This window comes from Dreissena polymorpha, chromosome 14 (genome assembly GCF_020536995.1).
Source record: "Dreissena polymorpha isolate Duluth1 chromosome 14, UMN_Dpol_1.0, whole genome shotgun sequence".
NCBI lineage: Eukaryota > Metazoa > Mollusca > Bivalvia > Myida > Dreissenidae > Dreissena > Dreissena polymorpha.
This window is the reverse complement of record NC_068368.1, coordinates 1,664,610-1,736,698: the sequence shown is the minus strand read 5'-3', so window position 1 is coordinate 1,736,698 and position 72,089 is coordinate 1,664,610. Positions and strand designations below refer to the sequence as shown.

At 34.4% G+C, this 72,089-nt stretch overlaps 2 protein-coding genes and 1 long non-coding RNA gene across 15 annotated transcripts; all 3 read right to left on the bottom strand.

Annotated features, from left to right (window-relative positions):
* Positions 1 to 24,600: 24,600 nt before the first annotated feature.
* Positions 24,601 to 26,014, bottom strand: LOC127858591 (uncharacterized). Its single transcript, XR_008038981.1, has 3 exons — positions 25,984 to 26,014; positions 25,337 to 25,413; positions 24,601 to 25,149 (listed from the first exon to the last, which is right to left on the bottom strand). It is a non-coding gene; the product is annotated as an uncharacterized LOC127858591 (long non-coding RNA).
* Positions 26,015 to 44,493: 18,479 nt separating this feature from the next.
* On the bottom strand, positions 44,494 to 49,099 carry LOC127857636 (uncharacterized). The gene is made up of 6 exons (XM_052394201.1): positions 47,870 to 49,099; positions 47,407 to 47,569; positions 47,036 to 47,145; positions 46,573 to 46,611; positions 45,013 to 45,073; positions 44,494 to 44,794 (listed from the first exon to the last, which is right to left on the bottom strand). The coding sequence occupies exons 1-6, from the start codon at positions 48,095 to 48,097 to the stop codon at positions 44,772 to 44,774; spliced, it is 624 nt and encodes a 207-aa protein (XP_052250161.1). The 5' UTR covers positions 48,098 to 49,099; the 3' UTR covers positions 44,494 to 44,771.
* On the bottom strand, positions 44,494 to 65,399 carry LOC127857635 (heat shock 70 kDa protein 12A-like). 13 transcript variants are annotated; one of them, XM_052394199.1, is made up of 7 exons: positions 56,435 to 57,067; positions 55,973 to 56,135; positions 55,602 to 55,711; positions 55,129 to 55,167; positions 54,398 to 54,458; positions 54,123 to 54,179; positions 44,494 to 44,732 (listed from the first exon to the last, which is right to left on the bottom strand). In XM_052394199.1, the coding sequence occupies exons 1-6, from the start codon at positions 56,660 to 56,662 to the stop codon at positions 54,157 to 54,159; spliced, it is 624 nt and encodes a 207-aa protein (XP_052250159.1). In that variant the 5' UTR covers positions 56,663 to 57,067; the 3' UTR covers positions 44,494 to 44,732; positions 54,123 to 54,156. The 13 variants fall into 13 exon arrangements, with proteins under 13 accessions (XP_052250159.1, XP_052250150.1, XP_052250153.1 ...); XM_052394198.1 differs by lacking the exons at positions 44,494 to 44,732; positions 54,123 to 54,179 and adding exons at positions 50,237 to 50,374; positions 51,794 to 51,953; XM_052394190.1 differs by lacking the exons at positions 44,494 to 44,732; positions 54,123 to 54,179; positions 54,398 to 54,458; ... (2 more) ...; positions 55,973 to 56,135; positions 56,435 to 57,067 and adding exons at positions 49,245 to 50,374; positions 51,794 to 51,953; positions 62,184 to 62,402; positions 63,991 to 64,339; positions 65,257 to 65,399.
* Positions 65,400 to 72,089: the final 6,690 nt, after the last annotated feature.

Below are 72,089 nucleotides of genomic sequence, written 5' to 3'. Positions count from 1 at the left end.
ACGAAGAATTATTGGCAAAAAAGCAACAGCCCGTTAAAGAATGCATCCTTCAGAGTCATTAACGATGGAAAGGATACACCCTTTGCAATCATGCATCCAATACAAAAAAGAAAATATCTCATCAGGAACCCCCTAGGGAACAGGAAGACAGGACGGTCTTTAAAAACCTGGCACCGCGACCTGGTTGCAGATACTACGCAAGTGAGAAAACGTGGGGGCAGTTGGAGAGACTCGCCCAGTACCGAGACGCCTGGAGATAGCTAGTTCGCGGGAGCACAGGCTAAGATGAGATGCTGACTGGTTTGAAATACAGGAAAGTATTACTTTTTTTGAAAACATAGCCATTTAGATTGTTAATTAAATAATTCCTTTCCATATTATCTTGTTATTGGTGCTGTTCACGAAACAATTCGTTTGATTTAACATTTTCGTGTTGATTGTTAGTACAACGTTGTTTTTTATTTAACAAGGTCGATGTTTTGAGAGCAAAGATTATCTTTTCAGTTTTTATAGTGTTTGTTCAATATATACATAAAAAAAAGCTCTTAAAAACTTACGCAATGCTTTTTTAGGTTTTATTTTGATATAAATTATTTTCTCATTTCGCACAATGCGCGACTTTCACAGTGCAGAATAAGCGACATTTAAGAACAAATTATCGGATTATGGGGTTATTGACGGAATATAAGAATGCGATAAAGCTATTGATTTGGTGCAAATTGGAAGCTGAAAAGAAATATCTTTGATCAATGACCAGGGTAAATGTTGCCGATTTGTTAAACGTCTAATTATACAAACTGTCTGCCTTTATGGAAAGGCGTAAAGAAATTGATTTGCAATTCGAAATGATGTATACGTTAATTTGCTTATATGTCATCAGAAGTTGCTGAGGGCATTGACGTTATACTTGCCTAAAGGAATAACATAGAACTGTTAAATCGTTGTCAATGTTACTGCTATACTACTACTTTACTATTATTTGAATGATACGTGATGCTAAACAAAATAACTTCATCGTAAATGTGTTTCTTAAAACACTCTTCTAAATGAGCTCTAGGCTTTAAAATATGGTATAGCAGTGTGTATAAATCGCAAAACTGTAAGACTGAATGCACTTGGTACTTTTTAACACTGTCTTTTTTAAATGTACATTTAACATGTATGATTAATATATAATTATTCTTAACAAAAAAAACGCAAACGTGATTAATGTTCGCGAATGCATAATTTGTTGAACATGTAAAGAGCTAATTAACATGGGAATGTTCATCCATTTCTAATCGTTCACCCCTCCTTAACTGTAAACCTACGCAGTCGCGGGAAATGTGAGCCTTTTCTTTGCTTATTAATGATCTACACTTCTTCCGTTTCTTCCCTGTTCTCCCAATTTTAAACAAAAACGTGTAAATCATTGTATTAGCGTTCATGTATGATGGCATTATGCAAGAACAATGCATTCTTTTGTAGAACACTTCTTTAGTTGTATTCCTGTTCATTGACATACCATTGACACGTCTTAAGGCCGAATTTTTATGTACAAGGCCTTCCACGCGGGCAGAAAAGCCAATCTGAATCTGAAAAGACGATTACTCTTTCGACAGTATGTGTTTGGGTGGTTAAAATTAATTTTAATATAATGCAAAGTATCTCAAGTTAAAAAGTGAATGACCTTAATTTTCAGACCACTGCCCAATAGATTTTATCCTTACATAAAGGTATCCAGAACCTAAAGGTACTGATATTGTATTGTATAGGTTATCTTGGGAGGATGGTAAATCCGCCTATTCAAATATGCTTCGGATATGTTTGAATATATTCATAACAATACAAAACTGGAAAATTAAAATCGAAACACTTGTATTAATCAGGTAGGTAAACTTATATATGATGTCTCGTTTCTTGCACATTGACGTTCTCTTAGATAGTGCAAAACCGCGACATATAATTTGACGAAAACTTCAAACGGCATAGTAAACGTTCAGTGACTCTAAACGCCTATACAAAAACGATCCTTCGATTGTGAACAGAATGTCGTTTTTACAAGCTTTATCGACATGCAAAACGAATTGCTAAAATAAATTGAATAGTTAAGAAATTAAAACATTGTCATTTGTACGAAATACAAACCAAAAACATGTTTGAAATACATAAATAAATATAAACTGTATAAAACGGCTGGTACCAATGGTCTTAATATTGATGATTCAATTGATCATTTAAAGCATGTATCTAACAGAACTCATCACAGTTCGCTCAATATTAATGAATACTCATCAATAAATGTAACTCTTCATATTGCGGAATTAGATTGCCTATTTTTAGTTCTAGAAATACATAAAACAATATCAAAGCTTAATCGCAATTAAAGCGCCGATATGTCTTAAAACGTTGCAGACTTCTTTATTAACTGAAACGATTTGATTTCTGCATATTAAACATTATTAAATTACATATTCCAGAAAGATCTTTATCCTGATACATGGTGTAATGGCGTGTGTGTCCCTATTTAAAAAAGGAGATCAAAATGTTGCATCGAAATATCGAGGCATAACATAAATATTAGTATACTGGAAGCTAAAATATGTTCAGTTACATTGCGCAATCGAATTATTTCTTTATGCGAGAATGATTATATATAGGGAATCCATTCCCATTCGGATTTTCGGAAAATCGTAGTACGATTGATTGCATTTTTATTGTTCACGCTATAATCCAGAACATTATTAACGACAAAACGAATCTTTATTGCGTTTCTATTGATTATGAAAATGCAGATGATATTGATATACACGATGTTGTATGGATTACATTAGTACATGAAGGAATAAGTTGCAGGAATAAGTTGTAAAATTTTAAAAATGATAAAGTCAATGTGTTCAAAATTATAAGGATGTGCTTTATTCGAAGCTTTTTGATGTCAGTGAAACAGTGTGAGCCATGTTCACCTTTATTATTAATTGTAATAAATGACATAAACTATTGCATTGATATTGATAGTTTAACTGAAAAAGATGTACGTTTATTATCATATTTATATTGCTATACGCCTTTGACATTGCATTATTTACCACTAATCCAGAAAGTATTAAATTGCAATGAAATTCTATTTATCAAAACTTATGTAAATGGCGATTACAAAAATATAAACAAAACTAAAAACTTGCGTAATCGAAAAAGGACAATAAAGTCTATATTTATATGGAATATTAACCAACAAGCTATTGGAATGGTTGATGATTTTTGCTAATTAGGCATTTAACTACTCTATACTGGTAACATTTTATGAGCAATTAAGGCATATTATGAACAAGTCTTAAACGCTTACAACCATTTATCGTCCAGTTTTAGCAAAGAGAAGCTTAATTCTATAACAAAACATTCTCTGTTAGTCTCCCTAGTGGTACCAATTATTTTCTCTGCACCTAAAATATTGGGAATCTTTAATATTGATGAAGTGGATTGAACTTCATTTTAAATGTTATAAAACTATTCCTGGTGTGCGTTTACAAACCTTTAATGCCGCTAACTACCGAAAAGTGCAGATTTCTACTTGCTACTATATTTAAACAAAGGGCACATAGCTATAAGGTTAAAATGAAAACGAAATCCTGAATCTCTTGTGCACACTATTTTTAACAAACAATGTAATCTGTACAATAATAGCATGAAGGATGATATCAATAACCCATCCCTGTGGTATGCATTTGTTAAAAAAAACAAAATGAACAACTAAGACATAGCCTTACAATGTTATTCAATAATAACATTTTACATAAACATTATATTTTGTCTAGTTAAATAAATTCACCAATGTATCATGCATATTTGTGTTTTGTTTTTGTGGTGTATATCAATTTTTGCAAATTACATCACGTTTTAATTTAGGTCTACTTTTGCAATAAATCGTGATTGCATACAAAAGTTGTGTCTGCACAATGTAGGTCATGTGGAGGTACCCATGTTTCTAAGTAATCAGTTCTTCTACTCTCATCGTTACGAGTATAAGCAAGCATCGATCCAACATTGCTTACTGCAGAATTCTTTAATGTAATAATATTCAAATAACTGTATTACTGAAACAAACGAGCACAAAAGGTTTGACAATAATTAAAATGTACAACGGTCCATATATACTTTCGCGATAATTCCATGATCATAAAGAATCCCTGTTATTTGATTTCCGAGACATTAATGTGTATTAAGGGCATATAACACAGGCAAGTATAAAGCATTGAAAATCGAGAATTGTGTTTGTTCATTGTGCGTGTTTTCTTTATGTATAACGGATCCGCTTTTGTTTGACCCACAAAGGAGAAGACATGTACATTCTTATATTGCTTATGCTCTCATGCATATTGCAAATGTCTTTGCACTGGCGTTAAGTTGATAATTGTTAATTTTCTGTGAAATGATGTCATTAAAAATGCATAGCTTTTGCAAATTGAACTCCCAGGGCATGCTTCAGTAGTTACTTTTCAAAACGAGAATAAGGACAAGAAACAAGTGGTGTACACAATTCGCTGGGACATTAATACAACATAAGTTTTAACAATATAAAAAAGCGTATTAATTCAGTTTATATTCAGTTTTTTTGGTGTTTGGTCCAAATATCCGAATTCCTTATACCAGGACGTGTTTTAAATGTTGAATAAAATATATCTTTATTACGCGTTTACATGTGTTTGTTTCTATGACATAATTGCGTAAATTATGTATATTAAAGAATTGATTTGTATATGACCTGAAAACAGTGTATATCTTATTGTTTATACATTATATTGCGGTATACATTCCATAATAGTATTGTTGTATTGTTATATAACGTGTGCATACACTACATTTACGCTACGTGAGTGTCATTTCTTTAAAAAATGAAAATCCCTGTAATTCAATTGTCTCGGAAATAATTAAGTTTTAAAGTCTTAAAATAACAATAAGGCACGGTTAATGTATTGTATTCAATTTGTTAAGAACAATATATGTATTATTTATTTTTACCAATTTATTATACCATTTCCAATTGCTTTTCAACAAAGTGAATAAGAACAAAAAACATCTTTGACTAGACATATTTTTTTAATCAGGCAAGGCTGTGATCTAAACGTCTAGGCATATACTTTGATTAAACTTTTCCCGTACCTTGGAACAGAGCTGTTTAGACGCCTTATATAAACAACCACAACAACGACATAACAAGATGTATTAGATCTTAAGCATTCAATTGCTGTTTAACAAAATGCCAAATACGAAGTTTAATGACATGGATTATAATAATACTGATGCAAAATAGATAATGGTAGAAGTTTAACAGAGAATTAACTGATTCATAAAATAAAATGTGTCACTTAAACTTTGATACTGACTGTTGTTTATAAAATCCTGAGACAAATATTTCACTGTACTACATAAGTAGTATCACTTTAACATTATATATATTGTATTACTAATGATTTAGTGTTTTATTTGGCGTTCTCATCAACATTTCTGTTATCTCATTGAAACCACAGTTGCCAACCGGTTTGTTCTTCTCTATATTGTATGTTCATTACTATGTTTGCATTATTGCAGTATGCAAGTACTCCAACGCGCATATTTACTTTATAAGGTTTTGTTTTTTAATTAATAGCAGCTTGTAGATATTCAATATAAAGAAGTGAAACTCCAGCTGCTGGAGCAGTATTGAATTCTCATTAAAAACAATTAGTTGGTCCTTTATTTAAGGCAAGTGACCGATTGCCCAAACAGTACAAAACAGCACAATACAGCACAATACAAACCAACATAAACAAAAAATATGAATAAAGCTGGAGTCACCGCCTTTGAACGGTCAAGGCAAAGCATTGGGGGTTTAAACCGGTTATAGAGCGCTAAACCTCACACTTGGCCCAGCAATATTCATAATACATTTAAGTGTAAATACAATTTAACGTCATAGCATTGTAACTCAAATCAAACAATAATAAAAGGGAATTAAAACGAATTCAATTTAATTACAATTTAGTTACTCAATGGTATTGAAGATACCAGAGCAACAGAGTTCAAGACCTTTTCTTTTAAAAATGTCAAGTTATTGTTATTAAAATAAGATAAACACTCAAAATTGAAAAAAAGCGGACCTAGCATTTGATCATGACCATAGTATTCACATTTGTCTACATATTCAACCGTTTTCCTTCTTTTCACCCCTCACACTACTAGCTTATAAGGTGTGATCATTTAACACATGAATGATGAAAATTTTGTTAATTTACGTAATTCCTGCAGAAGTAAAATCGCATATGCTCGTTCCTGAAAAAGGAATAACATTTTTTAGTGCAAGAACTTTCGAAGCACAATGAGGTCAAACGTCTTCTGAATGTTACAAATGTATTTTACCACAACCGAAATACGGATTATACAATGTCTAGGGTTTAAAATGTACAACGCTTTACATATAGGGGGTACTATGAACGTAAAGTTGAAGTAATGCAATTGATGATGTCATCAAATATATAAATAACATAATTTTAAAATGGTATATGTTTATTCGCCAGTTCAAACAAAATATATGTATCGTCGCAAAATGGGCATATCCATGGTATTTCCCCTTAATATAGACGTTTATTAAAATGATATTTTTTGACGAGTGATATTTATCTATTCTCACTGTCATGTTGAGACAATATTCAACCTTAAATGTAAATAATGCATAATTAATTTTTTCAAACGCGCTTCTATTGGAATTCGAACTCGCGCCTACAAAAATCGCCTACTTAAGTTGACCACGCTACAGCACTTGTTTCGATAGCTGGCATACCCTTGAAGTTTCCCCGGGACAATGTCTTATATTTGTGAAAATGAACATTTTGGTGAAGTTTTTCTTACTCACGACATGTCTGTAAAACAAACGGCATACTACTTATTAAAATATAATCATATTTTTGAAAATAGTGTACTGTATATACCATTGGGATTCCCCTGTAATATGATACATTCTATGAATATATACATTCAAACACGTATTTATTTTATTGTAATGCTCCGTTTAAAAAACTCATTCACTCCATAAGTTTTTTTTAATTAATGTAATGCGAATATCATACTTGTGTTATGTATAAGATGAAGACACATTAATAATATTATGGAAATAGTGTTATGTGAATAAACTTCGGTAACTTCTATATACCTGTATCAAGTGTGCCATGAGTATGATGATGATCAAGTGTTAGAACAGACTTATGATGTTTCATCAATTGTCATTTTGTGTATAAAACTTAACTTGCGAACATTCTGTTGTTGTTTTTCGTTCTGATTAATTATTGATTCAATGCAATTATTCGACGAACATCAGAGCATTAGGTATAAGGCAGAAATAGCGAGACATTCCTGTGTGATTTATCGCTTTATATTGGCATTTATTAAGCATAGCGTACGCGTCAAAATCCCCCTGCTAATGCATTTAGTTTTAGCACCAAGTAATATACGTTCGCAAAATCCGATTGAGCGAAAACGTGTCTACCATAAAGAGACTCAGTCAAAGAAATGTTCTTCGATCATTCCGTACCTTTGTCATTGACCAGCGATGTGGCAGCACACAACCTGGTAGTAAGTAGAATGTAATCACGTTCATTCAGTGGGAAACTATCGACAGATTGCCTAACTCATTTTTTCTTTGTCAGTAATAATTAATTTTCACTGCGATGTAAATTAGTCTGGTTAGATGTTCTATTTCATTCGTCGTAATATGTTTCTTGTTTGAAGTTGAATACACGTATAACCTAAAGAGCTGATTTGAATCTCAACAAGTTGCAATTTATCTGTGTAACTGATGATAGTTGCACATGTTTTCAAAATAAATGAGAGTCTTGTTGACACATTTAAGTACGCTCCAGTCAACATTATCAACATACTTGTTTATTTCGACTTACTCATATAATTATATAGCTCATCGTCATAAACATAAATATGAAATAACAGCATGCGTTTTAATCAAATACAAAATCTACATAATTTCGAAGAAATATCAACGTGAAAAGGGATGAAATACAGCATGTTTTAGTGAGAATGTCACATGGATGAGTTAATACATAATGTAAAAATGTCGTTTAATAATTGCAACACGTATAACATTAATGTTATTGCCTTTGTGAAATATATATAATTTATCCTACATATATAAGACTTTATATAATATTCTGATATTCGTTTCTGAATACACATGATTATTAGTGCCATGTGCAGACAACTTTCATGTAATTCATCACGCACTCTCCCGTAACGGGATCAAAGATGACGACGCCCATATCGAGGTTAGTGCATATATTCCGACACTCTTTCGTGAGAGGGCTGATGGATTTTGTCGTCGTGATCCGTCACTCCGGTATAACTTGTGTCTAGCAGATGAGCCAATACTCTGGTATTCACGGCGCAATCGCCCATCGCCTATGAAACTAACTACCAAAACTCGGATTTCTATCTAGACATTATGGTCTTGGTTTCTCGGACATTTACATAAACCCCATCAATCGGTCATTCATCTGCCGGACACACACGTTTTTGAATAGACCAACACTGTCTCAACTCAAGGCTTGATGACATGAACATGTTGCTCATGGACTGGCCGAATCTTTACTCACGACCGAAAATGCGTATGGTGCTTCAGAGTTCGGATCAACTCCTGTACTGGTTTAGTTTTATTCGATGATTATTGTCACTTTCACTTTTGGCCTTCTATCGAGCTTCAGTGGTTTCTGCCCAGTAACAGTTCGACTTTTTCAATTCATATTTGCCTGATTTCAGTTCATTTTTTTTCTATTTAATCTGCCTTTTTAGTATTAAGTCAGTCGATTTCTTTATTAACGTCTGTTGGTCCGATTGTATTCATATAGTGAATGATATATAGTGATGTTGTTTATTAGATAATAGTCATTAAATTCTTAATTTCGTGTTTAAAAGACTGTATGAAATATTTAATCTGATAGTTTTCAGTTCAAGCTGATATTGCTGATATTGATGCTAAATGTATGACTGGTTTTAGTAATCAGTTCAGACCATGTTTATGCATGTTCAATATTAAGTCTGATAGTTTTCAGTTCAAGCTGATATTGATGTTACATTTATGCATGATTTTAGTTAACTGTTCAGGCCATTATATATGTGTTCATTATTGTACCTGAGTTTAGTTATCAGCCCATGCTGATATTTATGTTATAGTTATGCCTGATTCAAGATATTAGTTCTTACCATGCTTATATGTTTTCAATATGGCTTTAAGTTATTATTTCAGGTTGATATGATGTTATATTTAACTACAAAGGAACTATATACGCCTGATTTTAGTTATCGGTTCAGGCAATTTTTATACATGTTCAATATAATGCCTGATTTTAGTTATCTGTTCAGGCGTATATTTGTGTTATATCTCTATCAAGCACGGACTCTAGATTACAATAGTAATATGCCTGATTCTAGTTAGAAGTTCAGGCTGATATTGACGTCATATCATTGCATGATTTTAGTTATCAGATTATGATAATAATTATTTCGTTTAAGCGTATTTATTTAAGATTCCACAAACATGCCATTTTATATTGAAAATGTTCTGAATAAGTTAAAGAACGCTATGCCGTACTATAATTCACGCCAGGAAACCGACCCGGATGGTTTCCTTAACAGTATCGGACGGTTTTTTATCCACTCAATAAATCGCCCGGTACGGTTTACAGGCGCAGGAGCGGTTCAAAATTATGTTACTGTCCAGTACATTTTAGGTAACCGTCCCGTTACTAAAATCATCGTAATATAACATGTTTACAAGGTCAGCCTTTTAAAAAAATATAGAAAGATACAGGTTATCTATACTATACGAGTGATGATGAAGATGATGATGATGATGATGATGATGATGATGATGATGATGATGATGATGATGATGATGATGATGATGATGATGATGATGATGATGATGATGATGTTGATGATGATGATGATGATGTTGATGACGAAAACGATGATGATGATGATGATGATGATGATGATGATGATGATGATGATGATGATGATGATGATGATGATGATGATGATGATGATGATGATGATGATGATGATGATGATGATGATGATGATGATGTTGATGATGATGATGATGATGATGATGATGATGATGATGATGATATGATGATGATGATGATGATGATGATGATGATGATGATGATGATGATGATGATGATGATGATGATGATGATGATGATGACGACGGCGGCGACTTCAACGACGACGACGACGATGATGATGATGCAGTTAATGATGATTAAAAGTGCGAGCATTCGCTGATTGCAGTCAAACATTTTTGTAATTTGATAAGTATCAGAAATATGCAAAAACTAGTCTGTTGTTCCTTCTATATTATAAAATGTATTTATTTAGGCAAGAAAGTGATAAAACACACACACACACGACTGCATGCATTTTTCAAGGGTCAAGGTTCAATATACAAGTGAAAGCATCATTATTCTTGCTTAATTACTGGACAAACATCCGCCACATGTTGGGAACTTCGGGAGCACTTTGGGTCACTTATGATTATGACACCCGTTTGGGTTACTTTAAAAGGTTAACCAATGATAATCAAACGGTGTTAACTTGTTTTTACAAGTAGTAATTCACCTAAATATTGTTTGTGTATATAACTGTTTGACACTTTGACTTCATAACTTCATATGCTTTATAAGCGAAAAGAATAACATTCTTATGTTGTTGTTTTTTAAATAATATTTATTATAAATAATACAATTGAGTTTGATGTTTTGAAAATTTAAATGATTGTGGAAATTACAGTAATTTTCAACATAATTTGTATTGATCAGCGTGATGTCAACCACCGTTTGCAAACCAGTTGGCGGAGTCTGTCTGCAAATAGCATGTGCTTTTGATTTTTATTTTCATATTATTTTTTTACCCGAAAAAAGGTACCTTCACAAGGAAAAAATACTTTTTGCAATTTCAAACTGAATAATACGATATTCGCTCTTAATTTTCGTTTTTTACACGAAACTTTCTTGTACATAAAGTAGAACAACAACATTTATTAACATATAAGCATATGAACATTGATTTTGCTAAAACAGATAAACACATGTAGCGCACAAACTAAAATACATGAATATAAGGAAGTGTCAATATCGAGTTGAAACAGTTATAAAAGGGATTCTTCGCAGGAAACGGACTCGGGAGTGGCTCAATAAGCTCCAGGCTTTCTATGCAATCAAGCTAAAAAATATCGGTTGTAATTAATATAAATATTCGTTGTATAAAATATCCTGATTTAACAACTTACACACAATCATAAATAAAAATACATCTATTTAGCTGTTTATTGTCTACTGTAATGTTTTACAACCTGTAATCATTTGCGCACCGCGACGTATATTCACACGTGTACTGATACCCCAACTCTTCTTGAAAAACGCTTTCGTCGATATGTCATATACCGACTCTTTGTTGTTTTTCATCGAGTGCATAGGTTTTTTTCTCCCATATGGCCATCGCCCCCAGAAAGACGTGTTAGTTGATTACGGGGGATAGTGCATGATACAGGAGACACCCCGTTCCAGAGGTGACCCTGGGACTTTTAGTGCCCGGTGTATAGCACCTAGTACACTGCACCTCGGTTTAACGTCTCATGCGAAAGACGAGTAAGTAGGTTAGGTGCAGCGGGGGATCGAACCGGCGATCTCTGGATTGTGAAGCCAGTGTGTTACCACTAGACCACGGATCCGCTACATATAAACCGACTCGGTAGTAATCATGTGTATTTAACGAGATTTGACAAACTGCTACGCCCCAAAAAAACGGCGACCCAATCAAAAAAATGAAGTTCTAATTCTGGCATAACGAAAGATCCGCCATGAAAATACAATTGACCAATTAAAAAAACACAAATGTCTCAATCGGACATTTCAGAACGGCGCGCCCACCATTGAAATAAATGACGATTAGTTAAAGCTGGATGCCGAAGGCATGAGTTATATTTCATTTTAAGAGATGAATACATAATTATATATAACATAAATGTAATTTTGAAAATAATTGTAAAGGAGGATATCATTACTTATCTAAACATTAAGACATTATTGATCAATCGATTCTTTCATAAATTAATCTTATATAAGGGGTCTCACGGCCTCTGTCAAAACGTAAACACTGTAAAGAAATTAATTATAATGCATTTAATAAAGTTGCTATAATTGCGAATCGGAGGTTCTTATTTTTTATTGTCTTAGATTTGCTTGTATTCGCGAACAAATTGAGTGATTGGTTTTATCATTTCCTCCACATATTAAGCTTGTATCGTTTTGAAAAAGATTCTCGATAGTTTTGTGATAACAGAAAACAATATTGGACCTCTTATTTCTCGTAGTTTTAAGGTGGCATAATGTTCTTGGAAAGGTCCGTGTAAACAAATACCCATATATTATTAATACAGCTGCCTTAAATACTGATTGTGCATGTATAGGCATGTCAGGTCTTCTTTATCAGCGTTATTGTTGCATGCATACGAACCTTGTTTCTTTGAATTACCAAATACATGATACGATTAAAATATTTATAAAAGAACACGAACTATTATGTGATGATATTATAGACAACAGAAACTATTTAAACCTTCAAATATATTAGATAACATCGCTTCGCTTCCTTTTATTGTTCAGGGACCATAGGTCCCTGTATTGTTCTTCAGTCGTCGCGCGCGAGCATTCAGGGGCGGTTATCCGGGAGTTATCGATTTCTGGGATTTTCTATACGGCGTGCTTTAAATCTATAAATAGGACGTATCTAAAAATAGTGCACATAAGCCCCGCCTTTGCATCGGTTTTCATTGCTTCGCATGCGCAATGGAATAAGCGCTAACAAACGCAAAACAAACGCTTAAAAACGGTTTAAAACGGCTAAAAACGCAATCGCTATTAATCGCAACCTTGCGGAACACAATCGCTAACTCTACTGTACCTGATCTATTCTCAGTTCTGGCCATCCATAAAGAACGTTTTTTTATCTCTACTTCTTGCCCGGTCGGACATTGTTGGAGTTTACTTTACCCCTCCAATAAAACTAATATTATTTTTATGACACAGTTTTATCTGATGTGTCCTATCTTTCTGATTCGTATATTCTAATCTTCACGGGTCGAAATTCTAATAGCTATAGTGTCTACAAATGTTTCATATTGTTACTTGGTAATACACCAATTCACTTGAGTGCTACTGTACATTAAACCTAATTAACATCGGTTGAACTTGTTAGTTCTTCGTTTGGTTACGAATGATTGCCCTTTTAGCAACAATTCTTTCTGGGTCTCCTAATTTTTTAGACTCAAGAGATTGTCCAGATTTTGATAAACCTGTGCACTTGGCTAACCATCCAAATTTCTTTGAATCCTTTTTTTACTCTTTATAGCTATTTATGGGTTACATTAGTATTTATGTATCTGAATTCAAGAAATGAATTCCTACAAAGAACTGCCTCACCACAGTGTATATTCTTATGATCCACTTTATCAAACCGTGTATAATTAAGACCATGTCAACGTTTTTTCCAGAAAACCATCTACATGTGTGATTCCCATTATTACACATTATCCTAAGTTATTTGGCTTACCTGTAACCACTGATCGTTATCCCAATTTAATGCCTACTGTCGCGATCTCAATCCTTTACCCCTTAGATAACGTATTTTGACGCTTTTTTGTCCCATAAAAAGTTGAATTTAGTGACCTTTCTCTTTCTTACTATATACCTGAACAGACTGTGAGTAACTCATTTTCACGTTGTTTCTTATGAGAGAAAGGGTTAAATCGTTAGGCTAGCTAGTTCTACATATGTGTCCGCCATAGGTTTCATATCTGAATTCTGCCATATGGGAAACACCAAATAATTCGTTTTGATCACTTGTGCACCAGATAGAGTGTATCATTGGCAGTCATGTTTTGTTTGCAGTAAAACATGTACCACCATTTTTCTTGTCCTTCAATCCATCAAAAGCTAAATACTGTTTGAGCTGGGTCTGCTCACACCAATTCTCACAATATGCCGGCTTCAACGTGTTAGCTTCATTTATACTCTTTGAATGTCTTACGGTTTAAGGCCGTAGCTCATTTTTGTACTACACAATCTTGCTATGTTTACTACTATTTTATTTTACTTTGGTAAAGTTAGTGAACATTTTATGTTTACCTGACATTTTATAACTACAGTTAGTATTTCACCTTATTACCAGTGCCTTCATTAAGGCAAACTTTGTGTTGTATATATACATGTTTATATAAAATACTAAGCTCACTTGATACATATTTCTAACTCTCCGATTGATATATGATGGTTTGCAATATTTCTCCACTTCTTGTTTAAATATATATATATATATACATATATATATATATATATATATATATATATATATATATATATATATATATATATATATATATATATATATATATATATATATGTGAACACCTAAAGGCTGAAAAAAAAGTTTTTAGAAGGAGTATAAATAAATAAAACAAGAAGTGGTGAAATGTTGGAAAGAGAGCTTAGTATTTTGCGAGAAAGTAACTGCCCGGATGTAAATTTTATTTATTTTTGGCTAAAAGTTTATTTATACTCTTGCTTTCAATGCGCTTTCATTACATAGTTACTAACTACGAGACTGAACGACTTATTCATTCGGAAACTATAGTCAAAGGTATATCTTTGTTTTATGTTCATTTTCATTTTAGCAGAAAGTAACACTTTGTTGATGCTGTGCTGTTTTTGTTATATTTACCGACTTCGTTACATAAGCAAAATATTACCTGCACACAGTCTGAAGTAAAACTCTCATGTTTGATCGCGAGTGTTTTTTTTTCAAGGATTAAAATGTTTTGAGCTTGTAATATTGTGTGACAATATATTTAACATAAGAAGGCAAGTATATTTTATCGGAGAATTTAGATATAACACGGTTTGTGCAAAATTACATATGATATTTGACATTTTTCATATTTTCTTTGTCTGTTTGTGCGTGTGGATTGGGTAGAAACTAGTTATCGATTTGGTTTACCGGACAACAGCTTACGGCGGGCCACCGTATTGTGATGAGCATAATGGATATAAATCGGAGTGCGATTTCGGTGGATCGACCGTTAGTGGATCCCTCGGACACATGGATTATCGATCATCGATCGGACCAGCTCCTGTCTTGCGATGGGCATTCAATGGAGCATGACATCACCAGCCAACATAGTGATTGTGGGGACTATACTGACCTAGAGGATGTTGATTTTCGGGATGTTCAGGAAATCCAGTCACTTGTGAACATGTTGAAGGAGTACCCACGAGCTATATGTGTTCAGCGTATTGTTCGTGAGTATGCATCGTCCGAGTCTGACCTTGAACGTATTCGCTGCCAATACTTTGAACATTTGACACAAGCGAATCGAGACATCCTGTTCAATTAAAACTCTGATCTAATGCGTAGAGTATACACACATTCTGGTGAATCAGTGGCTATCAGATTAGCACAAAACATTCACTTGATAATTGAGGTTATTGAAGGAGGTGACAACAGTATTAATAAACATATGACAAGCTCTGGAAGGGCAAGAAAATCATCCGTCCATCGACATCATCATAAAAGAGCTCCAGCCTGTACGTCACAAATCTGAGAGATGTAGATGTGCACAAGAGCTGGCTATTGTAAAGGACACGGTTACTTCACTTCAGGCAAGCGTACTTTGTATTAACAATCTCTACATATTAGTGACAACTTGAGGTCGGAGCAGATAAAGTGTATAAAAACTGGTAATCTGAATATCAAGACGGACATTCTAAATTGTCTAATTGCCGTTAACTCTGTGTTGACAGCGACATTTCAGGCCATGAGGAATCTCACTGGCTCCCTTGTTTCTAGAATAGTAGAGGTTGAAGAGCGAGTGAGGAACGTAGAGGTACAGCTGGAGTCGGAGAACATAAATGTTTCAAACAGTTATTGCGATGCGAGAGACTTTAACACATCCTCTAGCAGCCGGACACATACAGACACAGAGGATTGTGTCGATAGTATCCGTAAACGCCCAATACAGAATCACATACGGAGCTGACTGGTGAGCAAATCCCTGTCAGAGTAACAATCAGAAATGATGATGCCGACATACAATCAGCAGGTGACATCCGGCGGGTTGAAACCAGACGTGTTAAGCGATTCTGTGTGCTAGGATTGAGCAGTCGAGTAAACACGGACGTCTTAAAGACTGTACTAGAACAAAAAGGGCCACAAGTGAGATCTATGAGACTCTATCCTCTGCGAAAGAACCCTCGGAAAGAGCTGCTCAAACTTACTCTGACGTCCAATGATCAAGCAGGGCTTGTACTCACAAACAACTTCTTGCCGGACTATGTAAAATGTGTACCGTGGATTTCAAGAGACGCTCAACGAAAGCATCCGTCAACACGAGCCTACCCGTGAACAGGTGTTGCGCTATAACAGTGGGGGTCACTGGTCAATGACCCAGGACTACAAACGCCGATTTAAGGGGCCGATGGACCAACCACCTAGGTTCCGAACACGGATGCCTTCAGACAGTATTTAGACGTTGAATCGCTATAGTGCAATCTCAGCAGATGTTGACTAGACGTGGCTATCATAGGACAGGGTTATGAATATTGTTATCACGTCTACTTTATTATAATGACAGTTGACTTAAATCTACTAACGTGGAACGTCACAGGGATCATGTCCAGCGCTGCTTACCTTAGTTATATACTGTTTAACGGTAATATAGATGTTTGTGGATTATCTGAACACTGGCTTTTAGCAAAAAACGTGCACGTCATGGACACCGCTATAGGCGATTATAAACATCATACTGTTTGTTGTAAGCATGATAATGTTTCATAAAGGCTAACGGGTAAGGGTGGTGTCTCGCTTTTATGGCACAAACGTCACGATGCATATATCTAACCCTTATCTATTGATGATGACCGAATAGTTGGTATTCAAATGCAATTGTATCCCGGTAAATATTTCTTTATTTTCCAGGTTTATCTGCCATGTAGTAATCACCCCGTTGAATTGTTCTATGACTATTTGCTTACTTTGTATGACTTATATAATCTTTATTGTGATAATTGCGTGACTATTTTTATGGAAGACTTTAACGCTAAACTTGCTGGTGCAAACACTTATAAAAGCAGAGATAGAAATTTTATGAAATTTTTACATGAATGAAACTTAACAGCAGCTAATTTGACTAATTCCAGGCGTGGAGCAATGCACTCGTTTGTCTCATACGACTGAAGCGTGATGTCTCTACTTGATTATATATTTGTTCCTATTGAAAATTCAGACGGAATACAGTATTGTGAACTGGCAGATGATTGTTGTTTAAACGTGTCTAGGCATCGACCTATACTTTGCTGCCTAAACTTTAGCTGTGACTACTTTAATGTAAGTGAAAAGAGTATTACACAGAGTTTATCAACTGGAAGAAAGATAATGATCTAAACATCAAATGCTACAACGATTTGCTCAAGCAAACAGTTGGAGATGATATATTTTAGTATATGGAAAGTGATGATATGTATGCCAGGCTTTGTGACATACTTCGTACGAGTGCGGACAACGCATTTCCTAAGAAAACGATAAAGGCATACTTAAAACCCTACTGGTCTCAGGAACTTTCCGCTCTACATGCACGTGCAAAGCGTGCAAGAGATATCTGGTGTCGCGAAGAACGACCGCGGGGGATACTGTACCGTGATTATAAGTCTCGGAAGGCTGAATTTAGACGGGAACACACACGTGTCTCACTGTCTTACATGCAACATCTCGACCGAAAACTAGAAACGGCAGCAGTGTCAGATACCGTGAAATCTTGGACAATAGTGAATGCCAGGAAAAGAGGTAATAGAACAATATTCGACGTCGGACTTGTGTTCAATGGAACTGTGTATAGAAGTCGGGAGGATATTGTGCAACTGTAGGGTCAATATTTTGCAGATCTCTACACTCCGACAGATATTCCGCAGTTCAATGATAAGTGGAAACAGAGTGTGACGATCGAAATTGAAGAGTCGTTTAAAAATATGGTCCTTGACTCCACAGCTATTGTTCACCCAACATCAGTTTTGTCCTGCATACAAACGTTGGTAAAAGGTAAAGCTAGTGGGCCCGATAGGATTATGTACGAACACGTGTTATTCGGTGCCGTTACTCTAGCAGAGCTATTGTCTCACATGTATACACAGATGTTGCAAAGCGGGCATATTCCCGATAAAATGAAGGAAGGAGAAATAATCACCTTACATAAGGGAGGTAACATAAGAAAACATGATTATGCTACCTGGACGCTCGACAAGCTTTCAACCGAGTTTGTCACGAGGACCTATTCCACAAACTGCTAGCATTAAATAATGATCCATAAGCTCCATCGGTTGATAACAACACGCAAGCAGCTTTAAGAGATTGAACCGTAACACAAAAAGTCGGGTACGCTACCAGGGATTGCACTCATGTGAAGTTCCGGTACTCCATGGTACTCGACAGGGCGGTAAGAGCTCGCCGCTCTTGTACCTTGTGTACATTGACGGACGTATGAATAGTAAAAATGGTGTGTGCCTGTACGATTTAAATTTGTGTGCCCCGACAGTCGCCAACGATATGGTGCTTGCTTTTTTTCAAAGCATGGACTTGACAATATGCTTAACTTTGTTACGAATACTCGAAAAAATGGAGATTCTTGTACAACCCTAGTAAATGCGCTAGTTGTTGTTTTTAATGAGCAGGGATATAAGCACAAACATTCATTCAAACTGGGTCCTGACCCGATTTCTATCGCAGAAAAATACACACATCTTGGGATTGTCTGCGACAGTGCGCTGGCAACAAAGGGATCTATCCAGGAAGTAAGTGTAAAATTACGTGGGACATATTTCAAATTATGAGGAACTGGTATTAGCAGCGAAAATGTAAGTGTAAAAACATTGATTACGATATATACGACAGCCATCCTTCCGAAGGCAATGCACGGTTGTGAACTCTGGAATAACTGTGAAGCAAGTGATGTAGCTCGGTTAGAATCTGCACATAGATTCTGTATTAAGCACATGCAGACTACTGTATGTGTATATCAAATGCAACCCCGATTGAAACATACATGGACTGCTCGAAGTTAAAATTCTTAGGCCAGCTTTGCAGATTATCGACAAAGTACTTGGTGAAAGATGTTTTTTCACAACAGGTTGCTCAGATATATGAATCTGGAAAATCAAACTGTCGGTTTTATGCCAGACGTGTACAGGCTACTTGGAAAGTACGGTCTCCTTCAATTTCTCAATGAATACATCGAAACTGGAATATTCCCAACAATGTTTACACGGAAAACGATAATTGAAAAAAACAGTCAATCTGCGAAAATCGATGTAGCTCAGCGACTTTTGTGCTATGACCGGTACAACCCTCTAGCAAATGTGATTTAAACCAGGCATTTGCTCGCCACTGTGGGATATAGCCAGGGTAAATCCAAATCTTCTGACTGCCTGTCGAAAAATCCTAAATAGTATCGGATTAGTGACGTCACGCCAATTCTCTCGAAAGTGTTACCTGTGTGACCTTATAGTTGATAACATAACTGTACAATTGATGTGCTTCTGTACCACCAATGATGCACAGCGAAAGCGGTTGTGGGAACGTGTGTTTAACACCATTGGAATATTCTGATTGACGACATTAATGTCAATAACCCTTACAGAAATGAAAAGGTAGCGGCTAACAAGCCGCTAGGTAGCGGCTACCTAGCCGCTACCTAAAAAGGTAGCCGAAACGGGTATCCTGGAGGTAGCGAAAGTCAGCCAGTAGCGGCTATGTTGCGGCTGAGTAGCCAAAACCTATAGCCGCTAGCGGCTACCATAGCCGCTAGCGGCTACTGTAGCCTAAGGTAGCCAGAAACAGAACACTGCAAATATTTCCATTAATTTGACAAATTGTCAGCCGCTAGCGGCAACTGTAACCAAAAATGTAGCCAAAAACAAAACTTTGGTACAATAACCTATATGAAATGAACAAATTGTCAGCCGCTAACGGAGACTGTAGCCAAAAGTAGCCGAAAATCAAACTTGTGTAAAATCACTTATATGAACAAAGTGTCAGATACTGGTGGCAACTGTAGTTAAAAAGTAGCAGCACAGTGCGATTTATATCTTCCATCCAAATGTGACCTTGACCTGGAAGATATGGGTCTGGGTGTTTTGCATGGCATGTTCTCTCATTATGGTGGAATTTGTTCCAAAAAAATTCAAAATCCCTTGATGAATGAAAGTGTTGTGGTCCGAACAAAACAAGAGCTGTCAGAGGATAGCGCGCTCGACTATTCGAGTGCTTGACAGTAAAACGCAGGAACGTAGCCAGGGTTTTGAAAAAGGGGGGGTGCGAATTTTTGCCGGCGAAGAGGGTGTGCGGGAGGGGATGTCCCCCTCCTGCAATCGGGGGCTTTGGAGATCCTCCCCCTAGAAAATTTCGATAATGATACATAATTTTATACGGTGTTTAACCCGACACTAGTATGCGCGCACACACTTTGTTTACATATGCAACAACAAATTTATAGAATGTTAAATCAACAATAAGAACGGTATAAAATATCATTATTTATTGGAATCTTGGAATCTAAGATAAATTTGGTGTGTTTTACCATTCCAACATTATACCATTCATAAATCGAGCAAATTAAATGGAAATATTTGACTTTCTTTTGTCAAAACAATTGTTTGTCTGCTGCTATGGATAGTACCAGAGGCCTAGCATTGCTCTAAACGTGCTTATAGTGTACATTGTACAACAAACACTGATTAACAAAACTGGGTCTTATTTAATCTGCATCAATACTAAAACGAAATCAAAATGGTACAACTGGTTACTTTAAAAAAAATTACTATTTTTAACAAATTAGTTATGTTTTTTTAAAACGAACTACAGAACATATAACACTTAAGGCTTCATAAAGACCCTATAACCACAAACTACTGGCCCTATGGTCTCAAAGTACAATGTATACCAGGACGTTGAATAAAAAAATGTACTTATTTGCCCATAATATGCTCAAGATCCGTCACAGTTGATGAACATTTAACGTTGACGTCCACCTGATCATATGTTATAACGTTTTTAATTCATTTTAACAACCGTTTAAGAGTAGGACATGCCTAGTGTCAAGTTTGACATAATTAAAACATTGTGGAAAGTAATGTATGTTGAGCAGAACAGACGCCATTAAGTGTTGGTGTACTACAAAACAGCTACATTGCCTTGTAGAAATAATTTGTTTTCTTGTCATTCAACAAAAAATTATCCTGTCTTGACTATAGCTGATATTTTTGTTGCTTGAAACCGCTTTAGGGGATCCCAAAATGGTTGTTCGGGGATATAACAAAAAGACAACGCATTCTGTCGGAAATGTCTGTCTGTGCACAATGTGTAATTGTTATAAATTGTGGTATAATGCAAAGTTATTAACCAGTGACTCATTAGTCTTCGGCAATAGTCGAATGGTGTCCTTTGATTTCAGTAATTTTCGGAAGCTGACATAACATTCCGTTCATAATCATCTTAACTGTATTTTCATTTTCATAAGATTATTTATTAAAGTAAAGCAATTTTTTTTTCAAGCCATTTAGATAATTGTCAAAAAAGGTTATTGGACTGGGATTTCAGCTTTTCAAATTTTGCTGTCAAAACTTGTGTTGATTTCAACAAATCTACGGTTAAAAATTGTAAATAAAAATCACGCGCTATCTTGGAAATAACTTAATCGAGATATGAATTAAATGGTGACCTGTCGGTTGCATATTGAATACATTATTTTAACGCTTAAATACGAAGACTCACTGGGTTCCTGGAAAAATAAATAACCGTTTTTGTGTCAAATAAAGTTGGGTGCAACTTATAGTACAATTTTTTTATGTCAAAAGAGATTGGGTGCGAACGCACCCAACGCACCCCCCCCCCCTGGCTGGCTACGGGTATGTAACGTATGCCTTCATGGGGAAATTGTTCATATTCAATAAGGTCAATGTAATTTAGGCATATTCTAAGTGGGAGAGGATCATAATTGAAACATATTGATCGGTTATGTTTTAAAGAAGTTGTAAAGTATTAAAGGAGCCATAATTCTGTCAAAATGCCTTACAGAGTTACATAATTTGCCTGCATAGTCCCCTTATGACAGTTAGTAAGTGTTGCAAGTATGAAAGCAATAGCTTTGATACTTAAGGAATAAAGTTGACCTAAACACAAACTTTACCAAATTTTCAATTTGTTAAGTATAAAAAGGCAACATAATTCTTACAAAACGCTTGTTACAGTTGTCTGCTCTTGTTTATAGATTGGGGTCATGTCGGTTAATAAGTATGCAAAATATAAAAGCAATATGACAAGGTAGATAGAAAATATTTGAGATGGTACGCAAACTTTAACACAGATCTAACAATAATATGCATATTGTAAGTGAAAAAATGGCCATAATTCTTACAAATGCTTGTTACAGTTGTCTGCTCTTGTTTATAGATTGGGGTCATATTGGTAAAAAAGTATGCAAAATATAAAGCAATATGTCAAGGGTCATAGAAAAGATTTCAGGTGGTACGCAAACTTTAACATAGATGTATCAATAATATGCATATTCTAAGTAAAAAGGGCAATAATTCTTACAAAATGCTTGATACAGTTGTCTGCTCTTGTTTAAAGATTGGGGTCATATTGGTAAAGAAGTATGCAAAATATGAAAGCAATATGTCAAGGGATATATGTAGCCCCGTCAATTTTTTACGTTTTTTAATAGTGAGGTGTAACCTTTCTCTTGTTCTTTATTTTACTTTGTGGTGTCAAATGACTTGATCAGGTGGTCAGGTACAAGAAAAGTTTGAATGTTTAAAGACGTTTTTATTCTTTGTTTTGTCGTTGTTTCATGACATTGGTTTGAAATAAGATGCGTTGAGTATAAGGTGTATATTGTAGTTCTTTGTCTTTTGATGATTGTAGTGAACTGCATTCACATTGTTTTGTATTTCTTGAATGATTTCACGCGTTTCTAATTTAGATAACATGTTTATTTATTTTTTTGAAACGGTTAAAAAAACACAAATATTTATTTTTATTATTTTATGTTTGAAATACCGTCCAACCATCGCACCCAAGAATCCCCCCCCCCATTTTTTGTATTTTTTTTTAAATTTAATGTGAAAAGCTTGGTTTCTTACATAATTTTAATTTTGTACTGACGGAATAGTATTAATTTTCAATTATGTGTAATATAATTATTACAATTTAGCAGTCAAATTATTCATATTCTGAGATTTTTAACTCATCTGAATTGTGGCATTTATTATTCCTATAATCAGTATGCATCACGCAAACGTATCGTCACGTCACCTATTTTCGCCGTTCTCCTATTTTCGCCGATAACATTTGGTGCAATATAACCTATATATCGTCACGCGAGATTTCTCAGTTGACCTAGTCCTAGAATAAACAACATTGTCACGGATGAATACACCGTGATTTCTTTTTAAAATGGACATCCGAAAGGTAAGAAATAAACAGATGAAAACTAACCTGCAACAAAAGGCAAATTTTCTTAATGCCCTTTTTCGTTCCTGGTACTTCCTATATTATTTATTTTAAACGAGTGACTTTGTTCATTATCTTACTTGTAAAATGTGCAGCAGACACAGTATGACGTCACATAGGCGCGATATGTCAAATATTTGACAGCATATGAAAAGCCCGTGAAAAATGCGTGCTATATCTCCTTATCACACTTCATGATTTACCAAGTCTATTTTCAGGCCCCTCCTTCGGAAAGAGGCAGCTACAGGGCCAGTTATTCACATGATGACCTTACACATGCGATCAATATGTGTATTGAACAAGGGCTTCCTGTTGAGAGGGTTGCTAAAAAGTTCGGTATTCCGATAAACACTTTAAAAGACAGAGTTCGTGGAAAAATTGACATAGACACAGTGAAATCTGGCCCTTCCCCTTCCTTTGATATCATGCAGGAAACATTGCTCTGTGAGCATATTAAAACTATGGCAGAAATTGGCATGGGTTATTCTCGTCAAGAAACAATTAACCTAGCCTCTGATTATGCCATTCATTTGGAAATCAAAAAACAGGGTGAAAGGTTAAGTTTGAAATGGTTGTATGGGTTTTTGGGTAGATGGCCGGAGTTAAAGGTAAAAAAACCTCAATCACTTGAAATAGCAAGGTCCAGAAGTGCCACTAAGACCACAATTGAAAACTATTTTAAAGAAATAAACAATATATTAACCAAATATCATTTGACAGACAATCCATCAAGAATCTACAATATTGACGAAAAAGGTCTTAGTACAAATCACAAACCACCTAAAATTGTTACAGGCAAGGCCTACAAAGCACAGGCGGTGACAGCTGGTAAGTCCCATACGGTGACCCTTATTGGTGGAGGTAACGCTTCAGGGCAACAAATTCCGCCATATTTCATATTTCCTGGTGCCCGAATGCATGCATCCCTACTAGAAGAATCAACACCAGGAACGTATGGGACAGTGTCTGACTCCGGCTGGTCCAATACCGACATATTTTCTCATTACATAAAATACCATCTTGAACCCTTGCTTCCAACACGTGATGCTAACAACCCCATCCTGATATTGTATGACGGTCATAAAAGCCATGTCTCAATTGGTTTAATAGAATGGGCAAAATCAAATCATATAATTCTATGTGTTCTTCCGCCCCATTGTAGCCACATACTTCAACCCATGGACGTCTCGTGTTTCGGTCCGTTTGAAAATGCATGGAATGCGGCATGCCATCACCATATTAGAGTTACTTGGGGTTATGTTGTTACCACAAATGATGTATGTTGTATTGCATGTAAGGTGTACACAGCCACGCTTACACCCGTGAACATTCAGTCTGCTTTCCGTCGATGTGGAATACACCCATTCAATGCCAATGTCATAAGTGATATTGCTATTGCACCATCTCTTGCTTTTGCAAAGACCACCCAAACACAATTAGTGCAAGAGTCTCATGGAACATCTGTTGATTTTTTCGAAAAACGATGCGCGCCAATTATTGATAATGTACGCCCTGCAAAAATAAGAAAAACTCTTAGTAAAGTTGTTGCAGGTAAAGCAATTACTAAAGATGTTGTGTACAATAAGGTTAAAGAACATTTAAATAGAAATAAACCAACAAAGTCTGTAAAATCATCATCGGTGGAAGTAAAAAATATATCACCAACAACATCTGCAAACCCAATTAATAAACCTGGTACCTCATCCATGAACCCTTCAAATGTCTTGGATGAAATTCATCATGAAGCTGCCACCTCTGAGGACGATGTCGACGACTCTGAAAAGTGCAGCGTGTGTAAACTGTTCACACCTGCAGAGCTAAAATATTGCATAAGTCTGACTTTGGTAAAATGGGCACAGTGTGATGTTTGTGACAGCTGGGTTCATTTAAAATTGTGCACACCTGTACAAGTATTGAGGAGGGGTGATCAGTTTCTGTGCCCAAAATGTGCAAGCAAAGAGGAATAAACAGTTTTAAAATTGTAAATTAAATACAAACATATTATATTAACCGTTAATTTCGAAAACAGTTTATTAATTGTACATAAAATACAAACATATTATGTTGACAGTTAGTATCTAATACTAACCTTTGCTTACTCTTACATAACTTGTTGAACGACCCTTATAAACCAGTTTATGTGCAACGGGCGAAAATAGGTGACGTCACTAACACTGTCATTTATATATAGTGACCTGTAAATGGACGTGTTTACTTTTTTGAAGCCATGAAATAACTCGACAAAAACACTTAATCTGAGTTGGTAAGTGGTCAATTTTCCTCACAGTTATTTAAGTTTTCAAATTGTGTGTATTCGTTATTGTAAAAAAACAGTTTGTTTCTTACATCGGCGAAAACTGGTGACACCAGGATATTTTAAAATGTCAATACGAGTATAATAACACTCGCATTATTGACTCGTATGTTTGCATCTGGAATACGCCCTATTTATGACACTTACTGATTGTTGTGAAACGCATTATCTATTTCATGTGTTGAGAATATACCATAAATGATTAACACGTCTGTAATTACCAATTACTAAAGTGCGACAATCGTTCTTATTGTAGACAATATCGGCATATGTTTGCATCTCGAGGACGCCCATTTTTTTTCATGTTAATAATTTCACAAATTGATAATTGATGTGTTAGTAAACAATGAAAATCAAGAAATATTGCCATTTATGGCCTCGTCATTTTTATATTTTATATTGTTTCATAAGCTTGAATGAACTGCTTATTAAAGAGCGAGATTATACAATTTTCATAAGTGTTTAATTGTAATATATTGATAAAAATATGTTACCATAACAGTGAATAGGCATGACAAATTTACACTGAAGACGAATTTCATAAAATGCAGCAAAAAGAAATTAGCCGCTGAAAGGAAATTAAAATAAACCGTAAAATGTACATTGAAGACTGAAGACGAATTTCATACAATGCAGCAAAAAGAAATAAGCCGCTGAAAGGAAATTAAAATAATCTGTAAAACTTAATTTAGATTCATATCGTACATGCATGATGTACACGCTGGCGAATTCTATTGTACTATCATTCTATTGTACTGAGTCACTGACATTTTAAATTCAGATTGACAAAAACCGACTTTTATTAAATTCGAAGGACAATCATCAAACAAATCGAAATTCTGTATTGGCCAATTAGATATTGTATTCAATAAACACTCAAAATAACAATTTATTCTAATTAGTGAAAATCAGCATATGATTAAAACAATTAAAAAATATTCCACTTTCATTTATTCAAAAGGACAATCATCAAACAAATCGGAACTCTTTTATCGCCAATAATCTATTATATTCAATCAGACGTAGTGTCAAAAACTTGTGAATAGCGGATTATTTAAAGACGCGTGAAACTAATAAAGGTGGTCGAAAAATCTGCAAACTGTAAAAAACGCAAAACAATTGATAGAGACTCGGCCAGTCGGCCTGTGATTAGTGGAAGTGGAATTCGGTAACAGCCCGGCGTCATGTGAAGAACCCGTATCTAATCGATACCAACGATCATTGTAATGTGTAGTTCGGTTGTAATTCGGTGAAAAGTGTAATTCGGTTGTAATTCGGTGAAAAGTGGAATTCGGTGTTTCCATGGACCGTGTTTTCTCGACTGCAGAATTAGCGGCTCAATGATTCTTTCTTCTTATCTTTAATTTTAAACCAGTTGAACTAAATGGCACTAACTAATGTTTGCATGTTATGAATTTACAGCAGCCGCACATGTACATGTGTGAGTGAGAGGATTGAAGGAAGAGATGTTCGATACCCTATATCGGTAATGAATTATGTATTGTTAGTTCTGGCTACCATAACTTTAAATGTCGCTTTTTATGATTTTTGACTGGCGCTACTTTATAGTTATAGTTATGGACCAACCCCAATAGGAAAGTCAACCAGAAATTCCCGAAAAGTTGACAGTTAACAAAGACCGGTCAAAAACAGCTTTTAAATGCAGTTAGTGGCCCAAATCAACTATTCTTGATCGGAAAGATTGACATTTTTCACAGTCAACTGATATATTCTTTCACACAATTCCTCTTAAACAGTTTAATTTTAAATTTATCAATTCTGCACATACATATGGAGAAAAACTGCGATGTGACAGACTTTCTTGAAATGCGAATCACTCGAGATTTCACGGTCAAATGACATTATTTCTATTTTTAGTAACATACGGTTTATGGACGTTTCATGCCACTACCAGTTCGTGCCACTGATATTTGTGTTGAAAAGAGGTAGACGTTTCGTCCCACTGATAATATATAGGCGGATAGATGTGTATAATTCCGTATAGGTGTGAATGATATTGGGGTGTATATTAATGTTGAAAATTACAACAATATTGACAATTATAATTATAAATAACAAACATTAAAATGATTTATTGTTAGTATACATATTTATAAACAGTTCATTATGTTCAATATATATAAATATAAAGTGGTGTTATTTTGTTATGCATCATTTGTTTGTAAAAATAAAATGATTTATTGTTAGTTTAAAAACATTTGTGCATAGTTCATTATTTATGTTCATTATGTTAAATAAATATAAAACTTGAAGAGCTCTTATTTTTATGCTTCATTTGTATGAACTATATACAAATATAAAAATATAACATGAATGAACAGTTGGTCTTTTACTTTTGCTGTCGGTCAAAAGCTATTCATAGCTTATGTTATAATGTTAGTATACTATACCGACAATAAATAAATATTGATTTGATTTGATTTTGATTTTTTTAGGAAAAGCTTATGCTTTACTATCGACTCACAAACTATCAATTATCGATATGTGCCTTTAATTAGCAAACAATTCATTACCGACTCGGGCCTTAAATGTACCGACACGGGCCTTTGATGGCCAATTATTAACGAATTAGTAAACAACTCACCGCTTTAATTATGATACAAACTGTGTAATTAACACTGAAAGAGTAAAAAAAGTCAGTTGAACACAAAGTATAATATAATACGTGTGTTGTTCGTTGAATTCACAAAACCAGTAATGGCTTGCAAATATCCTTGTGTGAACTGTGCACGGAATTTTGGCAGTGATTTTTTTGCCCAAAATTACAGCCGATATTCGGCTGCTTCCAAATTGCAAAAAAAGACGTGTTTACCCAAAACATTGATTAAAATTTCCCAATAAAGCCAATAAGATTACAATGGAATTAGCAATAATTTCGAACAAATGCCGATTTAGCTTGTCGAGTCGTCGCCGAACGACAACTTACTTACGTATTGTTCGCGAATTTAGCCGAATACGATTTTACGTTGCTATCCACATCTCTCTCTATATTGCGGAGGATACCGACGATAGTCGATGTATCCCGATTGTAAACGCCTGTTTTTACACACGTTCAAGATGGCAGCAAGCAGACGAGAAATTTGAGATGAGAAGTGAAAATGATAAATAACATTCAAATTAACAACGGATATCATATGGTTATTACGGAATAATTTATTGTGTGTGTCCATTAACGCAAAATACAACGTTTGAGATAAAAACAACAAATATTTATTAGAAATCTTCACAGTGAATGTGCATTACGGAAATCAGTGTTGGGAAATTGGAGTTAGTCTACCGGTACTCACAAAGTTAATGCATTTAAGATGAGTATCGTTCGAAAATGGAAAGAGACAAACATGATATGATTTATATGTTAGTGGATCTGTGTATAATCAGATTCATATGCATATTCTGCTTTATTATGTTTGTCACGCTTTACAGTTTACTGAAATAGCATTGAACGGAGGATGTCAAGTGCAAGATGTTGAAAGGTAAATAAATGAAATAAATTATTTTAACTCCATTTAATACATCATTGACATAGCAAGACCACTAAAGCGTTTTTTTTTTAAATATTTGTTTATGTTTTCACCATATGATATTTAATTTAAAAAAAATACTGAATTAAATCCTTACTGTTGAAGAGGTTATGATTAAATGGTATATTTAAGAATCTATATAGATTATTGCAAGTTCAATATGCATGTGGAAGGATATTAACTTAACATTGTCTTCATTGTAAGAACACATTAATAAGCACTTTATAATTTAAAAATGCTGTCAAACATTCTTTAATAATTTTAATTCTGTTCTTATTATCATATTTTTAACGTTTCCCAATTTCATGGTTTATCGCGCTATTTTTCCCAATTGCATGGTTTATCGCGCTAATTTTCCCAATCCAAATGGCACAGGCTGCAACAAAAAACAGCAAAAAAAATCACTGGTTGGTGAAGAAGATAAAGCCATCCCATGCGATGTATGTGAAAGATGGCAGCATCTGACGTGTGAAACTGGTATCAGTCTCCGACAGTATCGAAAAATGATGAAAGGGAATGTCGTCGTTACGTGGAAATGTTGCGAATGTAGCCGAATGATAGTGGATATCCCTATAGATTTTACGCCAGAGGTACCGGAGATAGTAGAGTTCCCTATAGATGCTGATGTCCTTATATTGTATGCATTCACTATTGATATGGTAAATGTCAATGTATTAAAATGTTTTATGTAATTTTTTGTTAATGTATTATATTAAGCATGTAAATTGAGTCTTAAACAATCATGAAATAAAACAATCTAGAACAGATGTTACAATCAAAGGTGCGAAAGTTTCCTGTTCATTCACATCTAGCCGCCTATATATTATCAGTGGGACGAAACGTCCAATGCCCTCCTACACAAATATCAGTGGCACTAACTGGTAGTGGCACGAAACGTCCAGCACCCGTAACATACCATGTGCTCAAGTGTTTTAAAATACAGAATGACATTTCCCGGTATTTTAGATTATTCTGGCTTGTTTTGAAAATAAATTGTAGTGTAAATATAAACTCGAAGTAAATAATATTTAAAACTACCTGATTCACACTGAAATCAGTCTTATAATCCACCAGAGTAAGTTGTTACACAAATAATAGATTTCAGAAAACGAAAGAAATGTTTACAATTTCAGCAAATAATGTGAAGGTCGATCCGAAAGTATCCAAATGAAAACTGGTCAGGTGACAAAGCAACAATGGTGTCAAAATTGTGAATTTCAGACTGATGAGAGTTATTTTTATCTATTGTAAGATGCATTCGAAACATGTGAACCTTAAAATATTCCCCGATGCAGTAATTTATATTAATTCACCAATATATGTAGAAATGTATCCAAGAAAATGAGCTTTCTTTGATTCATAGCGTGACATCAACATGTAACGACTCTAGTTTACTTTCCATACGGGGATGGCTTCAGCGTACAGGTTTGTCAATACTATATAAACTGTACGCTGAAGTTTCTTTAGCTTATGTAATGTATGTTAACAATGTCCATGCAATGCCATTGTGTATGTCTTACCTTGTTTTATATGTTTGTATTACTTTTTGATGCTTAGTTAGGTAAATTATAAACGTTTGCCACTAGAATGTCAATTGAAACTATTGTGCATTTAGTTTTGTAAATGTGATTAATATGTATTCTCTTATTTCAGAGTTTATGTGATTTATAATATGTATTAGTATATTAATTTTGTTTATTTCAGATACCTATAAAGGCTATCCATCACACAGATTGTTTTGGAGTTGATCATACTGATGTTACTCAACATTAAAGAACCCCCGTTAAAACCTGAACTGTGGTCGTAGTTTAGAAAAACACGTAGAGTTACAAATGGCGCCCAACGGGTTCGTTGACAAGTCGAGTCTGCAGAGAGTCGGTGTAAAGGAGCGGGTCGTGTTCGTGAAACAGCTGTTGACATTGTTATAGTGCTAGCAAACACTAGAAAAGGATTCAACCACTTCAGACGTTTCATTCAGGATCGCAGTTTTAATTTTTTCTGATTAGGACACATCAGAAATACATACTTTTAAGTGCTTTTAGATCAGTTTTAAACCATTCTAGTGACAGAATAATCAATAGTGTATTGATCATGAAACTTCATAGGTACATTGATCATAATTGGCAAATGACCCTTATTAATTTTCAGGTCACAAGGTCAAACGTCAAGGTCACAGTAACTCTAAACAGTAAAATGGTTTCCGGATGATATCTCAAGAATGCTAACGCCTAGGATCATGAAACTTCATAAGAACATTGATTTATTATGACTGGCAGATGATCCCTATAGATTTTCAGGTCACTAGGTCAAAGGTCAAAGCCACAATGACTCGAAACAGTAGAATGGTTTCCTGATGATAACTCAAGAATAATTAGGCCTAGGATCATGAAACTTCATAGGTACATTGATCCTCACTGGCAGATGACCCCTATTGATTTTCAGGTCACTATGTAAAAGGTCAAGGTCACAGTTACTGAAAGTCTAAAACGTATTCACACAATGGCTGCCACTACAACTGACAGCCGTTATGGGGTCATGCATGTTTTACAAACAGCTCTTGTTTTGATGTTTGAATTCAAGCATTTGCTGGAACACTTTCTATTTCTGTGTTATACAATTTTTGCCTTAAATTTGGAATTAAAAATGTGTTTAATTTGAAAATTCTGTTTACAATTTTGAATTACCCCAGTTGCTATTATTGTTATCATGTACTCTAGGTAGTTCTATTTATAGACAAAAAATGTAGCCGCTACTAGGTAGCAGGAAGGTAGCCCGAAAAGGTAGCCAGAAAAGGTAGGCGCTACTCAGCCGCTACAGGTAGCGGCTGAGTAGCCGCTAGGTTGCAGCTAGGTAGCCAGAGGCTAGATTTCTGTAAGGGTAACGCCTTTGGGCAAACACTATCGTTGCTGAAACTCAGCTCAGAAAATGAAAATGGGCTATTCTCAAACTTTTCGATTACGATGGATGTTTTTCAGCTTTTAAAAGTTCAAGTGTTTTAAATTGTATATGTTATTTTATGATGATATTGTCAATTGTCAAAATGTATATTGTTCATGTACCTATTCATTACTTCAATATATTTTATTTTTTGCTATAAACAATGTATGTCACTATAATATACAATGTGCTGTGAAACTGTAATAAATCAGGAATGCATGCATGCTGTATATATGTTATGCTGTCCTACCCTGGAGGAAATAAAAGTATATATATGTACCCTATAAAACTCGAAATTCTTATTTTGCCCTGTACAGAACAATTATACTCTTGAATGTGTCGGTAAATAGCTATACATAACTAATGTTGAACTGTTATTACTATTAACCGACTTAAAATAAAAGTGTGTATCTTGTATCTTGCAAGAAACATGGCAATTATTTATCCGTTAAAAGTATTTAAAGTAACGTACCCCATGTATAAATACATGTTGAAATTATTTTATTTTAAATTCATATAAGACGAGATTCTCTCTGTTTAAAACACGGAACTGAGTAAGCACACAGTTAGTAAAAATGTTAGGGGCATATTTATTCGAATGATGGTATATATGAAACAAATTGTGGAACTTCGATAATTTAATAACAATCTAAATCCCATCCACATTTTGAGGGTTTTGTTAACATTTTTTGGCATTTTTGCAAATGTCGTTTTATATATTTGATGACAAATCTTAAATGTTTTAATGTACATAACTAATTTTAATAGAAATGAACAAGTTGATCACAATACAACTGACGACATCGGTATCCGAACCTGTGTCGTCAGGATCCGTAAGCTTATAGGCTACTACTTCGCTACGCAACTATGCGTGGAATGAAGCGAAACATGATACCTATTGTAAACTTTATCTGGCTTTTGCCAATAACAGAAATACTTTGCCACTAAAAATGGTCATAGAACAATACACTAAAATGGTCTTAGAAATAATCTCAGAAGACAATCTTCGAAAAAATGTTACTGAGTTGAAAATTGTTAGAATAAGAAAGTTCTGTATAAAAATCTTACCTATTGCGTCTATGAACATACAATATCCGGGTATTTGTGCCCCTTGGTAATGTTGTATTATTATAATTTACCTTTCTTTACATCTATTGTCAGTTTTACTCTTGTAAACCGAAAATCAGAGAAACGTCTCGCAGTGAGGCGAGTGATTCACAACAGATGTCAAGGAAAGTATATATAAGACCACATTTAACATTATTGAGCCACGTTCCGGAACACTGGGCTTAATGCATGTGCTTAAAGTGCTATCCCATATTAGCATGTACAGTTAACAGTCTTATCAGGGACCCGACTTGTATATTTTATGGATCTTTGTGTTTAAAGAAAGTCTGTTCTTAACGAAAATCCAGTTAAGACGGAAAGTGTCGTCCGTGATTAACCACTGCTAAGAATTGGGGATTTCAACCTGATTACAAGCTAGCCGACATAAACACTTAAATGAGAAACAATCACTTTGATGTGAACGTGTAAACCAATAGCAAGTGAATTGCAAAACATACATACATTCTCCCGAAATGACATTCAGGAGTAAACTGAACATTACCTTGGCAACGGTGGATGTGAAAACATATTTCGTGATTTAAAGAAGCTTAAATGCTTACCTCACCTCAACTTTATTGACAAGACTTCACAACCTTGCATTATAGAGTACAAACCCAGATCATCGGAATGCAGTAACATAGCATTGTTTAATACCCGATTACATATTATATTGAATGTAAAAACATACTACTCATACTCGATATAATTAAAACCAGTATTCTACTCACCTAATAATCAGCTTTTAAACACACGAACGCAACCTCAAAACTAATAATGAGTTGTATATGACACAGAACTGTGTTCTGGACGTTATCTCAAATCGAATGCTTAGCACACCCTCATTCATAGTACTAGTAAAGTTGTAATATTTTAAGATGTTGAAGTTCACTTCAAAGTTGTGCGACACATTTGTACCAGCCATTCTCAACAACTTTTCAAAATAAGCTAACAGCTGCGTAGCAGACATCCCACACACGTTTGCAATACTTAATAGTGTGAGTGCCCATCAGTTTCTAAGATATTCTGTAGATGTTCAAATGTTTATAATCCCTCGAGTTCACAGCCGTGTCAGAGATGTAAACCAGAAGTCCAAACGTTAACAGTAATTTGACCCAACAACTGTTCTACAGCTTTTTCCTAAAAGTTCTATAGATCGACCACACAGGTATGCGGCAGATGTTTCCAAGAAATTCCAAGAAATTCACAGCAAAATACCATTTTGACCCAACAGCTGTGTAGCAGACGTTCCACAAAAGTTTCGCAATACTTCAGTGGGGTTTGTTTTTGTTTTTTGTATTCAATTTCAACATACATCCTATATACATATGAAAAACATGGTTATACATTGGCAGCATCAACATATCAATTATTGTTATTAAGATATGTTCATATTATATACTATGTATGCATAAAAGTTGAAGTCAGTTTTAGAGATGATGCTAATATATTATATAAAAAGATGAAAAAAAAGAGGACGCTAGAAAATTCCTTATGGAGTTTCAGTAGGGAAAAACATGGAAAAGGTAAGACGGAAAGGAATATTACGATATAGGCAAGATCATGTTAGAGTGCGACAAATTTCTGCCATTTGTTTTTGTGCAAGTCTATTTTATTCCTTTCAAACGCTATTGTTTCTTCCAATTTAATTTTCATTGTGAGAGCTTTTTTGAATATCTCAATATTTAGAGATTCGTGTCTATTTTTAACACTGAATATATATATGATTTCATGAGAATGAGTATGTAGTTTATAACCATATTATTTGCACCACTTTTTTTTGTCCAAAAAACTATGTCACGCACGTTAAGGTCAATGTATATATCTTTACTTGCTAAATAGTATACAAGATCTCTCCATATTGGTTGTACAATATTACATTCATACAAAATATGTATTAAACTTTCTTTATAACTAGAACAGAATGAGCATAGATTTGAAGGTGTTGATTTACATTTATACAGTTATGCATTAGTAGGTAATGACCGTTGGATAATTTTGTATTGAAAGTTGCGCAAGTTATTGTCAATTGTGGCTTTAAATGGTATTTGATATGTGTTTTTCCAATCAATATTATAGTTATACGAAGTCATGATACTTTCTCATGTTTGCTGCTGTTTAGTTTTATTTTCATCAAAGGTTTGTTGTAGGTTATATAGATATTTGCATGCTGTCTTTGTACTTAGCACCTTTTCAAGTTATGTTTCATGGTTGTAGTTAAAAAATCTTCTTCACTTAGTTTTTGTATGTAGCTTTTTGGAATACTTGTGATGAGTGTGTAATAGTTGAGGTAATCATTTGTAGGAATATCGTACACATTTTTAAATGGGTCAAAATTGTAAAAGGTTTTCGATCTGAAGTCAAATACTAGTATGTGTTATAAGAATTAAATGTCTCTGTTATACTAGTTACTGTAGAAAAATGTATGTTGATTATTCTGTTCTATTGTTGAATTATATTGAATTTACATGAATTTAAAATGTTGTTTACTGTGTTTCTCCATTTTGTATGTGTGTATTGTTTACCGTTTTTCTTATCTAGTTGTGGGTTATGGGTTGTGTTAAAGTCTCCTCCTATTATATAATTTTTGTCCAAATTTTGAAGACGATGCTTTTCAAGTTGTTGAAAAAAACTTATGTCATCATTAATTCGGCCATAAACATTTATTAAGGTGAATTCTTGATTACTTATTTTAATATCTATTGTACATAGTCTGCCTGGTATTAATTCATTAAAACCACCTATGTTTACATTATCCCTATTTTTAATTAAAATACCCAAGCCCTCATAATTTGACTTTTTCCCACTGAAGAAGCTTGTTTCATTTCAGATTGCCATTGAGTTTTCGATAGTTCGCTGGTATGTGTCTCCTATAGTAAACACATTGTGTAATTATTTTCATCAAACCATTTAAACAGACTTTTTCTTTTATCACTGTTGTTTAAACCTCTGACATTGAAAGAGCATATTGTTTCACACATTTTTAAAGTTTTCAAATGGCTTTATTATTTTATTGTATTTTGGATCTGGCCTATTAAGATGAAATAGTTGTGTTAAAAACAAGTTTAAAGAGATGAATAACATGTATGGAAAAAAGTGCGTGGTCGGTAGTTTCTGTATAAATGAAATATTAAAAAAATATGAAGATAATTAGTACATGAGTGTAAATATACATATTACCTTATGTTTAATGTGAGTTTGTTTTTTTTTTGCGTGGTTTTGTTTCTTTGGTCATTTTTTTTCTTTTATATTGGTCATTAAGATCAACTTATATGGATGTCTATCTAAAGATGCAGACGTACAAAAATGCCAAAAAAAGCGGACGTGCATTCGTTCGTGCGTGTGCGTACGCGGTATTGTGTGTGAATGTGTGTGTGTGTTTGGTGTGTGCGCGTGCGTGCGAGTGTGTGTGCACACGCGTGTGTGTGCGGGTGTGTGTGGGTGTGTCCGCGTGCATGTTTGTGTGCGTGCATGTTTTTGTGTGAGTGTTTGATTGTGCGTGCGTGCATGTGTTTGCACTTGTGCGAGCCAATTTGTTTCTCTCTTAAAAAGACTAATTACATACATATTCGTATACAGTACAATAACACCAAGAAAAACAACAACACTATGATCAAAATCATTATCACCACTAAAAAAACTTTAACATCGGGGGTGATCTAGAATGCATTCAACTACATCCAAGGTGATATCGTTTTCCCACATGTTAGTGGTAACCTTAAAAAAAGAGTTAATCAAAGATACAAAATGTATATAGCATCGCTACAATTATGTATCTATAATTGATTTATGGAACGTTTACTTGTCAAAATATTATCCAATAATCGTTTGTTTTTTTTTGTTTTTTTTTAACTTATTTATTTAAGCTCGATTGCGTAACAAGACTAAGCTTATATGAAACGCTCTCGATTCCGTTTCCTTGGTGTCTATGGGGGAGATCTAAAGAACGCTCCCACAGTGGGGATCGAACCCGTGACCTCCCTAAGCGGACACCATATCCACTACGCCACGGCAATCTTAATAATTCATTAGATTGTACATAGATATCCAAAAACGTGTTTAAAATTCACACAAATGCATATAACTACCATGTAATTATGTATTTATAATACATTTAACGAACGCTTTTTCTGCAACGATAAACAAACTTTTTTATATAAGCTGAAAAACAAAAAACAAACTGTTTTGCAATATACAGATAATTTGTAAAGTATTATTTTATGTTTTCAAGAGAGTTTGATGGATTTTCTAATAAATGTGTAACAATTATGATTCAACATAACCCTTTAACAGAAATCGCCAATGCATGGTTTCAAGCATCATTTTCTCGTGAAAAAACGCTTATGCCTATACTGTTCGATGTAAGATAGAGTGCACACATATTATGAAATGTTAAACTGTTTGAGTATGGTGTTCCATTCTGGCCCTTTCCATTTGCTGTACTCGTCAAATCGTACTTGGGTAATTGTACCACTTGCTGTTTTCCTGTACAATTTCCCTTCCCAGGACCAAGCTGTTTCATTTCGTTCTTGGTTTAGTTTACGTTTTATTGACATCAAAACAGCTTGGTTCAGCTTTGTAATGAAAGATGCCGGAACCCTTCAGGCACCTTCTATTTTTCATCACTTGGTCTCTCTTGTGCCTGTACACGAATTTCACAATTGCTGCTCTTGGTTTACTATTGGTATCTCTTCTGCCTAGTCGATGTGCGATGTCTATATCGTTTATGCAAATATTAAGGCCATCGATCTTCTCATTTAGAAATTTGATTATTGCCTTGCTAGTTTCTTCTGCCGTTTCACTTGTCGTTTTATTGTGATTAATGTTCGCTTCCGCTAACCCTGCTATCCGGATATTATTCCGTTTTCCATACTGCTCAAGCTCGTTGAGTTTACCTGATTGTTTTTCCGTGGCACTAATTATGCATGTGTTGGCTTGTTGTTCACTTTCCGTTGCTTTCTTCATATCCGTTTCAAGGTTTTCAATTTTCCTATTTCATTTGTCACTGTCAAGCTCTTTTTCCAATAACTTTGCATTTAGAATTTCAATTCTGTTTTCAAATGGCTTAACTGTTTCTGCTTTAACCTGTGCCGTTATATTAGTTACCAATTCTTTTGTAAAAGAGACGTTTTTATCTATAAACGATGTCAACTTATCGTTCATCAATTTCAGTTCGACTTTCAAATCTTGAATTTGGCTCTCCATTCCCTCACCCTGTGTTTCAGGAATCGTTTTTTTTCTTCTTTTGCTTTGCTACCACTTCTTCACATATACTTGACTCTAACCCATTCCCGCTTGCACTAATGTGCTTTCGCTTCTCCGCCATCGACTATTTTCTTTTGAGAAGTATACATATTTGACCTTGTGCGTATTATGGTCAGTTTACACAATTGTCAAAATGTACACATTCAATATCGCGACATCCTCTTTTGTAGCATAGCATGACCATGTGCACTATAAAAAGTTTTTACATTGTAGTTATTTTTCAATTTTAAATGAAAGTCGTATTACCACGTTACAAGAAAATTGCCATTTTTCACAAATAACATTTTAATCCAGTGACAATATTCGCTTTACTAAGTTTTATTTATTTTTTCGATCCGTCCAAAAAAGCACGTACTCCCTCGAAGGGAAACAACTCTCTCCATCAGTGGTGTTGTACAACTGCTGTTTCTTAGATGTTTCGTTGGTATTTAAAATAAATACGCACCTGAGTTCACCACGAAGCCGCAAATGCTTCCAGCTGAAGTTAAAGCTGTTGTATTTTCTAATAATAATACTAAGATCACTTGGTTATTTATAACTTAATGGAATTTATTATCAACTTATTCTAAAATATTTCTAAATAAATAAGAACATCGACAGAAAAATAAATCAGAAATAACGCTTATTTATTTTATGCTTTCCGCAGCCAATTATATAAACAATTTAACCTCAAGGTAACCGTAAGATCGCAGTAACCGCTGTGGTTACCGCGTAGACCGGCGGTTTGTATAAAAAACGACGTTGCCAGTAACCGCTCTATTACCGCGGTGATTTGTAACCCACCTCTATGAGCTGGTTAGACGCTGGTTACCACACGGACTACTGACCAACATGGCGGACGTGCTTTATTTTAGACACAAACGACAGCGACAATTTCAACGAATTGACTTGCAAACGAATGGACTTGATGACGACGAACTGCGCCGAAGACCTGTATAGGTTTTCTGCCCAGAGCTTATACGGACTTGTCAACCTCTTGGACTCTATTTTACGACGACTTACGCTACGAAACAGGTCTTTGTCAACGCGACAGCAGTTACTAATAACTCTACGATTCTTGGCTACTGGGAATTTTCTTCAGGTTATCGGTGACAGCTTCGGCGTCGACATAGCTACTGTTTCTCGGGTTGTTACTGCTGTCGCTGACGCTATTTTCGGACTGAAGGACCGTTTTATTAAATTTCGTACCAGCGACGAAGACCGACGACGAGCGACTAATGACTTCTTCCGGGTTCGAGGACTTCCTTCCGTCATTGGTGTTATAGACGGAACCCACATCCGTCTTCTATCACCCGGGCAGCCCGACGAAGCAGCGTACGTCAATAGAACACATTTCCATTCGCTTAACGTACAGGCAACTTGTGACAGAAACGGTAAACCTATTTATAGTATTGATATCCAGGAAAACTGCACTTATTTTTAACTCCATGGAATCTTATCCAAACACGTACTGACGTAGGCTAGTTCATATTTCATTATTTTAATGATGTTCACAATGCAAGTTTTTCGTCTTAAAATATTATCAGTACAGCATAAAACAAAATAATCGCATCTTTTGTTAATGTCAACTGATCAATACGTTATTAGCTTTAAACATAAATGATTGCTGTCCATGTGCACATCCCAAGTTTATTTCATTCCGTTTCCTTTCCTAAAAAATGTGACCGCATCTGCGACTTAATATGTGAAAACTGGCTAAATCTACTCAGTTTTCTCTGAATGCATGTACATGTACACACAGTTGTGAAAATAGTAATTTTGGACATTGAGGTTCCCTAAGGGGTACCTACTGCAAAAGGTTTAATATAGCAATAATTATGTAAAATGTTTAAATATTGAAAGCTGCAGTAACTAAATAGTTTCATAGTTAAGTATCATTGTAGGTAGACGTATACAATATGTTTTGAAATGCAAATTTGTATTAAGTATAACTGTATTGTAAGTATTCCTACTTAAAAACTGAATTATAATTCATTTGATGTATGAAAAATGATAATGTTAAAATTAGGAGAAAAATAACTTCATAAAATATGTACTTATTACTTTTTGTGTCTTTGAACAACACATAGATCTAAATATAGACTTTTCCCAAGACAAAGAAAGTTTACATTTTATAAGTGTTATCTCTGTAAAATTTTAGCCCATTATATATCCTATCTGTTTTACAAAGCATTATGATAATGAGAAATATTACATCATAAATGAACACAGATTATTATTGGTCACATACAAGTGCATGTTTAGAAATAGTATCATTAAGTTTTGTATGTTTTCAACATAGAAAGATAAAATTAGATCTAATTATCTGTTTTCTGAGAGAATTCTAACATTTTAAGACTACTGCCAAGCTGTCTGACATAAAAACCATTTACTATTAGAATTCTTATTAGTTTCTCTTATTTAACTCAAATGACAGTATTATGTGAAGTTAGAATAAGTCATCAATTTGGGAATAATTGTGTTTTTTCAACAGTGCAGAATTATAAGTAAAATAGATACTTGCATAATTATATAGTAGCATAATTAAAATGGATTTTACTACAAAACTTGATTGTTTATTGATTATATTGTTAAAACCTCATAAAATGAAAATGTGTCCATTCGGCGCATGAACACAGTTTAAAAATACAGTTAAAAGGATTCAACTACAATCTAAATGAAAAAGTTATGTAAAATTGCTTATTAAGCATGAAGTATAGATAAAATATTACAAGAATAACATTTGATTTTACACTTATTATTATTTTCTCTTATTTAACTAAAGATAAATATCCATTGTGAATGATGCAGTAATTGTAGCACATCCATTAAATTTAACAATAGAATGTCATTTTAATGTTCAAAAATCATAATATCATATTTATAAATAACACATGGAATAAATTATACGTGTTATCATTATAAAAAATAATAATTTTACTTATTGTGTAATTTGTGTTATCTGTCAACATAATTTAGCAAAGAACATTGTAATACTCAATATACTAATTAAGATTTCAGCTAAAATTAAAATTCACATTAAATTCCTTAGCATTAGATACAAAAAAACAACCCTGAGATTCCTAGTTCAATGTAAATTAATTTTAATACACTAATTAAAATACTAAGCTAATTTTTTAAATCCATTTTCAATCGGGAATTTTACAAGCTTGAATACCTGCTGGCCAGGAAGCTGCCATGATGCCCACGTTTTCAGAATGTCCAACGTTGGCAGACATTTAGAAGCAAATCATCAAGGTTAATGCATAAAAATTGTATTACCTCATATAATGTTGAAAATTATTTATTTATTTAACAGGTAGAGTTTTACTAGTATGTTCATGTTTTGACTTCCATAGACTCCTAGTATTTTATAATAAAGTAAAGACAGACTGTGATGGAGTCATGTACTTAATCCTAAAATACATTATACCTTACAGTTATACTATGTTATATCATTAAAAAATAAATAGATTATTTAATAAACATGTATGTGTTGTGATATGTGTGATTTGCTATATATATCTTACATGCAGATCCTGGACGTAGGTTGGCTGTTGGGAGACAGTGGCTATCCCTGTCGACCATTCCTAATAACACCCATATTGCATCCAAGTAAGAACAGTTGTTGTGTTTTTAAATATCATAATTTGTTTCAACTAGTTTATGAAAGGAAATTCAGTTCTGTGTTGGTATAATGATCAAAATCATCGAGGTACAAATGCTTTTATAATTACATGTATATCACTAATTTGAATTATTTTTTAAAAACTCATTATGATATACAAAATAATTGATTATAAATTGCTAAATGCACTAAAAACGACAATAATACTAATATGCTGATAAAAAAGCAAAAAGGTTAAATGAAAATAATAATAAAATGAATAATTATTATGAGCATAACTATAATTATCATTTTGTTACCATTATCACAGGAAATGAAGCCGAGGAACGGTACAACCAAGCACACATAAGCACGCAAAACATTATTGAGGGGTGCTTTGATGTATGGAAGAGGACCTTCCAAATATTGCATGTGGAGGTCAATTTAATGTTTGATTAAATAATAATGAATTTAATAATAAACTTTAATAATTGAATGAATAAGGTCTTTTGTCAACACAAAAAGAGTAAAAATTTACCAATATTAATAAATGTTTTATGCAGGAAGCTTAAACATAACGTTTATGAAGAATGATACTTAATAACTGGTATTTCATTTCATAATAAACATCCTTGTTTAGATAAGTATGCTTATTTTAATTTTCATGAATGCATACTAAAAGGGACTTGTTCACAGTTTATAAAAATTTGAATTTTTCAACTTTGTGTTACAGATTCAAGAAATAAATGAAATTTTTATGTCAGTGTGAAAAAAAACACTAACGCCGCCGACTTATACTTATTCGATTCCTTTGTTATCCTTATACTTTGCAACAATACGTGGATGGTTATACACTGTATAAAATAAATGGCAACCCATGTGGAGACACATTATGTGAACAAGTCCCTTTAATTCATTACTGCTAACATTGCCAATCTGAAAAAAATGACCAACATACCGTATATGCCGTGTTCTAAGCAAACTGGGCATAATGCATGTGCTCAAAGTGTCGTCCCAGATTAGCCTGTGCAGTCCGCACAGGCTAATCAGGGACGACACTTTCCGCTAAACTGGATTTTTGCTAAGAAGAGATATCATTTTAACGAAAAATTTGTCGTCCCTGATTAGCCTGTGCAGTTCTGCACAGGCTAATCTGGGATGACATTTTTAGCACATGCATTATGCCCAGTTTTCTCAGAACACGACACATATTATGTGAATGTTGCAGTAAGGATTTTATTTATTTATTAATTATTATTAGAAGTATTTCATTTTCAGATTCGAATGAAGCCTGCAAAGGTGACGCGGATAGTGTTGGCGTGCGCTGTGCTGCACAACATGAGACGGATGTGGGGGGAACCGAACCCGGATGTTAAAGACGACCTTGACGAACAAACGGACATACAGAACTTTGACAAACCAATGGACGGACGTGGCGTTAGGAAAAGACTTATTGAACAGTATTTTGTATGATGTTAAGTGTTTTTACCACTATGTTTTTCATGTTGAATGTAACAGTGCTACATTGATAATAATTTCATTCTTCTTGTTATCTCCCTGCAACCCGAAGGCGGAGGGATATAGTTTTAGCGTTGTTCGTCTGTCTGTCTGTCATAAACTTGTCAGGCGTGGGTGTATACCATGAACAAGAACCATAACCCTTAACTTTCTAAAATAAAGAGTTATTGCCCTTTGTTTTTTATATGATGTAACTTTTTAGGGCTATATCTAAGATACAATAAAGGATTTCTACATAAAAAAAGACATGAGTGTATAGATATCAGTGAGGAGAATTGCAATGCAATGTTATTGCAATTATTTTCACTGATATCTATAGCCCTGCACTGTGTTACTTTACAGTTACTGCCCTGTTCTTTATTTGGCGCGTATCGGCGGGTGATATCAATTCAAGGAATTTGCTTGTTTCATTTATGAAATTTATCTTAAAAATTAATAATTGTTATTCTGATTTCTTTTTTAAAATATCACAGGAAATTTGCTGTTCTTGTTTACATTGTATTGGCATTTTTCCTCTGTATTAATTTAATAAAGTAATAGTGCAATGTTTGTGTACTTCAAGCTTTCGATTGTATATAAACAGTAACATCTTTGTATAGGAAAATGAAATATTTATTGCAATTAAAATGGTGAAAATGCATGAACATATGAAGTAAAATAAATTATTACTGTATTAACTGTTGTTGTTATTAACAAATCAAACTATCAAACAAAAAGATTTAACAGTAAAATAACATTAACAAGAACAATAAATGTGTTCATTGTTTTTCAAGGCGTTCTATCAATAATTCGGCAAGTCGTGCAACTTTTTGGTAACACGCCCCCCCCCCCCCTCCCGACTCATCTCTGCCATGGCTTTCCATGGCCTCTAACTGGGCATCTTTGAGAGTGCTTAAAGATCAATGTTCAAAAGTATGTCACAAAGTACACGTACTTGATCTTACATTTAAATGAACATTTTAATGAATTGAAGCTTTAACAAAAAGACATAATAATATCAAGCATTTACATTTTATGAACTTGCCAATAAAAAGAAAATAATTCAACAAAAAGAATACTCATGATTTATCAATAGTTATAGTTCTCATGTTTAAATATCCCATTATTACCTCTTTCTGCTACTGTCACTGGACAGTGGGGTTGAGGTTGAGGTTGATGGAACAGATGTTGCTAGAAGAGAACAACAAATATCCAAATATATTTTATAATTTTAAGTTATTTAACAGAATACAACAGGAAAACAGAAGAAAATGTGGTGGTGGTGGTGGAAGTAGTAGTAGTAATAGTAGTAGTTACATAAGTATGAGTAGTAGCAGTAGAAGTAGTAGAAATATCAGTCATAGTAGTAGTAGTAGTAGTAGCACAAGAAGTAGCTGTAGAAGTGGTAGTAGTAGTAGTAGTAGCACTAGAAGTAGCAGTAGTAGTATTAGTTGCACTAGAAGTAGCTGTAGAAGTAGTATTACCACAAGCAGTAGCAGTAGTACCGGTAGTTTTAGGGGTAGTGCACAGGTGGGTAGCGTGTGGCTACGATATTAATTAGTGAAGACATCATTTTGAATGATAAATAATCATATTATAACGAAAAATTAACTTTTCTGAAAAAAAAATTCACTATCAAATATATATATAACAAGGTATGCAACTCAAAATCAGCCCAAAACGGGGTGCATCGCTTTGAACCGCCATATCTTCATCAATTGTGCAGCGATTTTCACGATCTCGGTCTTATTCAACGCAGAAATGAATTTCCTTTCTGGAAATGTATATGTCTTGCAATATTTTTACAAATGCTGGGTCAACTTTTAAAAAATAACACGATACACAACACGCATGACCCAGTTGACAGTGATCATGCATTCTTTATGAATGAAATCTCCAGTTGTAAAGACACACCTCCGCATTGGACCAATGAAATCACTCGTATGTTTAAAATGTCAGATAGTTGAAATGTATGTAAACAAAGGTTTCAAACGGCGCTGGACAGTAAGTCTTGATGCAGAATGTAACGACAAGAACGGTAATAATGTTTTTTCATACGTTTTATTGAATTATGGTATCGAACTACATGAACTTTGTAGGGAAGTTGCCCTTTACTCCGTGAAGATTTCAGTCTTAAAGACAGCATGATCACTGTCAACTGGGTCATGCGAGTTGTGTATCGTGTTATTTCTTAAAAGTTGACCTAGCATTTGTAAAAATATTGAAAGACATATACATTTCCAGAAAGGAAATTCATTTCTGCGTTGAATAAGACCGAGATCGTGAAAGTCGCTGCACAATTGATGAAGATATGGCTGTTCAAAGCGATGCACCCCGTTTTCGGCTGATGTTGAGTTGCATACCTTGTTATATATATATATTTGATAGTGAATTTTTTTTTTCAGAAAAGTTAATTTTTCGTTATAATATGATTATTTATCATTCAAAATGATGTTTTCACTAATTAATATTATAGCCACACGCTAACCACCTGTGGGGTAGTGGTAGCACTAGCACTTGTACTATTCGTGGTACTGTAAGAAGTATTTGTAATTGTAGCATTACATTTTATGATATAAACAATTCATGTCAATAGATATTGAAACCTGTTAACATTTACAAATATATATTTTTTTTATTTCGTACATATTACTTTATAGACTTAGAGTTATGATGATGAAAGAACTTACCGCTTGATTTTTCCTTGCTTCTCGGGCATCTCGGCGTATCTGGAAATTTAATTAAACAAATCTTTATCTTAAACAAAAAATAAGGGAAATAGTTTTCCCTCATTGGACTCCTACACATTGCTCTTTACGGAATCGCTCATTTATAACACGAGTAAGTTTTGTGAACAATACAATACTCATATTCATTTATCTAGCATGTTACTGCTCAAAACCGCATTGACAAACAGATTTGTACATCAAACGTATAAGTGGAAAATATTTGTGCATCTTCGATATAACTATAACGAAAGGAACAACTTTTTTAAATGCATATTTCAAAAGCAAAGTCATTGAGTTCACACAAACTGTTTCGGAACTGTCGCTGTGTAAAGTCAAAGTCATTTAGTCTGTGGATGTCGAAGTAGACAGTCGTATTTCGGTGCCTGTAAGTTAAAGCATGGAGTTTTAAAGTGTCTGTACTTACTGTCTGGAAAGGTTTCAGCCACACCGAAGGGATCCGGGATGTCCGGGATGTTGTGGTTAATAACTCCATTATGGGCAGGCCCAGGAACCTCGGCGATGGAGGAGTAACCGCTACAACGATTTGGATTTAATTTAGGCGTGAATGTGTTAGGAGTATAACTGAAATTGTTTCGAAAATGATTGGAAAGGATCTAATGTATCACTGACAATGGATAATTAATAACAGAAGGTAAGATAAGAAATTGTTTGGAGTATTCGAATTTTTTTCATAATAGAATTTATTATCTTTGGGTATGGTAAAAATATGAAGATGAACTATCGGGAATATATTTCATTTGTATTACTATAATCTTAAAACAATATTAAACAAACCGATAACGGAATCTGCATCGTCCACGACGCCATGAAACGATGCTGAGTGGGCAAACAGACTCGCCACCGCCTGCGAGGTCTGCGACATTTCAGTCAATGGCGGTCCTCCCCCCGTAGCGGCATGGTTTCGCTCCTTTGAAACGTCGGCTTTAGCGTTTTGGGTCTAAAATAAATATAACATAAATGGATACATTTCATTTCGCCTTTTGAAATTCTTCGATATTCTGCCATTCACTAGGTGAATTAGAAATCTATGAATTGTAGTTTGCGCCACCCGTGTGTGAGATGTTAGCTCAAATGAAAAAAAAACTTGTCGTTACTACGGCAGTCGAGGGTTCGGTCGAAATATCCCTCAGGACTCGCTTGCTTTTGTCGTACGTTAAATCAATTTCACTCGTATAATTGGAAATGGTGTATATTTTATGTAAATTTCTAATAAAAGACATACTAATTCTATATTTACCATGTTCCTCCACTTTTCCATGATTTGTTGTAGTGTCCTCGGTCCGTTTCCGCATGCGTTTACACCAGCTAAAAGTTCGTCCCAGATCTCACGGACTCGAGCAACCATGCCCGGACCGCCCGAGCCATGATTCATTCTAAGCTTGTGAATATTCAATTTCATGTAATCTGTCATTACTTCGATTTCGCGCTCGTTAAAAGCTTTCGCTCTTTTGTTGACATTTTCCATTTTGCAAAAACGTCGTCTGTCAAATTGACAATTTTCGCGAAAATGACGTCATGTTAAGTACCGGTTTTGCATTGTTGGTAATTTTACTGCTTTAAGTTGACAAATTTCAATTGTTAGGTAACCGCGCAGTAACCATCGTTTATACAAAGGAAAATAAACGGCGGTAACCTTACCATACAAATTACTGCGGTAATCAAATTACCACAGTTATTTAAACCACTGTATAATTTATTTAAAAGCATAGTCATATAGTGCTAAGGCAATTTTATTACTATCAGGTTTGTAAATGTGTATTCACCCTTTTATTTGATTTTTATTTTTGTTTTTAAATTGTTATCAAGTCTAGTGCATTTAAAAAAAAATATACATTGGTAACGGAATTGATATATATTTGGAAGTTATATATATAAATTTAAAAAATTTATACAATATAATAAATATCAAAGTGTTGCAATAATGCCTTCACTAACATTAATAACATGGCAAAATAATTGGCATTTTAATGCCCAAATTAAAAGTGACTTTGGACAGACCTATCCGCCGAAAAGTTTGTTAGTGGTCGACACACATACATATATTTTTGACATAATTTGTGATTACATTTGTAAAATGAAAGGGGCCTTTTCACGTTTTGGTAAATTGACAAAACAAAAACAAAAATTGTTTTAGATTCGCAAATTTTTGTTTTAGTTATGATATTGGTCATTAAATATTAATACTTAATATTTACCATGCTCTATAATATCCATATATGCATCTTTTGATGATTTGAAGACCTGACAATTATAAATCGTTGCAACGTGAAACGATTGGATAATTTGGAAAGTTGTGTTGTTGTCGTTATATTTTGTGAAACTACGAGGATTGCTTATATAGGGTAAAAAAATACGTCATCTCATAACATGAGCACGTATGGCCGAATAGTTTAAACGGAAGACTTTTTATTCCAGGCCTCCAGGGGTCAGTGCTTCGAGTCAAGTTGAGGGTTACATTTTTTTTTTAATAGCATACTTTTTTTCTTACTGGAGATTTTGAGGTCCAATGTTCAAATTTATAACTTTATAACTTTAAAACTTGTCAAAATCAGTGAAAAGGCCCCTTTAACTCGATCGTGTGACCGATTACACACTGTTTATGTTATGCAGCATTTACTCTTTGAAGTATATTTGTATTTCAAATCAAACAAACTTTAAAGACAGTCAAACCGAGCTTCGTATAGTGCTTCCGTCTCATGGTCTCTGGCGAAAGCGAGTAGTTCACTTCCTTCTACAACCAGACCATGTTTTATAACAGCTACCAAAGGCCATCCACTATTTGGCGGCATAACAACAATCCTTCCTATAAATTCGCTTCCATCCTCTGCAGTTGTGTATTTGGGATCTGTCTTTTCAGACTTATATATTTCCGACAAAACTGGAACCCTTCTAAGCATATTTGCTTTTTTGCCATTTTCCATATCTTCTATTCTTGTATAAGCCGATAGTCTCTCGGTTCCTTTAACAAGAATTTCACCTTTTGTGATCAACTTATCAAACACTTTATTGCAATAAGTGATGCCATTCTGTTTGAATCGAAGACCGACAGGATCAATATCTTTTTTGAATATACGTGCAAATGAAAATCCATACGAAAAGCGTGCAATACGCTCGGTAATTTGCGATGGATTCTTGCAAAAAAGCACCGCTCCTTTCAGAACGGCAAACGTCGGGTCTGGTGGTACTATTACCCGCAGGCCTGGGATTGTGTTTTGAATCATATTCTGGATGTATTTAGAATTGGATAACCCACCAACAAGAATAGCGGTATTAATGATGTCAACGTTTTCGTCATTACGAAGCTTTTGAATGAATTTAATTATGCCATTTATTGTTGGCTCAAATAATTGTTGCATTATTTCTGAATGAATTACTAATTTTTCCACTTTAAATTCAACTTTGCCGTTAAACCGTCGCTTCAATGCATCATTGTTTACGTTGTCTGTGTCTGCATTTTCTGTCCTTTTAATAGCCTTTTTTATTCCTCGCAATTGTATTCGTATTTCAGATTCATCGAGTTGAAAGTTTCTTTTCTTTTGTTCGAAAGAGGCTCGAATATCTCTTGTGGAAGCTTTGTCTTTGCGCAACGTTGAAATGACGTTTGGTCCATAAATATCTTCTAGAAACTTCCAGAAAGCCCGATCGACTTGTATGCCGCCATTAGCATCTCCGTCCGATCTTGAAATCTCCCTCAAATTGTTGTCATCAATAACTTCGTGTACAGCGATATCAGCTGTTCCCCCTTCATGGTCACATGTAAAAATATAAATATTTTATTGCATGGTTTGTACCTGGTTTTTCACATAGCGGTGCTTCATAACGACTTTTTAACAGTTTTCAATTAAATATGCACGGTGTGTTAAATATGATTCGCTTTCATTTATGCAAAGGTATTGGTCACAAATGCTAGAATATATTTGTGACACTATGCAAATATCGCTCTCTTTGAAATCAACATAGCGATTAAAGGACTAAATTTAGCAGTATACATGCGATAATGTTAAATAATGTAATTCAATTATTTAGAAAAATATTTGATTTTAATATGAAACAACGTAAAAAAGTTAATAATCTGCAATTTCTATAACAAAAAAAGCTCTGTTAATTGTTATATGCGATTTTTGACAAGCATATTTTCTATAACATAAATTTGAATAGGGTGCCCTTCACGTCAATTCTTATCCTAATTGTTATTTGTTCTTTATTCAATTCATTTGTAAGAGTACCCGCTAATATCATTTGAAGTATTTTAATAAAGCTATTTCGGATGTACAATATGCATTCATTCATGTTTATTTTTTTTAGTCTTTGATGCAAATTGAATATTCCTGTATTTTTTGGTAGACAAAAGATTAAATTTTCGATAAACTTCAGAGTCCTCATCAGATAAGACCCAATACGTGAAAGTATTACAACACCATGAACAGTAATCATGTTTATTATTGTTCTGTGGTCAGAATCGTTTCCAATACAAATGATTTCTCAACAATTTATGTTATTTAGTATAAGTGAAATGGTGCTTTAACATACATGGTATACGTTTACACACAAAAACATTGTTCTGTGTAACAAAAATGCATGTTTTAGTTGGAGAAATAATAAGTCAAACTAAGATGTTGACAGTATTGCAAGCAATACAACAGCTCACTACAAAGCGAGAAAACCCATCAATTTAAAAGTGTGCGTTGCCTTTATTATTCACTATGTTCATATATTGTTTACAGCAGTAGTTAGACTTAGACTAGTTTTTAACAACATTGAACATACATATGACATCAAGTGAAACAGTTGCATGAACATCACATCACTCTTCATTTATTTAACAAGTTTGATAGTAAGGGTTATTTTATTTCATCAAAACTCTGTTGATATTTTACCTTTTAAAAACAGAACTTTGAGTACTCTCTTTTTATTTGAAAGCATAATAAATAGTCATTTCTTCTCTATCTGTTGCGTTATTGTCATGTTTGAGGATGAACGGACAGAAGAACGGGCAGACCGGCACAGAGTGAGAACATTTGCAGCGTGTATTCGAAGTGTAATGAAACTTTCTAAGACGCGTTTCGATAAATAAAAGATATGTGTGAAAGTATATATTTTCTTTGATCACGAATACATATAAATATATGGTATGTAATTGTCATACTTTTACTAAACTAACCTCCCAAATCGGCTACAATGTATTTATGTCCCACGGGCATCTTTTCCAATTGAACGCTGTTGTCCACCTTTACAACTCTGCAAATCTGCTGTACTCGGCAGAAACAAGATGCTGCTTCTGGTTCTAATATTAATATCAGATTTCCATCTTCGATACCAGCCTGCAACGGAAAATAGACGTTATCATTTAGATACCTATACATGACAATTAAGTACAGTGTCCTCCAATTTGATTCAATAAATGTTAATACAGTTATCTTGTTTGAAATAACATTTCTGTAATTATGTTCGTCCAAATAAGATATGTCTTATGAAAATATCTTTGTTTTATAATTCTGTAAAATGTGAGCTGTGACTACAGTTTCAGTTATTATAAAACTTTATTTCTGATTTCCGATTAAATAAATAGTTGAAGATTAACGTTAGTGTATCGGTAAATTAGAAACATCGAATGAATTATAATACGAGGGCGTAAGTCCGATCAGATAAATAGCCACACACAAAAAAACAATTAGAACGACAAGCAGTTGTTTGAAAACATATTTCGTCTTCTAACATAATTTGATACAATGTTATTTTTGTAATAGAAATAAGAATACCTTCAAACATTGCTCATAGAGGGGACTTAATTCCTCTTCAGAAAAATCATCATCAAAGCATTTGAAAATTAACCAAATTTTCTACTTTCTCTGTTTAATGATATGCGGTATCCTAATTAATTAATCATTATTAATATTTAAGTTAAAACAAGTGTTTCCACATACAAACACATTTTACAGGGTGTAAAAATGAGTGACTTTGAGGTTTGGTCGTTTAGTAAATTGCTCGTTTTCTTGTTCTCAAAGATCTTGTCCTTTAAACGAAATAAGTTTGTTTTAGATTGACATAAAAGAGCTTACGGTTTCTATCTAAGGGAAATCAAATAAAACAAAACGTTTGTATTTGTGATCTTTCCAAATTCAATTAACAAGTGCACGAAACGAAACGGGACACAAACAACTATCAGCAGCACTAACAATTAAGAAAAACAAAGGTTTGAGTTTTTAATATACATGCTTATAACATTATATTGTATAAAAAACGATAAATATATATTTAATTATATCATGCTTCAATTAATAGGCATGCATATAATGTGTGCACAAACAGTTGTTTAAATGTTGCTTTAAAGTGTACATTTCATGTTTGCAGTTGAAATGTATTCACGAGATGTCAATTTTAAATTTGTATTATTTTCTAAACAATTTGTTGACAGTTATTGCCAATACGGTGAAGCTAATTGTTGTTGCATTTCATTAATTGTATGGTGTTTTCTAGATAATGTTCCATGCAATTTGACATTAGAGTTCAAACAGCTGATGGACAACAGTGGCAAGACCAAGATATATATCAAAATGATAGTAAAACTGTGGTCATAATCCCACCACTATGCATCAGTATTGTTTGTTGATGATTAAAACACATTTTAATATGTTGTTCTGAAGTAATAAGTCGAAAAGCTCTTAAAAGTATTCATTTGGAAGCTCATACGCAACCAAGCAGGACCCATAATGGCCCCATATAGCTCCCAGCTCCTTTAATTATATTGATTGCACAAAAAAATGTCACATATGAACCCATATAAGAACCATAACCCTTAACTTTCTAAAATAAAGAGTTATTGCCCTTTGTTTTTTATATGATGTAACTTTTTAGGGCTATATCTAAGATACAATAAAGGATTTCTACATAAAAAAAAGACATGAGTGTATAGATATCAGTGAGGAGAATTGCAATGCAATGTTATTGCAATTATTTTCACTGATATCTATAGCCCTGCACTGTGTTACTTTACAGTTACTGCCCTGTGCTTTATTTGGCGCGTATCGGCGGGTGATATCAATTCAAGGAATTTGCTTGTTTCATTTATGAAATTTATCTTAAAAATTAATAATTGTTATTCTGATTTCTTTTTTTGAAATATCACAGGAAATTTGCTGTTCTTGTTTACATTGTATTGGCATTTTTCCTCTGTATTAATTTAATAAAGTAATAGTGCAATGTTTGTGTACTTCAAGCTTTCGATTGTATATAAACAGTAACATCTTTGTATAGGAAAATGAAATATTTATTGCAATTAAAATGGTGAAAATGCATGAACATATGAAGTAAAATTAATTATTACTGTATTAACTGTTGTTGTTATTAACAAATCAAACTATCAAACAAAAAGATTTAACAGTAAAATAACATTAACAAGAACAATAAATGTGTTCATTGTTTTTCAAGGCGTTCTATCAATAATTCGGCAAGTCGTGCAACTTTTTGGTAACACGCCCCCCCCCCCCCCCTCCCGACTCATCTCTGCCTGGCTTTCCATGGCCTCTAACTGGGCATCTTTGAGAGTGCTTAAAGATCAATGTTCAAAAGTATGTCACAAAGTACACGTACTTGATCTTACATTTAAATGAACATTTTAATGAATTGAAGCTTTAACAAAAAGACATAATAATATCAAGCATTTACATTTTATGAACTTGCCAATAAAAAGAAAATAATTCAACAAAAAGAATACTCATGATTTATCAATAGTTATAGTTCTCATGTTTAAATATCCCATTATTACCTCTTTCTGCTACTGTCACTGGACAGTTGGGTTGAGGTTGAGGTTGATGGAACAGATGTTGCTAGAAGAGAACAACAAATATCCAAATATATTTTATAATTTTAAGTTATTTAACAGAATACAACAGGAAAACAGAAGAAAATGTGGTGGTGGTGGTGGAAGTAGTAGTAGTAATAGTAGTAGTTACATAAGTATGAGTAGTAGCAGTAGAAGAAGTAGAAATATCAGTCATAGTAGTAGTAGTAGTAGCACAAGAAGTAGCTGTAGAAGTGGTAGTAGTAGTAGTAGTAGCACTAGAAGTAGCAGTAGTAGTATTAGTTGCACTAGAAGTAGCTGTAGAAGTAGTATTACCACAAGCAGTAGCAGTTCAAAGCGATGCACCCCGTTTTGGCTGATGTTGAGTTGCATACCTTGTTATATATATATATTTGATAGTGAATTTTTTTTTCAGAAAAGTTAATTTTTCGTTATAATATGATTATTTATCATTCAAAATGATGTTTTCACTAATTAATATTATAGCCACACGCTAACCACCTGTGGGGTAGTGGTAGCACTTGTACTATTAGTGGTACTGTAAGAAGTATTTGTAATTGTAGCATTACATTTTATGATATAAACAATTCATGTCAATAGATATTGAAACCTGTTAACATTTACAAATATATATTTTTTTTTATTTCGTACATATTACTTTATAGACTTAGAGTTATGATGATGAAAGAACTTACCGCTTGATTTTTCCTTGCTTCTCGGGCATCTCGGCGTATCTGGAAATTTAATTAAACAAATCTTTATCTTAAACAAAAAATAAGGGAAATAGTTTTCCCTCATTGGACCCCTACACATTGCTCTTTACGGAATCGCTCATTTATAACACGAGTAAGTTTTGTGAACAATACAATACTCATATTCATTTATCTAGCATGTTACTGCTCAAAACCGCATTGACAAACAGATTTGTACATCAAACGTATAAGTGGAAAATATTTGTGCATCTTCGATATAACTATAACGAAAGGAACAACTTTTTTTAAATGTACACAATGCATATTTCAAAAGCAAAGTCATTGAGTTCACACAAACTGTTTCGGAACAGTCGCTGTGTAAAGTCAAAGTCATTTAGTCTGTGGATGTCGAAGTAGACAGTCGTATTTCGGTGCCTGTAAGTTAAAGCATGGAGTTTTAAAGTGTCTGTACTTACTGTCTGGAAAGGTTTCAGCCACACCGAAGGGATCCGGGATGTCCGGGATGTTGTGGTTAATAACTCCATTATGGGCAGGCCCAGGAACCTCGGCGATGGAGGAGTAACCGCTACAACGATTTGGATTTAATTTAGGCGTGAATGTGTTAGGAGTATAACTGAAATTGTTTCGAAAATGATTGGAAAGGATCTAATGTATCACTGACAATGGATAATTAATAACAGAAGGTAAGATAAGAAATTGTTTGGAGTATTCGATTTTTTTTCATAATAGAATTTTTTATCTTTGGGTATGGTAAAAATATGAAGATGAACTATCGGGAATATATTTCATTTGTATTACTATAATCTTAAAACAATATTAAACAAACCGATAACGGAATCTGCATCGTCCACGACGCCATGAAACGATGCTGAGTGGGCAAACAGACTCGCCACCGCCTGCGAGGTCTGCGACATTTCAGTCAATGGCGGTCCTCCCCCCGTAGCGGCAAGGTTTCGCTCCTTTGAAACGTCGGCTTTAGCGTTTTGGGTCTAAAATAAATATAACATAAATGGATACATTTCATTTCGCCTTTTGAAATTCTTCGATATTCTGCCATTACTAGGTGAATTAGAAATCTATGAATTGTAGTTTGCGCCACCCGTGTGTGAGATGTTAGCTCAAATGAAAAAAAAACTTGTCGTTACTACGGCAGTCGAGGGTTCGGTCGAAATATCCCTCAGGACTCGCTTGCTTTTGTCGTACGTTAAATCAATTTCACTCGTATAATTGGAAATGGTGTATATTTTATGTAAATTTCTAATAAAAGACATACTAATTCTATATTTACCATGTTCCTCCACTTTTCCATGATTTGTTGTAGTGTCCTCGGTCCGTTTCCGCATGCGTTTACACCAGCTAAAAGTTCGTCCCAGATCTCACGGACTCGAGCAACCATGCCCGGACCGCCCGAGCCATGATTCATTCTAAGCTTGTGAATATTCAATTTCATGTAATCTGTCATTACTTCGATTTCGCGCTCGTTAAAAGCTTTCGCTCTTTTGTTGACATTTTCCATTTTGCAAAAACGTCGTCTGTCAAATTGACAATTTTCGCGAAAATGACGTCATGTTAAGTACCGGTTTTGCATTGTTGGTAATTTTACTGCTTTAAGTTGACAAATTTCAATTGTTAGGTAACCGCGCAGTAACCATCGTTTATACAAAGGAAAATAAACGGCGGTAACCTTACCATACAAATTACTGCGGTAATCAAATTACCACAGTTAATTTAAACCACTGTATAATTTATTTAAAAGCATAGTCATATAGTGCTAAGGCAATTTTATTACTATCAGGTTTGTAAATGTGTATTCACCCTTTTATTTGATTTTTATTTTTGTTTTTAAATTGTTATCAAGTCTAGTGCATTTAAAAAAAAAATATACATTGGTAACGGAATTGATATATATTTGGAGTTATATATATAAATTTAAAAAATTTATACAATATAATAAATATCAAAGTGTTGCAATAATGCCTTCACTAACATTAATAACATGGCAAAATAATTGGCATTTTAATGCCCAAATTAAAAGTGACTTTGGACAGACCTATCCGCCGAAAAGTTTGTTAGTGGTCGACACACATACATATATTTTTGACATAATTTGTGATTACATTTGTAAAATGAAAGGGACCTTTTCACGTTTTGGTAAATTGACAAAACAAAAACAAAAATTGTTTTAGATTCGCAAATTTTTGTTTTAGTTATGATATTGGTCATTAAATATTAATACTTAATATTTACCATGCTCTATAATATCCATATATGCATCTTTTGATGATTTGAAGACCTGACAATTATAAATCGTTGCAAAGTGAAACGATTGGATAATTTGGAAAGTTGTGTTGTTGTCGTTATATTTTGTGAAACTACGAGGATTGCTTATATAGGGTAAAAAAATACGTCATCTCATAACATGAGCACGTATGGCCGAATAGTTTAAACGGAAGACTTTTTATTCCAGGCCTCCAGGGGTCAGTGCTTCGAGTCAAGTTGAGGGTTACATTTTTTTTTTAATAGCATACTTTTTTTCTTACTGGAGATTTTGAGGTCCAATGTTCACATTTATAACTTTATAAATTTAAAACTTGTCAAAATCAGTGAAAAGGCCCCTTTAACTCGATCGTGTGACCGATTACACACTGTTTATGTTATGCAGCATTTACTCTTTGAAGTATATTTGTATTTCAAATCAAACAAACTTTAAAGACAGTCAAACCGAGCTTCGTATAGTGCTTCCGTCTCATGGTCTCTGGCGAAAGCGAGTAGTTCACTTCCTTCTACAACCAGACCATGTTTTATAACAGCTACCAAAGGCCATCCACTATTTGGCGGCATAACAACAATCCTTCCTATAAATTCGCTTCCATCCTCTGCAGTTGTGTATTTGGGATCTGTCTTTTCAGACTTATATATTTCCGACAAAACTGGAACCCTTCTAAGCATATTTGCTTTTTTGCCATTTTCCATATCTTCTATTCTTGTATAAGCCGATAGTCTCTCGGTTCCTTTAACAAGAATTTCACCTTTTGTGATCAACTTATCAAACACTTTATTGCAATAAGTGATGCCATTCTGTTTGAATCGAAGACCGACAGGATCAATATCTTTTTTGAATATACGTGCAAATGAAAATCCATACGAAAAGCGTGCAATACGCTCGGTAATTTGCGATGGATTCTTGCAAAAAAGCACCGCTCCTTTCAGAACGGCAAACGTCGGGTCTGGTGGTACTATTACCCGCAGGCCTGGGATTGTGTTTTGAATCATATTCTGGATGTATTTAGAATTGGATAACCCACCAACAAGAATAGCGGTATTAATGATGTCAACGTTTTCGTCATTACGAAGCTTTTGAATGAATTTAATTATGCCATTTATTGTTGGCTCAAATAATTGTTGCATTATTTCTGAATGAATTACTAATTTTTCCACTTTAAATTCAACTTTGCCGTTAAACCGTCGCTTCAATGCATCATTGTTTACGTTGTCTGTGTCTGCATTTTCTGTCCTTTTAATAGCCTTTTTTATTCCTCGCAATTGTATTCGTATTTCAGATTCATCGAGTTGAAAGTTTCTTTTCTTTTGTTCGAAAGAGGCTCGAATATCTCTTGTGGAAGCTTTGTCTTTGCGCAACGTTGAAATGACGTTTGGTCCATAAATATCTTCTAGAAACTTCCAGAAAGCCCGATCGACTTGTATGCCGCCATAAGCATCTCCGTCCGATCTTGAAATCTCCCTCAAATTGTTGTCATCAATAACTTCGTGTACAGCGATATCAGCTGTTCCCCCTTCATGGTCACATGTAAAAATATAAATATTTTATTGCATGGTTTGTACCTGGTTTTTCACATAGCGGTGCTTCATAACGACTTTTTAACAGTTTTCAATTAAATATGCACGGTGTGTTAAATATGATTCGCTTTCATTTATGCAAAGGTATTGGTCACAAATGCTAGAATATATTTGTGACACGATGCAAATATCGCTCTCTTTGAAATCAACATAGCGATTAAAGGACTAAATTTAGCAGTATACATGCGATAATGTTAAATAATGTAATTCAATTATTTAGAAAAATATTTGATTTTAATATGAAACAACGTAAAAAAGTTAATAATCTGCAATTTCTATAACAAAAGAAGCTCTGTAAATTGTTATATGCGATTTTTGACAAGCATATTTTCTATAACATAAATTTGAATAGGGTGCCCTTCACGTCAATTCTTATCCTAATTGTTATTTGTTCTTTATTCAATGCATTTGTAAGAGTACCCGCTAATATCATTTGAAGTATTTTAATAAAGCTATTTCGGATGTACAATATGCATTCATTCATGTTTATTTTTTTAAGTCTTTGATGCAAATTGAATATTCCTGTATTTTTTGGTAGACAAAAGATTAAATTTTCGATAAACTTCAGAGTCCTCATCAGATAAGACCCAATACGTGAAAGTATTACAACACCATGAACAGTAATCATGTATATTATTGATCTGTGGTCAGAATCGTTTCCAATACAAATGATTTCTCAACAATTTATGTTATTTAGTATAAGTGAAATGGTGCTTTAACATACATGGTATACGTTTACACACAAAAACATTGTTCTGTGTAACAAAAATGCATGTTTTAGTTGGAGAAATAATAAGTCAGACTAAGATGTTGACAGTATTGCAACAATACAACAGCTCACTACAAAGCGAGAAAACCCATCAATTTAAAAGTGTGCGTTGCCTTTATTATTCACTATGTTCGTATATTGTTTACAGCAGTAGTTAGACTTAGACTAGTTTTTAACAACATTGAACATACATATGACATCAAGTGAAACAGTTGCATGAACATCACATCACTCTTCATTTATTTAACAAGTTTGATAGTAAGGGTTATTTTATTTCATCAAAACTCTGTTGATATTTTACCTTTTAAAAACAGAACTTTGAGTACTCTCTTTTTATTTGAAAGCATAATAAATAGTCATTTCTTCTCTATCTGTTGCGTTATTGTCATGTTTGAGGATGAACGGACAGAAGAACGGGCAGACCGGCACAGAGTGAGAACATTTGCAGCGTGTATTCGAAGTGTAATGAAACTTTCTAAGACGCGTTTCGATAAATAAAAGATATGTGTGAAAGTATATATTTTCGTTGATCACGAATACATATAAATATATGGTATGTAATTGTCATACTTTTACTAAACTAACCTCCCAAATCGGCTACAATGTATTTATGTCCCACGGGCATCTTTTCCAATTGAACGCTGTTGTCCACCTTTACAACTCTGCAAATCTGCTGTACTCGGCAGAAACAAGATGCTGCTTCTGGTTCTAATATTTATATCAGATTTCCATCTTCGATACCAGCCTGTAACGGAAAATAGACGTTATCATTTAGATACCTATACATGACAATTAAGTACAGTGTCCTTCAATTTGATTCAATAAATGTTAATACAGTTATCTTGTTTGAAATAACATTTCTGTAATTATGTTCGTCCAAATAAGATATGTCTTATGAAAATATCTTTGTTTTATAATTCTGTAAAATGTGAGCTGTGACTACAGTTTCAGTTATTATAAAACTTTATTTCTGATTTCCGATTAAATAAATAGTTGAAGATTAACGTTAGTGTATCGGTAAATTAGAAACATCGAATGAATTATAATACGAGGGCGTAAGTCCGATCAGCTAAATAGCCACACACAAAAAAACAATTAGAACGACAAGCAGTTGTTTGAAAACATATTTCGTCTTCTAACATAATTTGATACAATGTTATTTTTGTAATAGAAATAAGAATACCTTCAAACATTGCTCATAGAGGGGACTTAATTCCTCTTCAGAAAAATCATCATCAAAGCATTTGAAAATTAACCAAATTTTCTACTTTCTCTGTTTAATGATATGCGGTATCCTAATTAATTAATCATTATTAATATTTAAGTTAAAACAAGTGTTTCCACCAACAAACACATTTTACAGGGTGTAAAAATGAGTGACTTTGAGGTTTGGTCGTTTAGTAAATTGCTCGTTTTCTTGTTCTCAAAGATCTTGTCCTTTAAACGAAATGAGTTTGTTTTAGATTGACATAAAAGAGCTTACGGTTTCTATCTTAGGGAAATCAAATAAAACAAAACGTTTGTATTTGTGATCTTTCCAAATTCAATTAACAAGTGCACGAAACGAAACGGGACACAAACAACTATCAGCAGCACTAACAATTAAGAAAAACAAAGGTTTGAGTTTTTAATATACATGCTTATAACATTATATTGTATAAAAAACGATAAATATATATTTAATTATATCATGCTTCAATTAATAGGCATGCATATAATGTGTGCACAAACAGTTGTTTAAATGTTGCTTTAAAGTGTACATTTCATGTTTGCAGTTGAAATGTATTCACGAGATGTCAATTTTAAATTTGTATTATTTTCTAAACAATTTGTTGACAGTTATTGCCAATACGGTGAAGCTAATTGTTGTTGCATTTCATTAATTGTATGGTGTTTTCTAGATAATGTTCCATGCAATTTGACATTAGAGTTCAAACAGCTGATGGACAACAGTGGCAAGACCAAGATATATATCAAAATGATAGTAAAACTGTGGTCATAATCCCACCACTATGCATCAGTATTGTTTGTTGATGATTAAAACACATTTTAATATGTTGTTCTGAAGTAATAAGTCGAAAAGCTCTTAAAAGTATTCATTTGGAAGCTCATACGCAACCAAGCAGGACCCATAATGGCCCCATATAGTTCCCAGCTCCTTTAATTATATTGATTGCACAAAAAAATGTCACATATGAACCCATATAAGGCCCATATAGGATCCATGTACAGTCTGTATGGGTCCCAAAAGGATTTTAGTTGACGCATATTATTTGCCATCATGGGCTCCTTATGTATACCTATATGGGCCCCATTTATGTCCCAAAATCCTTGCTTGCTGGGTAGTTCATTCCGTTGAATACATGCTATGTTTATTCAAACTTTAGTTTTAATTTGTATCAGTACTTACTTTGCTAGCAGCCTCTCTCATGAACTGCTTTGCACCATCTGACCAAATGGCAGGCACAGTGATGGCCCATAGAACGTCATCAGATGTAGTTCCAACCTGCTGAGTTTTCAGAAGTTCGTAGACGCATTCTGTAAAATGTTTGATCACTACGGCAAATACGTGCATTGCCTGAACTTTTTTTCCATTATTGTACTTTAGCATAACGTCTCGCGTCAGTTTCTAAAACAATATGTTAATGTCTTAACGATAAAAATTGTCTCAAACCAATGTCTCTATCGGCTTCCAAGAGTCATTAATATTGTGGCGATGGTTACACAGCGAAAGCAGTGCTTACTGGTTGACAAAATAGATTCATACCTTACGCTTCTGACCGCTGTCAGTTTGCAAGAACAGTATTGCATAAAATAAATATGTTTGATTGGTGATAGAGGTACAAAAGAAATAACGCTAATTAGGGCTTTATCCAGGGGTTGCTTATTGCATACAAAAAACTTAAAAACAAATGAATATATGCAAACCGTACTGTTCAAATTAAGTTGATATCTGGTCGTAGCGAAATATATTTGTCATAGATGGTGTTCGCATTAGCTTAACAACTCTCTTTATAATTTATAATGCGTTTGAGGCAAAGAATAGATTAAACAGTAACCTTGCAACAAACATCACTTAACTAACAAAGCACTAGCTAATACACACTTTACCAATAACTCGTTAAATACAAATACAAATACTATTGTTTTTAGCAAGCATGGTGAGACTATACATTCTCCGGTCATAACTGGTTTAATTGTTTTATTGTTCGATGCACGTTGCGAAAAACCTTGCCACATCTCATATCTTGAGGGGCCTTGCGCCACGTTTGTATATAACTTATAAGGAACACGTGTTTAAGGATTACACCCACAATCGCACACTTCCTTCAGTATGTATCACCCCTAACCCTAGCGGGTTATCAAAATACACTGCATGCACAAGCACAATCCTTCAAGGTCTGACAGAATTCTAGTTCATTACTTTTAAATCTATGGTTTGCAGTAAAACATGCAAAATATAATTAAAACAAAACAAGCACTTACACTCATGTCAAATAACATCGATATTATAATTGACCTTCCTAACGTCGTGTGTAATATGAAAGAATATGAAAAAAATTTGCTCAAAAACCAGTCGTACATCTGCATTTCACTCGTTTTCGATATCGGCAAATATATGCATGCATAATATAAGCTCGCAACGCTTGCAAATATTATACAAACAATTAACACTAGATGAGCATATTTTGTTGCTTTCTAACGTCATAGCATATCAAAAATATGCGCGAATTGTTGAATGGAAATTTACCACTTGAAAGTCACGAGGATTTAATACTTACACGATTTCCGCAAAGTTATTTCTTGCATACCAGACTTACTCCATTTATATGACATATTTTAATTAATGGTTCGAATTATTGTCCGCCTTTAGTGACAATAAGAATAAATTAAATAAATAGCATATAGCATGTGTATAGCTCTATGAGATGTTTCAAACTGCATTTGTAACACAAAATAATTGAGACGTTGTTCTTCGAGACTATTTAATGGATACGTCAACGACTCTTTTTCATTCAATTGAGTGAAAGGTTTCTCATCCGAATCAATAATTAAACGTTTCAGGGAGTGCAACCGTATAACTAATAAGACAAGTGATTTACTTTTTCGACTTGGACACAACTAACATTATATTAGTGCAACCTAGAAGTTTTCACGCCCTGGCATGCTGCTCATTTTTGTAGTATCTCAAGTCAAACATTTGAAAATGTTCCTACCTTTGTTTCATACAAGGCCATTTTAAACCTTTCGAAGTAGAAAAAGTTATCCGAATGTCCATCCTGGCAAATGTCATGATACTCTTCTTCAGCTTCGTAACCAAAGGCAACAAAATTCGTATCTTTATCTAAAAGAACAGATGTGGGCGCCTTTTCAGACGTCATTGACGGACCCTCAAAAAGACTACACTGGATATGTTCACAGTCCCTTGTTGCAAATGCAAAGCCGCTGTATGTCGTTCCGAAATCAATGGCCGCAAAAATTAAGCGGTCCTGTTTATTGCGTCCTTGAAGCTGCTCTGTAATTATGCCTTCGGGTTCAAATTTGCCAGAAGCCATTTTTGGTACCCTATTTTAGAAAGGGGTAACACTAATTCTGCTGAACTAGGATGAACATTCACATGCGAAAACAAACATCTATAAACATCACACCCTGAACCCGATCTGATGTGAAAAGTTTGACCTGCTTGGAAAAGTTTCCGATTAATTTGGCTGAATTTCAGTAGGGTAAGTAAATCCAGCTCTATTATTGTTTACAGGCATTTTTTTATTAAAATATTTGGTGGTATATGCAAAGGAGGTATTATGATGTATGTTAGAAAAAATCCGGTTATTATTATTCAGGATTTACTAAAATGTGGCTTTTTGAAGTCGACAATGCAGAGATTTGTCCCCTAGTTAGCACTTTATTTACAAATTTATTTAAAAGTATGCCAAGGAAAAAGTGTTTGCACCGAAAATGATATCAACCAATGTCCCCCGAGTAACATATCCGCCAGGGTTACTTAAAAAAACGTATTGTTGGAGAAATTCGACTTTACATTCAACATTTTGATGAAAACAACTGATATGACCCGATGCAGTGCCAAAGATGTCAAGATATGACAGGAGTGCAGTTCATTTATACACTTAAAAGCTCACTATTACAGCTGATGTATACGCTTTGCATGCTTGTTCCTTGCACTGAGACTTTTCATTCTTACTATTGGGTTACTGCTTGCAATAATGGTGGAGTAAATGATACTCAAATGTAGAAAAAAACACAAAATGTCCTGAACACTTTTTTTCTAAAAAACATGATAATACCGCTTTTGCATATACACAAATATATTATAATTAAAAATGCCTTTAAACAACAATATAACTGTATTAACTTACCCTAACGAAATTCAGCCAAATTTATCGGAAACATTTCCAAACAGGTCGAACTTTTCACATCAGATCGGTTTTCCGGGGATGAACAAGCACTGTTTAATATTTTAATACGGTTGATTATAGTTTCATCTCGTTTTCGGAACGGCAGCTGAAACAGTGTAACAAGACGCAATACCATAACTATAATCGTTATATATATTATTATTGCAACAAGTTTTTAAATCGACTCGCTATCAATGTTATCGCTAGGTCACATAGCTCAATTTGCACACTAAGTGCTGTTATGCTTGCACGATATCGCACGTATAAGTTGATAACAGTTATATCGAAAGGGCAAAGATAAATAAATATTTGGTACGGCAAATACAGGTTAGTTTAAACAAACGATTAAACAAATTTAGAAAACGTTATAATGTCTATAATTTTAGTTCATTGAAATATTAAAGAGTGAAAAATTTGCATAACAAACTTTGGTCGATTTCAATCGCTGGTAGATTAAAATATATGAACGCGGTATAAGTTAATTTAATGGAAACGTTGATGAACAATTCTACCACAGTCGCACACGCATGCACATTAGAATTAGACGGGAGCTTACCGTGGGTTAATACCCCGATATATACCAACGGTTGTTTAAAGAAGCGTCACTTTGATTGTCAGCGCACTGTTTATGAATGAAGACGACGTCATTTGATTTTCATTTATGTGTTGACGTCACATTTTCGCGGAAAAGTGGAGGACGTTCGGTAAATATAATTCTCATTTATAACTCGCAGATAACTTATTAATTAAATCGTGTTTGAATCGAGATAATCGACGTGTAAGCGTTGGTTATTGCGGTAATAACCAACGGTTCGTCGTTCCGATGCTTGTTACCAAACAAGTCGGGCTACGCCCTCGTGGTTTAATTACTAAGAATCGGAACTCCAAACCGTTGGTTTACCACAATAACCAACGCTTACAAGTCGATTTTTTCTTAAACAACTCATCATGGAAATTAGAAATACATTTTTGTTTTGTTTCGATAAGTGAATACTAGGTTTTTTAAAGTAAATTTATTTTGTCGCATACGTTTGACATACAATTACTCAAAGCAAGTGTATTGCCAATTCTGCTTGATGGTATAAAACTTACGTTGTTGTAGTTAATAAGATACGATAACGTCAAACAACTCAAGCGTTGAAATGTACCCTTAGATTTTTCCCGAAATCATTTGTACACCTGTTACGATACAATCGTCTGAATATACTAGTAGGAGGTGTTGGCATACAAACACATCTGTTAATAGTATGTGTTATTGAGTGTTCTGTCGATTGATATCACAAACAGTTGTGAATCATTTGCTTTGTTGTATTCCTCCTCGTCTACATTAATAAACGTGCAGTTTATGTCCATGTAGATTCCAGTTATATTCCTTTGCACATTTAAGTCATTTTTTGCAAGTGTATTGCATTTTCACTGTTCCGTGCGGACAAATTATCGTTCTACATTTTCTATACACGAAGTCAAATATCGTATTATCCTCGCATTTTGTTGAATTAGTGAAAAATAAATAATTTTAAATATATAATTGTTGTTTATATCAACCAATAGAAGTTAGCTGTATATTTCTTGAAGTAGCGGTTGATGACAAGATGCTGATCCAACTGACAGCACGTTTTCACAGTAAATGAGTTCCGTCTTTACGCCGTTACATTCTGCACAATACTTATTCCGAGTCTGGGTGGCAATAGTATCATTATAGACGACATTATAGGGTCCATTCGCATACATGTCGACCAGAGACCCATTTTATTTCTCTGGACATCTTGATAGTGGTGGAAGCATAAGGCACTGAACGTATTTGACGTAGTCCTCAGGTCGTGAAAATGACAAAAAGCATAGCGAATTACCAGATATAGCTCGGGCGACTACGGGTTCTTTGCATTCATATTTAGCTTGCCAATATAAAAAGTCGTATTCATCGTTACAAAACGCGGAGTAAATATTCCTATACATCACTTGAAATTCTGTTCGGTCACGGACAGGAATTTTAAAAGTAAAGATTGTCTGCAACATGGGCGTCTTGTTCGCATAATTTTCTTATTTCTTGGTCAGACAAAATCTCCAAACATTTTGCAACAGATAAAACTCCATATGGGTATGTGTGTTCTATCCCGGATATCCAATTTAAAAAAGGTTCTGGTCCATGAACATGAGCAATGCTTTCAGCTGTAATGTTATGGATAATGTTTTTGCAACAACACATGGCGTCAAAGTATCAGGTGTTGAACGGGAAAATAAGTTATTTTGCACAGTCTTGTTTTGACGAACATCTTGTATAGTCTTACCGGTAAGCTTTTTTAACGACTTAGTCGGAAAGCTGTGACGTTATGGGGATGTGACACAGGACAAGGACGATCACGTACAGCTGCATGTACTTAACTGATATAGCCATTATCTGTGTTAAGCAAAGACAACATTGGATAATGCGGAGTATTTACTTGGACTTTATAAAGTCACACTAAATAACCTGATAGCATGTCAGTGATAAAGCGACAGCACTTGTTAACCTAAATATGGTTAAAAACTTAGTTAGAAATGCATATTTTGTCATAAAGTTTATCCATTTATTTAGTGTTTTTTTTGTAAAGCCAGCGTCCCAGAACAAAATGTGTGCGATTTCCTAAAACGTTTCAAAATGTTCATCTCACAAGATATCAATGTTAGAGCGCGGTCTGCTGTCTGGTAAGAGTCGCGAGAAGGCCAGCACTATCTTGATATTTGCCCGTTTCTTATTAAAATTCATAATAACTGCATAATAAGCAGTTGTTTGATCTTATGTATAAGTATATGTATAATTATTTATACCCAAGCAGAATATTGTGTTGCTTTACATTTTATGTGTACTTTCATCTTTTACACATGTTTGTTATTAAGGTCAATATTTTACATACCGTATCAAACCAAACACCGTTGCAGATAAAAAATATAACCGATTTTAGACCATTGATCACATTGTCTTGTTCCGGACATTGCCTGCGTGCTGCGTTTTTTTCCGGGGTTCGTGCTCTGCTATCATTTAAATTATCAAACGCTGAATAAATATTGTTATATTTTATTGTAATTAGACCTTATTTCTATGTTATGTAATGGAATTTCTGAAACAAATATTAAATAAAATATACACATGAACAATAATATATATCTTTAGGCAGCGATAGAAAAACACACATACATGAAAAGAAGTGAAACTCCAGCTGCTGGAGCAGTATTGAAATCTTATTACAAACAATTAGTTGGTCCTTTATTTATGGCAAGTGGCCGAAACAGTACAAAACAGCACAATACAGCACAATACAGAAACAAAATAAACACAAATACATGTCACAATATGTAATTTTATAGTTATCACATACTATCTAGGAGAATTAGCATAAAAATCTGGCAAATCTGTAAGCAAGCATGACATTTTGAATAAACTCTCAGTTTGATATGCACTATTGATAGAAATCGTTAGCCACTCACAAATTCAAAATGGCGGCCATTTGCAAGATGGCCGCCATTTCCGATTCAATCTATACAGCCATGTTGGGTATATCTTAAGCAACTGTGCGTACAAATTGTGCAAATCTTCAATTTAGCATGACATTTGGTATAAACACTAAGTTTGATACACACTTTTGATAAAATCCTTTAGTTACTCAAAAATTCAAGATGGCGTCCAGTTATAAGATGGCCGCCATTTCTGGTCTCAATTTATGTGAACAAGTTGGGCAGCGTACATAAGAAAGCAAAATAATTTAGAAAATCAGTAAGGAAACATGCAATTTGGTATAAAAACTAAGTTTGATGTGCGTTTTTAATAAAACCTTTGAGCCACCCGAAGACAGAAGATGGCGTCAATTTTGTTCAAGATGGCAGCCGTTTCCGGTCTCAGTTTTGATGTCCAAGTTGGGTTTATCTTAAACTAGTATTATATGGGTATTATAGACATGAGTATTAGTATATGTGAAAATTAACGCTTGTAGAGCTTAGAGTTATATATATTTTGTGTGACAAAAAAGACTTCAAACTTTTGAAATATGAACTTTGATTCCTGACAATATTTTCTAAAATTGAAGCTTAGTTACATGAAGAACAATACAATTTCGTATCTTATTTTGAAATTAAAAACCTTACTGACTGATATCAACTTGAATGCATTTTTGTATATTTTATTATTTCTAGCGATTGTAAATGCGAATATCAACGAAAGTTTCATTAATAACAAACTAAAACTAGAGTTGAATCCAAACAATTAGCTCACCATGTTAGGATTTTAAACAAAAGCATGAACTGATTGGATTTAAAATCGGATTATTAACGATCATATATTTTATTTGTTTACTTCGTTTATGACATTCAATTTTAGGAATCAACACTGATACAGAACACAGACAAGATTTATCTAGGATGATCAAACTTGTAAATAAACACACTGATGGTATGATTATTGGCATTTTCCCATTACACACTCATTGCTTCAGTCTCAGAAGGACATGTTCGTCTTTGAAGTGAAGTTAAATGAAGTTCACGTTATTAATTGCATGCGTGCAGGTCACATTATTAATTGCATGCGTGCATTTGTGAACATATTTATCAATGGATGTTTGTTTTGCAAATGCAAAAAATATAGGGCGATGCAGAGAATTTCTTTAAACGATATTCATGATTAAGAAGTTTTTAATGTAACGCTCTTTACACTATTGATAAAGTGCAGATTCCAGATTGTACTGAATCGCAATTCGCAACGCTGAACCCGTTATATAAAAGCAATAGCGTATCCAACGCGAATTCATTTTTTTAGAAATTCTAATAAAACTTTGCGAATGTCGGTGTTGATACGAACTCAAAATGAGCAATGAGCTTGCAAAGTTTGCGGTTAGGATAGATGAAACGGTTTCCTTTTTTGCTGTCATATGCATTCACAAGAAGATGAGTGCATGTTTGCAAATGACAAATATGATATATTGTAACATGCAGTTATGCGCCTTTGATTGCCTTAGTTTCATTAATTGTGAAACAACTTGTGGTATTTTGGCATATGATTTGTATGGTCTGCACATTTCCGTCGAGGGCGGAGGCAGTAGCATCGTCGTGCCTAAGCTGCCTTACGACGCTGCATACACAGATTTTTAATCAGAACATGTCATGGTTACGATGTTATGCGGATCCGCTGATTTCCAGGCAGTGCGTAGTCTGAGGAGGAAGCAGTCTTAAGCCAGGAAAATCCCCTGTAGTGAACAACGTCCCTTCCGAGCTGATTAAGCACGGAGGAGATGCAACGACAGCAGCAATGACGGTACTATGCCAAATTATCTGGTAGGAAAAGCAGTGGCCCAAGGAGGGGACCCCGTCACCGGTCAAACCACTACTGAAAAAAGGCAACCTCAAGTTGTTCTAAGAATAACCGCACCAGCAGCCTCGTCAGTCACCCCATGCTACGCATTATCCTTAATCGATTGAAACGTAAGGCCCAGGATCGGCTAGCCAAAAAGCAGGCCGGATTAAGAGCTGGGTGGAGCACGGTGGAACAGATCTTTATTTTCAGCATCATCATTGAGAAACACCTGCAGCATCAACGCGACCATTTTCACAACTTCATTGACTTAAAGAAAGCTTTCGACCGTGTGTGACATGATGAGCTATGGCATGTACTGAGAGCATTCAACATTAACGAAGGTCTGGTGCAAGCCATTTAAGAATTCTAGGGAAACGTCAGCACCAGAGTACTACTCAAGGAACTTCTTCAGGACATCAGTGGGCGTCCGTCAGGGTTGTCTGCTCTCTCCCGTCCTGCTCAACTTTAACCTTCAGAAGATAAGATAATGCTGTAGACTCTCTATTACCACCACACCGCTATCTGCACCGTTGGAAGATCCATATTTAACTCGAGATTCGCTGATGACATTGACGCCATGAGTGGCACCAGCAGTGAACTTCAAGATCTCACCCACATACTCTATGGCAGAGCAAGAGCATACGGAATAGAGGTCAGCACGGAGAAGTCGAAGATCATAGTTAAGAGCACGACGAACACCAGTGCAGACCTCACCATGAACGGCCAGAAGCGAGAGGAAGTGGCCAACTTCAAGTACTTGGGCGCAACCCTGTCCAAGGATGGTACCAGTACCGCTGAGATCCGAAAAAGAATTGCCATGGCGACCGCAGCGATTGTAAGAATGAGCAGGTTGTTAAAAATCAGATCCATCAGCTTCCCCACCAAGTACAGGCTCTACAATTTCTTCGTAGTCTTCATCCTACTCTACGGCTTCGACACCTGGACCCTTCACGCGGATACAAAACGCAGGATACATGCATGCGAACATAAATATCTCCAAAGACTGCTCCGCATATCCTTCAGGGAGCACAAGACCAACTAGTACGTTCATGAACATGACTGCAACACTTGTTGGTCCACAGGAGGCCTTACTGGCGACCGTCAAACGACAAAAGCTGACTTGGTTTGGACACGTCACCAGACACGACTCTCTGCGCAAGCCGGTTCGCCAGGGCATGCTAGAGGGAGGTCAACGTCGAGGCCGTCAGAAGAAACGAATGGACATCCCTTCCGATGGATAAATTACTTTCAGCAGCACACAGCAGACCTGACTCGAGGAGGATTTCTTTATCGGCTTCTCTCACTCCCCGCCCCCGAAATTGCCAAATCGGTCAAGGGTTTGATGCTGATAATGATGATTTCCGCTGAGTTCTTTCTGAAATACCTGTTAACTCTGCCTTGTTCTTCTTGAATGATTGGAGCATTTATGAGTACATTCATTTAACGACCCTGGGTGTCATATAGCTGAGATTTTGATTATTGCAAGTGTCCCGCATAATAATATTGTGAAAGTAAGTCATTGTGAATATGTGAAATATTATTAACTATGCACACAGGGATCGAAAACAAAATAATACACATC

What these genes read in the sequence shown, in the direction of transcription:
- LOC127857636 (XM_052394201.1), bottom strand. Translation starts at nt 48,097, where the DNA reads ATGGAAAATGTCAACAAAAGAGCGAAAGCTTTTAACGAGCGCGAAATC. An exon ending in TGGAAAAGTGGAGGAACATG is followed by an intron (nt 47,570 to 47,869) that starts GTAAATATAGAA and finishes TATTTATTTTAG; the next exon opens with ACCCAAAACGCTAAAGCCGA. An exon ending in AGTGACAGTAGCAGAAAGAG is followed by an intron (nt 44,795 to 45,012) that starts GTAATAATGGGA and finishes TTGATCTTTAAG; the next exon opens with CACTCTCAAAGATGCCCAGT.
- LOC127857635 (XM_052394190.1), bottom strand. Translation starts at nt 64,329, where the DNA reads ATGGCTTCTGGCAAATTTGAACCCGAAGGCATAATTACAGAGCAGCTT. An exon ending in TGAGAGAGGCTGCTAGCAAA is followed by an intron (nt 51,954 to 62,183) that starts GTAAGTACTGAT and finishes TTTCCGTTGCAG; the next exon opens with GCTGGTATCGAAGATGGAAA. An exon ending in CATTGTAGCCGATTTGGGAG is followed by an intron (nt 50,375 to 51,793) that starts GTTAGTTTAGTA and finishes GTGACCATGAAG; the next exon opens with GGGGAACAGCTGATATCGCT.